A 72,089-nucleotide genomic window follows, 5' to 3' on the forward strand; every position below is an offset into this window, starting at 1 on the left:
AGGATTTTCATTAAATGTGGAGAATGTGTTTAGGATGGTATGATTTAAAAAGTAGAGTTACATGGACTACACAAATTTCCCCCAGAGGCACTCAGGAGGGCATCTCAATGGTATAGGTCGTTAACCGTCAGAGCAGCTGGACCCTGCAGCTGAACCAACCCGCATGGTCCTGCATGGAAGAGGCAAAGCTAACAAAATCAGCCATGGACAAAGAAAACAAAGAATGGCTTCCAGTCTGAGCCCAGATTGAACGTTTAAGGACAGGTCTTCTGGATTGCAGATGCTGATTTGGAATAGGTATTGATTTTCCATGGAGTTGCTTCTCTCGTGGGCAATTTGAGCTAGTATTTTTCTGGTATAAATATACAATGTTAGTGAATGATTCCCTTGAGCAACACCAGAGAGATCATCTAGGACAGAAAAAACTGCCCCTTTCTTAGACGGGCATTCGAAGTTCTCCCACATGTCCTCGGAGTCTCCACTAGCACCGTGTTTCCCGGTACACTGTGCAGACCACGCTCCGTCTCTCACCTGTGTCCACATTCCCCTTCTCCCTTAACCAGGGCTCAGGGGTGCTCTTCAGGTGAAACACTCCCCCATCACGTCTAATGGTGGGAGCGCTCCCCATTAGTCAGGGCTCAGCTCAGACTTCACTTCTATAAGGCTTTGCCAGATTCTCCTGGGGTCATTCATTTCCTCCTTGATGACTTTTCACTCTATGCTTTTTTTATGTAGCTATTTGCCTATATACATGTCTTTTAACCTGTAAGCCCAGAGAGGAGAAATAATGTTTTATGCATCTTGGTATTGTCTTTAGTGCTTGGCACATAAGGGTTTTCAATAAATGTTTACGGAATTAAATGATATTTGAGAAGAGTATCTTAATTGGGTTGGACAACTTTCTCCCCATGTGGAATTGAAGTATCTCCTAGAAAGGGGATCATAAATGCAGTACTATACCATTATTTGATCAGGACAGGAGAGTACCCCTTCTGCTGGAGAAATCTATTTGCTTTGCAGTTAACAAATAAGAGGCCTATAATCAACTTTTTGAATTGAGGGTTCAGAAATTTTTGAAAAGCTATGGAATGCTAGAAAATACAAAGTATAAAACTAATCCTAATACTTAATTCCTTGTTATCCTAATACTTAAATTCTTAAATTTGGCCTGTAACGTGTGAAATATGCTAAAATGCATGACTGATGGAGCAACTTGTTACTTTACTCACCTATTTTGGGCAATAATCTCTGGAGAGTATCAAATCTTCTGCAAAGTTGTTGGCCTCAATCTAAGCAATTTTGAATTACCTTATGGATTCCAGTCTGTGGGATATCAGATTGCTTCCTGTGAATGCCGGTTTAAACTAACAACCACAAGGGCCTATCTTTGAAGCATAAAACACTTGGACATTAAAACTTCTTTTTGGCACCATGCCTGAGGTCAGAAATCTGCATTTTCAGCACACATCACCTGGGATTTCTCAGCACACATGGCCTGAGTTCCACATTCTCTCTCAACTTCCAAGCATTCAGCTCTGTTGGAGAGAGCCCTGTTTTGGAGTCTATAAGGAAAGGAGAGACAAAAAAATGGGACCTCAAACTGGGTGACCAGTGAGAAAAATATCTTCTTGAAATGAAAGAGCGTGGAGACCATGACAGGGTTATTAAGAAACCATTGGAACTGCTCAAGTTGAAACTAAGAAAGGTACTTGCATTTAGATGAACACAGAAGAGGAGTTTCCATGAAGATAGTGAAGGTCAGACATTGGGAGAATGTTACAGGGAGAGAGTAGAAAGGGTTCTTACTAGATTTTAAAATTCTGACCTAGAATCCCAAGGCACAAAGTCCTAAAGCAAGAAGAGACCCCGAATTTAGAACTAATAGAATGAAAGAGAAGAAATAATTAGGTAAACACTCAGCCCTTAAAGCATTGTGGAAGTATATGATCGAACACGATACTTGGTCAATTTAAAAGGGATGGTCAAGGCACTACCATGTGCCTCTTGAAGGAGTGTGAAATAGGAGGGTGGCAGAGAGTGCAGGACATTGTGGGGCCGGTGGCCGAGGGCCCAGAACCTGCAGGAAGTACTCAAAGGGGCCAACAGAGGAGCTGAGTGTGGATGAAATCACATCCACCTGTGATCCTTGCCAGCCATGCCCAGAGTTCTCAATTTTTCCTCCTAAAAACCTGAGACCCAGAAGGGACCTTAGAGGTTATTTCATTCGACACTGTCAGTTACAGAGAAGGAGGCTGCCCGCAGAGAGGATGAGTGGGGTGCTGTTTCATCCAGCTTACAGAGCTGGGTCTTGAATTTAATTGTTAGATTCCTCACCTGTGTTTTTTCCCTTGGGGAATGTGCCCTCCAATCAGATGGTACCCTAGCACCAAGCCTCGCTTCCGCCCTGTGTGAGCACTCCCCTGAGCGCTTTCAGGTTTCACGCAAAGAAAAAGAGGGCCAAGGGTTCACAAAGGAGCCGAAAAGAAGGTGTGCGCCAGGTGCTTTGTCACTGTTTTCTTCAAAACAACCCCAAGAGGCAGCAATCATTGCTCCATTCTACACAAAGCTCAGAGAAGTTAAGGATCTTGTCAAAAGCAACAAAGCTAGCAAATTTGGGAGGTGACAAGTGAGTTCGGTCAATTCGACTTCAGAATCAATGCTCCTCACCTCCATGGTGAAGCCACCCAGGATTCCACCCCCCAGAGCCAGTTCCTGCATGGGCTTCTTCTTTTTTTTTTTTAATTTAATTAATTAATTTATTTATTTTTGGCTGTGTTGGGTCTTCGTTTCTGTGCGAGGGATTTCTCTAGTTGCGGCGAGCGGGGGCCACTCTTCATCGCGGTGCGCGGGCCTCTCACTATCGCGGCCTCTCGTTGCGGAGCATAGTCTCCAGACGCGCAGGCTCAGTAGTTGTGGCTCACGGGCCAAGTTGCTCCGTGGCACGTGGGATCTTCCCAGACCAGGGCTCGAACCCGTGTCCCCTGCATTGGCAGGCGGATTCTCAACCACTGCACCACCAGGGAAGCCCTGCATGGGCTTCTTGAAATCACCAAAAGTTTGCTCTTTCCTGTCCTTCTGCTGACTCCCAGTTCCAGACCCTCAGCTCTGTGGGGCTCAGTATAACACTCACGCCGCTGCTTAGCACGTAGTTTCGGTCATGCTGGATCCCTTGTGTTGTGGAGTCTCCCTTTGGGAGCTCAGTTCTGGACACCTGTTGCCTCTTTTGGGTTGGTCTTGGGAAACCATCAAATCAGGGACACCTGGTCAAAGGGAAGCTTAGGGAGTAGGTGTGTGTACTCTGGAGACCAGAAAGCTCAAGGTCAGTGAAAATCACTATGCAGGATTGGAAAGTGACCACAGGGAAGACAATGCCTTCCTCCCCCTTCCCCCTAAAGACAAAATACCTGGAGGAAGCCTTAACATGCAACAAGAGGGATATAGCCAGGGCTAAAATTTAGAAAGCACATAACAGGTCAACTGCCCCCAACATTACCCTGACCCTGGAAGTGCCTGGGCCAACCTCACATAGAAGATTGTACAAATGAGCATGGATCCCTTCAGAAATTTGGATATTTAGTGGCTTGAACCATGACTGTTGGATGGTACAAGGAGAAGGCTGCTGAGGAGAGCGTGGGGTTGGCAATGAAGAGTCTGCATCCTGGGCTGCTGGGGTAGTGAATAGCAGGTCCTGGCTGGGTGGAATGAAGACTGGAAAGGAGGTTCTGGAATGCAGAAGTAGGTTCCTTTTGCATGTGAGCTTAGTTCTTTCTGAGTCATTTTGCATTAGAATGATTTCAGCTGTAAGCAATAGGAACGCCAACTGAAACTAGCTTATACAATAAGGTTATTCTTCAGCTCACATACGTGAGGAAAATCAGAAGTAGGGGTGGGCTTCAGCTTTAGTAGATCAAGAAGTTCAATGATGTCATCAAGGACTCAGCGTCTTTTCATCTTCCACATTGCTGTCCACAGTGTCAGTTTAATCCTAAGGCAGTTCCTCTTGGGGCTGTGGGATGGCTGCCAGTAGCAATCATCAGGGGAGCGTCTGCTTTCCCATTGCTCTCTCTTAAGAGTGAGAAAGCACTTCCTCGGTGGCCTCCAGAAAATCTCTCTTTGGTCACATGCCCATTCCTAAACCAGTCACTGTCATGGGGGATAGCATAACTCCCTAGACCAGTTAGATCTACACTTTGAGCTACTGGAAATTCCACAAACTGCTTTGATACCATCCATGAGGGGAGGGATGGGATGGATGTTGCCTGTCAAACCCAGTGTCCACCATACCCTCCTGACACCTAGACAGTAAATTGCACATAGCAATGTCAACAAGTCTTTGTTGATGGAATAGAATTCATTGTGAAGTGAATTTCCTGTGAACAGAAATGGGTCCAGAAAGTCACCAAAGAAGAGCTAAGGCTGAGAAAGACCACTGGGCTGGGAGCTAGAGACACTGCATTCTCTTCTTGACCATTTGTGACACTAACTCTTTGTGCAAGCTTTGGGTATTCCATATGCAAAATATATTTAATCCCCTCTTTCCCATAGTTCCAAAGGGTTGTTTTAAGATTAAAAAAGATGTATGTCAAAGTACTTTAGCTTCCTAGGAAGAAAGAAAATGTGCTATCTATTGTTATTTCATAATATTTTGTCACGAGACGGGAATTTTCCAAGTACATGAAAATTATCTCTTGTTAAGATAAAAATCTCCTGCTTATGACAGGTGACCAGAGTACTACTTTTAAAACTGAGCCAAAATATAATGGAACTCTAAGCAGTATGGGAGAACCACCCATGTCTCTGAGTCGATACTTGGCCTGTCTTTCCTAGGCTTGGACTTCTCATTTGATTTAATGAGGGCTCGACTAGAATCTCATTCTTTAGCTTCTCTGTCTGCTCTTGGGGGATTTGAGCTCGCTGGAGCAGTGGTATTAGAAAACATAACCCTTTTATTAAGTTCATCAAACGGCCGACTCTCAGGACTGGACGCCAGATTGTGCTGGTCTGTTATCATGACTCTGTTCCAGTACTTCCCATAGCAGCTGCTTTCAAACACATTCTTGGGCTCATACTTAAAGTATGATGTTAATCCGTTTGTTCATTCAACTATCTGTTGCTGTGTAATCTTGATCACTAGCAAACCCCAACATATTTAGTAGGCCTAGATCCAAGAATAGCACTGAGCTATGTTGTTCAGAAGGAATTACTCAGATATGTTGCCTCTGGGTGTGATCCTCAGTGGCCTCAGGGAGCTCTCTCTGTGCTTCATTCTTTCATGACTACATAGACCACCTGCAACTCTTATTTTTTGAAAGCCCTTCATTACACTCATGATGATCACCATGTTGGGCTTCCAAGCCTCCAGCTGCCCCATGAGTCCTTGGGAGAGGTTAATTTATAAGCCCTATAGGTCCTTCACCTAAGCCTGACAGTGAGAAAGCCAGTGCTTGGGCCAGTATCCACTTGCTACCCACCTATCCTTCACCATGGGTCCTCAGCTCCTACATTCAGCAACAAGTCTAAAATTTCTAGATCATGTCTTTCCTCCTGGTCTATTATGATCCTGGTTATATATCCCATAACCTGTAAACTACCAGGCTAACTACCACCAGTACACTCTATATAAACTAAAAGGGGGGAAAGAGAGGAAGAGAAAAATTATTTTTAAAATAGAAATTATATATATATGGAAAAAATACAGGTCCACATATCTGCAGCTGGTTAAAAACTATAGTAAGTGTTTATGATTTGCCTATTTCATATTCTCTTTGCTTTCAGGCAGTTTTCTCTTAAGTGGGTGAAATTATATCTTCATACCTGAAAGTTCTGAGACCTTGATGGTCTTGCTTATTCAGAATTACTATAATCTTCCATTAAGTTTTCTAATCTTTGGAAACTGATGCTATTTCTTCTCTAAATGTTAGAAGAATTCACTAGGGATGACATCTGGGCCTGGAGTTTTCTTTCTGGAAAGTTTTATATTACAGATTCGTTTATTGAATACATATAGAGCCATTCAGATTTTTTTGTTGTTGTTATTATTCTTGGGTTTATTTTGGTAACTTTTTTCTTGGAAATTGTGTGCTTATTCAGAATACTAACATTGTTGTATTTTTTAATGTTGTAGGATGTAGAGGATGGGCCAATATGAGGATCACAAATTGCATTTAGTTGTTATGATATCACAAGTTTTGATATGCTGTATTTTCATTATCATTTAGTTCAAAATATTTTCTAATTCCCACTAAGAATTCTCTCATCCATAGACTATTTGTAAGTGTATTGCTTAATTTCCAAACATTTACATATTTCTAGTTATTCAGTTGTCACTGATTTCTAACTTAATTCCAATATGGCCAGAGAATATATTCTGTTGATTTCAATCTTTCAAAATGTATTAAGACTCATTTCATGGTCCAGAATGGACCAAAATGAACATTTTAGTAAATGTTCTGTGTGCTTTTGAAAAGAATTTGTATTCTGCATCTGTTGGATGTACTATTCTATATATATCAACAAGGTCAAATTTCTTTCAGACCTTCTATATCTTTACTAATTTTTCCTCTCTATTCTTTCAGTTACTGAGGGAGGTATCACACTATGATTCTGGATTCTGTGTCTATTTCTCTTTTAAATCTTATGAAATTTTGCTTTATATGTCTTGAAGCTATGCTCTTAGGTACAAACAAATTTAGAATTGTAACTTCCTTGTGGATGAATCCTTTTCTATATATGAGTTTTCCCTCTTTGTCCCTTTTATCTTTAGTCATGTTTCTTGGCCAATTCTACTTTGTAAATATTATAGCAACAGCAGCTTTCTTTTGGATAATGTCAACATTGTATCTATATTTTCTCATTCTTTCACTTTCGATGTTTAACTTTCCTTATGTTTAAGATGTCTTTTTTAAGTAATGTGTACTTGGGTTTTGTTGTTTTAATTCAGTTTTAAAATCTTTGTATTTTAATTGGATTATTGAGTTATTTTAAACTTAATATAATTACTCACATATTTGGGTTTATAACTATTTTTTTTCTATTTGTTCTATCTAATCTATAATCTTTTTTCTGCCTTCTTGCAGGTTTTTTTTTATTAATGAAGCATTTTTTACTATTTTATTTTTCTATTAGTTTATTGTTTATGGTTTGAAAGAGTCAATATTCAATTAGATTTGACAACATAATTACTCCATTCCTTGATCTTTGTTTTTTCTTACATTTCCATGCTTTTTTTCTGATATTAACTTTCTTTTGCTTAAAAATTCATTTTATTATTTTTTTGACTGCAAGTCTGCTGGTGATGAATTCTCACAGCTTCTGTTTTCTGGAACTGCCTTTATTTCACCTTCAATTTTTAAAAAAATTTAATTTTAATTAATTAATTTTATTTTTTAAGACTATTTTTTTTTAGAGTAGTTTTAGGTTCTCAGCATAATTGAGGAAAGGGTACAGAGATTTCTCATATACCCCTGTCCCCACACATGCATAGCCTCCCCCGTTATCAACATTCCCACTATTTGTTACAATTGATAAACCTACACTGACACATCAAAATCACCCGAAGTCCACAGCTTACATTATGATTCATTCTCGGTGTACATTCTATAGGTTTGGACAATGTATAATGACATGTATCCATCCTATGTTATCATCCAGAGTATTTTCACTGTCCTAAAGATCCTCTGTGCTCTGCTTGTTCATTCCTTCCCCTCCCTCCCAACCTCTGGCAACCATTGATCTTTCAGTAAAAAGATCTCCATAAATTTGCCTTTTCCAGAATGTCATCTAGTTGGATTACACCACATATTGCCTTTTCAGATTGGCTTCTTTCACTTAGCAATCTGCATTTAAGGTTCCTCCATATCTTTCCATGGCTTGATAGCTCATTTCTTTTTAGTGCTAAATAATCCATGTGCGAATTCACCACAATTTATTTGTCCATTCACCCAATGAAGGTCATCTTTGTTGCTTCCAAGTTTTGGCAATTATGAATACAGTTTCTATAAGCAGCAGTGTGCAGTTTTTGTGTGTATGGACCTAAGTTTTCTACTTCTTTGGGCAAATACCAAGGAGCATGATTGCTGGATTGTATGGTAAGACTATGTTTGGTTTTATAAGAAACTGCCAAACTGTCTTCCAAAATGGCTGTACCATTTCATATTCCCACCAGCAATGAATGAGAGTTGCTGTCACTCCACAACACTGCCAGCATTTGGTGTTGTCAATGTTCTGGATTTTGGCCCTTCTAATAGGTTTGTAGTAGTATCTCATTGTTATTTTAATTTGCATTTACCCAATGACAGATAATGTGTTCATATGTTTATTTGCCATCTGTATTTCTCTTTTGGAAAGGTGTCTGTTAAGGTCTTTGGCTCATTTACTTTCAATTTCGAGGGACATTTTCATTATGTGTAGGATTCTTGGATGGTGGTTATTACTTCAACACTTTAAAAAATGTCATTCTTTGATCTTCTGGTTTCTCTCTTTTTTGTTACTTTTGGTTCTTTGAAAGTACTACAGCCTCCCTTGACTGCTTTGAAGATTTTCTTGTATTTGTGTTTAGCTGTTTTTTAGCAATTTTGCTATGATTTACCTGGGTGTGGTTTTCTTTGTATTTATCCTACTTGAATTTTGAGGCATTCTTGAATCTGTAGCTTTTGTCCATTTTAGAAAATTCTCTACCTCTGTCTAATTAAATATTTCTTCTGCTACATTTTCTCTTTCTTCTCCCATGACTCCAATTGCACAAGTGTTAGATCATTTTACCCTATCCCATATTGCCCATTCTTTCTCCTACTCTGTTTTAATATGGATAATTTTTACTGATCTATCTACCAAATAACTGCTTTTCCTTTTCCTGTATTTAATCTGCTTTTATACCCATCTATTGTATTCTTAATTTCACTTGTTATATCTGTTAATTCCGTTTGATTCTTCTTTTTAAATAGATACAGTTTTCCGGTAAAAGTTTGTATTTTGCCTTTAATCTTATAGACTATATTAATCATGGTTTATTTAGTGTTTATGTCTCCTAACTTTAATACCTGGATCTGCTGTGCATCTATTTCCATTTTTTTCCTGCTTGATTCTGTTTCTTGATAATTTTTATCGAATGTTGGATAGTGTGTAAAATATATTATAGAAGATCTGTATGATGTTATCATTCTTTAAAGAGGCTTTTCTTTAGCATTTTGGCAGGCAGTTACAATAGGAGCAAATCACTTAATCCAATCAGGGACTGATCTTATTCAAGGCTGCCTTTCAGTCATTGTAAGGTTTGATTTATTTCTAGTGTTTCCTTATTTCTAGGGTGTAGTTCTTTGGGAGATCCCAAAGCTTTTGGTGTTTATCAGAGAGCTCTATCTTGTGGGTCCTGAACTCCAACTTCAATCTCCTCAGTTTTATGAAACGACTGATAGTTCTGGTTAATGTCTCAGCCTCTTAGCCTCCACTTACTGCTTGTAATCTCCATCTCTAGGCTTGTGCTACTTATGAATGCCTCCAGGAAAAAAGCAGAAGAATGCCTCACTCACTTTTATGTGTTTTCCTTTCCTCTCATGTGCCGTAGTAGTCTTGATCTCCAATATCTGACTTCCCATCCCTGTGAGACAACTGAAGGTCTACTCAGTTCTCTGACTCTTCACAGCTACTTTTTACTCAGTTTCTTAACCTCTCCAGCCCATTGCTTACCCTTCAGCAAATGCATTAAGAGAAAAAGAACACAGAATTTCTTGACTCACCTCAATAGGTTTCCCTTCCCCCACATCTTAGCTGCTTTGGTAGCTCTCTGATGCCTTAAAACCACTTTAAAAATGTTCAAGCTTTTCTAATGGCCAGTGGGGGGATTAATCTTCTATAAGATAGGCTCCGTAACTAGACATGGAATTCTCTCATTAACTTTCCTGGGCATGACAATATTAAGAGATAATCCAGATGCTTTCCTTCTACACTCCCTTGCCACTGTTATGTGGTGACAATCTTCACTAGGCAGGATCAATTACCTCCGCTAAGACTCAAACTCTACCTTTTCTTTAGAATGTTCTTCCCTTTAAAAAATGGAGCACGAATAACCAGGTGGTGACCTTGGTTTCTAACCCAATGAAACAACTGTTTTGTGTCCTTGTGGAATAATTCCTTCCTTTGGTACCAAATCTCTAACACAGCAGAGTCCATTGTTGTGGGGATGGTAGAGCAAAAATTTGTAAATAAATTATTACATATAATAATGATAGATGATACCCATCTTTCATACTTTGGTTCCCAGACCAATGTATTCTGGCTATCGGAGAATCATCATCCTTACTGGCTATAGATTCAGAGAATAAACCACATCATAAAAAACACCACTCCAGCCCAACAAGGTTGTGTATTGTGTCCCAGCTGATGCTGTAACTGACTCTAAAATAGACCATTCAACTGTTCTGTAAAGTCAGCTCTTCTTTGTGTGAGGTTTATAGGACATCATCTTAAATCATTTGTTCTCAAGTGGGGTGATTTGCCCTGTAGGGAACACTTGGTAATGTCTGGAGACATTTTTTATTGTCAGGACTTGTGGGGTGGGGGAGTATTACTGACTGGCATCTAGTGAGTAGAGGACAGAGATGATGCCAAGCATTCTACTATGCATGGGACAGCTTTCTGCAACGAAGAATTATCTTGCCCAAAATGTCAACGATGCTGCTGTTAAGACACTCTGCTTTAGAACGTTCCCTGTAAAATGAGGTCCTTGGTCAGAAGCAGTGTTGTGCAGGTTAAAGTGACTGAGGATAGAGCATTCAGTGAATCTTGGAATGGTGGTCCTCTCAGAGGGGACCAGAAAAAGCAAATAAAAATTTAGTAATTACTCAAGTGAGGACAGATTTGTATTTCCCCCAAATGGAAAAGATTCGATGTAATTAACTTGCCCTGAGAAGATATTTGGACCATCCCAGATTATGGAATACTGTAAAAGTCTCAGGATTGATTTTTTTTTTTTTTTTTGCTGCTGCTAGTAAGTTGGGCATCCAGCTGGAGTGCAATTACCCATGGCGAGAAGTCTGTACTGCTGAACCTAAGTGTTGCTTGTATTCCTATCACCATGGGCATTTTATATATGATCCCATTGAGCAAATATTAGGGTGACTAAAAAGAAGGGCTAAAATGAATCCACTGGATGGGTCATTTTGTCCAATTGGTTATTAAAAAGATTCTTTTACAGTGGGAACTTTTACTGATTATTCATATGGAACACAAATATTGACAGACTCTGGGACCATTCTAAAAGAGTCATCCCTCAACTTTCTTGTCATTAATCCCCAAGTTAATTCCTTCTAATGCCTGCCATCTGACTAGGCTCCATAAATAAGCTTAGAGCCCAACATTAGGCTATGTCTCTTCCCAAGCAAAGAGAACAAGGTACATAGCGAAAAAACTTGCTTCTTTGGGATGATTTTTTTTCTCCATTGTCTTTTGGGGCCATTTCCATGTGGAAATAAAACACTTAACAATGGTTCATTTCAAACACAAAGTGAATACTAATCCTTGCTTACTGGTACAGAGCCACTTTTAATCTTCATGTCCCCTGAGTCCTCCAGCATCCTCTACCCTAACCTCAGCTGCTTTAAGGAAATAGATGGTTAGGGATAGGGCCGAAGTTCCCCTGTCCCCAAGGGACATCAAAAGCTATACATATCTATCTGAGTATGCTGGAAAACTTAGGGAAGGGGAGATCCTCAAACTTGGATGCAGACACTCCAAATCTCTATTCTACCCTGTTCTATAGGGTCAGGGGCACCCAAATTCAGCTAATGGGAGGCTGGATCTATTGGAGCCTAGATTCACAGAGTTATCCCTAAATGCCTTGGCCTGATCAACTGACAGTTTGGTTAAGTTGTAACCTGATGGTGTTCTCTGGGTTGCTGTAGCTGTTCAACCTGTTTCAGCTTTACAGAACTGAAAATAGATGTGGCCACTCTGCTCAGAGGGGAAAATTCAAGGCCATATTCATACCTTTGGCCAATATCCTCCTTGATGAACTTTTTTATGTTTTTACTGACTCTTGGGTTGTTGTCAATGATCTAGCTGTTTGGTCTACCATTTGGAAAACTACAGAATGGCATATTAAAGACTCCCTTCTTTGGTACTGCAAACTGTGGGGGAAAAAATCACAACTTCTGATCAGACTGTCTGTGTCACTTATGTAGATGCCCATGGTAAGGACCTGTTCTCTGAGGAGACAGCTGATTGAGCCTGTACTACCCATATTCCCACCATTGGAAATCCACCATCACACTGGATGTAGCAACTCATCTATTGCCCTAGGCTAAGAAAAACTAAAGGACTCTAGATTGTCAGAATTATGACACACATCTATCCAGTTGTCCCATGCCTACTCCTGGCAGATTGACTACACTGAAACTTTGACCTATTCTTTGGTGTTATTGGTGGTGCCTTACCCCTCTTGACAAGTTCTCAGGGTACAGTATTGCTGCCTGATGTGATCAACCAATTCCCAACATACCATTGTGGCTCTCGAAACCAATCTGTGTCACGTTTGCAGCCTGACAATGGTGCACCTTTTGTTGAAGAAGCCACTCATCAATGTGTTTCTGGTCAAGATATTTAATGGGCCTTCCCATGCATCCTACCATCTGCAGGTATCTGATACTGACGATGTTAAAACAGCCTCTTTAAAAATCTACTTTGAAAAGACTTCTGATTCTGTCTCTCTCACCTTCTCCTTGTCCACATACTTTAGTAAGACAATTTAATCATTGAATGCATCCTTTAACAGAAAGAAATCATTTTCTCCCAGTTGCTTCCTAAGTAGTGATTGGGACAAAGGGTGGGGGAGATTATATCAACCTCTCTGGAAGGAATGTTGGAGTTTTCACACTGACCTTTGCTGGAATGATACCTCCTTCTGTCTCTCAGGAACAACTCTAAGCCTGGCTAGTTGGTATATTCTCCCGGTGGTGGCCAATGAAAAGGTAGTCTGGAGAATTTAAGCTTAATTCTGATTCGGCCACCTGGATTCCCTTATTGGACTAATTTGGTCTTATATCATAATGACCACTTGGTTGAATACAGTGTTTGCTGAATAACCCTAAGGTGGTCTATGTAGGGGTCTATAAGCTTAATAAAAATGTTCTTGTTTATCTGAATCTCACGCTGCTAGTTGGAGAGACTGGGCGCAAATAGGTGATAATGGAAAAACGTTGTAATCATAGCTACTGAAAAGAGACACAATTTTGTCGCAGTGAAGGGAGAGCAACAATCATGGCACCTGGGAAAGAAGCACCTGCTAGGTATAGGAGAAGGATGGATGTTAATGATTCTGTCAGAATCACTGGGAGTCTTCATCACAAAGGAAGTCAACCTGTACCCTAAATGGATATAGGTCCCATTTGCAAGGGACTCCACACTGAACACAAAACTTTCTTTCTGGAAGCACCATGTGTGTCCTGGTAGTATACTTGTGTAAATGTCAGGCGTTGCTTTGCCTCCTTCTCCAAAACAAAATGACTCTGTCTTTGAGGTATTTTGAGAGACCTTCAAGCATTTAAGGAAATACCATCATGCAGACCTTAGATAAGTGTAAAAATCTCTGCAAGATGAGGCTACCCTTGTTCATCAAGGGGAGCTTCCCAGAGGGATAACTTATTTGTGCACATGTTGTGGGCAGGGATCCCTATGAAAAGAATCGTCCAATTATAAAAGGTGACACAAAATTTGTTCCTGGCTTTAGCTGAAATGATCAGTGACACAGCTGGCTATGGAAGGCATTCAGGGCAGCACCAACTCCCTGGCCAGGGTTGTTTTGGAAGATAGAACTGTCCTAGATTTCCTGTCTGTGGGCTACCGAGACAAAGTCTATACAGTTGCTAATACATCCTGCTGTACCGGGATCAATTCCTCAAGCCTAGCGGAAAGGTCAATACAGAAACATAAGGAGAAAGCCACCTGGCTTTCTAAGGTGAACTCTGATGCTTGATGGGATTTGTTCAGCAGGTTGGGTCTGGGATCCTGGAGAGCAGGGTTGAGATCAATATGGTGGGTTGGCCTCATCCTGCTACTTGGAGTCCTGTTGATAGTGGCCTCAAATTAAATGCTGTATGAGGCAAACTGAATGGATTTGGTTCCAGCCCCTGTCATTCAGATTAATCAGAGTGGCTAATAGAGTGGCATATTAATGAGAAAATTTACCAGAAGCTAAGACAGTGTAGAAACTGCAGGTGGGTGTCGTTGGGTGATAATACTCCATGGGTCGCTTGCATTTCTGCGTGTCTTGTGAGCGAGGCACTGACTGCCTTTGCTCCATATTGTCCCATCTGTTTGCGCAGCAAACAGCCTTGGAAGTTAGCGATAGTGTCTCCCGATCAAAGGGCAGGCATGCTTACTGCTCATTATTAAAGATTTGGGTTCTCTCATCTCAGCATTCCTCTCTTATAATGCAACCCACTGCATGTGCACATATCCATCTGGGCCCATCTGCATCACCCCTGAGGAACCTGGGGGCAGGGAGAACTGATGCAAATATGCTCATGCTGCTTGCTGTACCGTGAATAAAAAAAGTCCCTTGTCTTTAATTCGGAAGTCTCATGTCTTCTGCCATCATCCATGAAATTTTAGCAAGCTAACTTGTAAGTAGGATAAAATCTCAGACCATACAGAGTTCTTGACACCTATTGAAATCAGGAACCCATTTTTATTGCAATATCTCCCACCAGGCTTTTCAGCCTATAAGCCACAATGACACTTTTCAAAGATGCTGGCACTTTCTCTACCAATATATTTCTCAATGTCTTGGTGAAAGAGTTATCTCCTAAGCTATCTCAGAGGACATATTTAAAAGAGGGTGAGTAAATAGTTCATAGTAAGTCCCGTCCCTAAGTCTTTTTTTTTTTTAATTTATTTAATTTATTTATTTATTTTTGGCTGCATTGGGTCTTCGTTACTGCTCATGGTCTTTCTCTAGTTGCAGAGAGCGGGGGCTACTCTACGTTGCAGTGCGCAGGCTTCTAATTGCGGTGGCTTCTCTTGTTGTGGAGCACGGGGTCTAGGTGCACGGGCTTCAGTAGTTGTGGCACGCAGGCTCAGCAGTTGTGGCTTGTGGGCTCTAGAGCGCAGGCTCAGTAGTTGTGGCACACAGGCTTAGTTGGCTCCGCGGCATGTGGGATCTTCCTGGACCAGGGCTCGAACCCCTGTCCCCTGCATTGGCAGGCGGATTCTTAACCACTGTGCCACCAGAGAAGCCCTGTCCCTAAGTCTTTAGACTCCTTTCTCTACATTATTGTGAGGTATTAGTGGCATTTTAGCCTCTTGTATCATGGGTCATATCTGAGTCCAGGTTTCAGTCCTCCAACCATGCAGACAATTACACCACACCAAGTTGTTCTAACCAGCGCATTGCATCTCTGATCAGAATCTCCATATCTATACATTCAGCCCATTTGAAACTTACATTTTACCATCCTTGGTCCAACACCTCAAAAGTGATTCCCTCATACATTTCTACATTTTTGTCTATATGCATGAGCAATATCTTTCAGATCTCTCTCTGGATTTGAGTTGTAATTGCCCTTCTGCCTCCAATCTCAGAACCCTACCAGGTCCCAGAAGAAGAGCAGCTCCCTTCTCCCTTCTGTGTATGTGTTGGGTTTTAGCTTACTGGGCTCTGATTAGTCACAAAGTAAAAAGCCTGTTTACTTTCTGTTTTCCAGAAGTTTGTCAAAATTTTTGATGACTTCTCCTCCCTGTTTTCAGTACTGTTATGGAGTTAGACTTGTAATTCTTCTAGTTATCTCAGTAGATTGACAAGGGAGGTAGACTGTGTCCTCAGTCTGCCATTTTGAACTGGGAGTCCCTCATTCAGTTCCCAACCCAATACTCCACTAGAAATATCCTGGTAAAATGTACCTTCGCCCTACGGATTGCCAAATCTAACTGGCTGATTCTTGGCTTATTTTACTCGATCTTTCTGGAATTTAACATTGTTGATCATTTTCCTTCTTGGAAACCTCTCAACCTTTCCCTTTAAATACTTAACACTTTCTTGGTCCTTTGACTTCTTTTCCTCAGACTGTTTTATAAGATTCTTTTTCTAAACTCCTAAAATGCTGGTGTTACCAAGTTTCAAGTGGGAATTGGGTGCCTCATCAACAAGCCTGGATACTAGAATGTGAATCAATACTTAAAACTCATAAAAGAAAATAATTTCTATTTAGAATCCTATGCCCAACCCAATTACTGGTGCAAAATAAGGTTGTATTCAAGCATGCAAAGACAGCCACAGGCATTAATGTAATCTGTATGCTTATGGCTTCCAAATCTATGTAATTAGCCCAGACCTTGATACTTAGGTTCCTGACTTGTTCAATTACCTGTTAAATTGTTCCATCTGGATATCTCAAAAACTCCCTAAACTTAGTATGTTCAAAAGTGAACTAAATAACCTGCCTGATAAAAGCTATTCCCTGTATTATACTCTTCATCTCAGCAAATTATACCATTGTGCACCCATCAGACTCTCAGTCATCACCAAATTCTTCCTCTCTCCCATCACCAACACTAGTAAGTAATCAAGTCTTCTCAGTGCTACATACTAAGTATTTCTCACAGCTATTCTCTCCTTTTCTTCACTGTTGCTCCCTTAATTCACATTCACATCATTTCCTGTCTGGCCTCCCTACTTCCAGTCTTGACCTACTTAAGTCCACCCCTCTACACTATGGCAAGAATGGTCTCTCTACAGGGTAAATATGGTCATATCTCTCGCTTTATTCAAAGACTCAATAGTTTTCCAGTTCTTGATTCCATGATCTCTCTCCTGACCCTCTTCTTACTTCTTCCTATTCCCCACCTCACTTTCTTTGCTCCAACTATACTAAATCATACTGTATTTGTAGCTCTCTAATGCTGTTTCATGCCCCCATCTTTTTCCTCCCATTGTTCCCATTGCCAAAAAAGCTCTGTTCTGCTGTTGATGACAGCCTAGTCATTCTCCAAAACTTAATGGAAGCATCAGCTTTTCTAAGAAAACTTTTCTGAATCCCCATGCAATCATGCCATTCTGTAGAGATATCCATTTACATTTTGCATGTCCCTAGTGTGCCCTGGAAATACTCACTAATATGCTTCCTCTCTACCAGACTGGGAATTCCTTAAAGTCATGGACCATGTCTTGCTTATACTTATAAAATCAGCACAGTATTTAGTATAGTCAATATTTATAAATGAATGGATAAATAGATAAGTGAATGAATAAAATCTTTTTCATTATCCTCTATTCTGGATAATCTTTCTCCAAACTCAACTATTATCCTTAATCCATTACCTAATTTTCTCCATCCTTTCATAGATCAACACCCTGGGCTAGGGGCAGAAAGATAATTCCCAGATAGGTTTGGAAGGAATCTGAAAACATCAGGACACATGCTAGGTTTTTTTTTTTTTTTTGTAAGCCCACAAATCACTCAGAGAAATCCAATCCATGGGATTGGAAAAGTAAAATAGAAAGTTCTCAGGGAGATGCCCTGGAGGTAGGTCTGGGTAGCCTCCCAGACCCCACACACTATACAGTGGTACAGAGAAAGCCGCTTAGAATTCTCAGGCCCATAAGGAAGGCAGGGATATAGAAGGACAAGCAAACTAGTGGATTAGAAAGGGACTGGATCATGATAGGAGGCAAGAGCACCATGACAGGCCAGAGGTAATAGAGAAATCTGTGGGTTCCAGCCAGACACTCCAAAGGCCAGGTAGAAGCCACACTACAATGGGCAAGGCAAGGAGGGAGGCCGATGATTGGATGTCAGGTGAGATGAGAAACCCAGACCAGGGACCACTCAGGGCTAGACATTCCTTCTCAGTGCCAGGACAATGTGAAAGTCAATCAGAAAATTAGATTACCTGCAAGGAAAAAGACAGAAGAAAAGAAAGGGGTAGAAGCCCTGGGTGACTGACCTATAAACCAGATTTGGCAATTAGTTAGTGGCTGCGATAATAATACTCAGATTTGGCTGCAAATCATTAGATCACACTACATATACTTGAAAGGAATAGGATAAGCTGTCTGTCCTAGGAAGACAGAGGAGACGAAAAGTTGTCGGTCATAGAAAAGAAAAGTTATCTTTCTCCACATATGAGCCCTAATGTGTATATTTTGGGTGTCCCTGCTTCTACCGTCAGCTATCCATGGAAATCACATACCCCAAACATTCTAGGAAAGCCCTAACTTCAAATAGTCTTGTTTTTTATGATTGCATCAGTTCTGCGGTGCCATTAGCTCCATGTTTTGGTTTAGAAAGTACTACATCCTGAGTTCCATCATTGACTTGCCCCCCACTGCCCCATCCAGACACCAGGGAAAAGAGTAGGTGGTAAGTTACATTTTGCTTTAAAGATTCTAGTTTCATTGTCAGAAATTTTGTATGGAACATGTTGTACCGATTTATATACTTCAATGTTGGAGAGCTGAGACACATTTAAATTTGCACATGGGCCCTTTGGGAGTGACAGCTTGCACTGTTTCTCCATTTGTTTCATCATTTCATTAGTAATTATGCATAACAAATGTGATCCTCAAGTGAAAAAATGATGATAGGGGTAGAAACATATTATTAACCCTTGAGGGAAGCTTTTAGAAAAGTCAAGGTTAGTTACAGTCTTCAGACAAATTAGCTTCTGGAAGTTTACATATAAATAAAAACAAAGACGGAAGCTCAAGGACCTCTTGGGTGGTTGGAAGGGGGAGGAGAGGAAAGCTGTAATTAAGTTTCCTTTGTCATCAACCATTTCTCAGATAAACGATCATAAATTACTAGAATGTGTCTTAACTCTCAGCACTGCAAAGCCACAAAAAGCCCTATCTCTTGACTTGTTTTAGAAATTTGGTGTAAGTAATTGGAAAAGTAGGAGATGCTTAGGTTCAAATCTCTGGCTTTCTTAAACTTATTAATAAAACCTCTAAATTAATCAGAGTAGAAGATGCTTAAACTGAACCACATTCTGGCTTAGCTGTCTTCTGTGACATTTTTGCTGGAAGGAGAAAATAGATTTTCCAACATCATATTTAATTTCATTAGCTACTGTTGCTTTTTGGAAATCTACTTATAACACATGAAGATAAACATTCTCCCTGTGATAAGGCTGTGTTTATAAACTGGGTTTAGGATGAAAGAAAACCCTAAACTGATGTGTTTTCATTGTGGGGTTAATGGTGCTTTACTAATCCCCTTTCTGTGGGCCAGTGAGGCGCCGGCATTTTGGGAGTATTTTGGGTGACTCTCATATATTTGCCTTTTCAAGCACTGTCATAGGAGGAAGCCCTTTCCCCTGCTGAGGAATGCCAAGACATGACGCTCCTCCTCCTCTTGGAAGGGAACTTCTGCGCAGCAAAAATAAAAATATACAGACTTTTTAAAGCTTACTAGCGAAGGTTGAATGAAAGATTATTTGTCCCTTTAATAACCCTTTGTGCAGGGTCCCCTCTCATCTTTTTTTTTGTCTCCCTCCCTGGAAATGGGACTCCTCTACACTGAGGGCAGGAGGAAAGTAAGTCTACCTCTATGTTGTGAAGTGTGAGCTTCCACCCTTCTTCCCAGGAAAGAGCTGAAGACTTAATGAAAATGTACTGTTAAATATTTCATAGCTACAGAAAGGTGTACGGAATTATGTAATGAACACACACGTACACACTACCCAGCTAAAGAAATGACTCATTATAAACATAGTTGAAGCCCCTTTGTACACCTCATTGTATTTTCCTATACCTCATCCTTCCTCTCCTTTCCAGGTACAAGTCTTTAGATTTTCTCATACATTGATGTGTCCCTAAACTAAACACAGTGTTCTTTTCACATTTTAGACTACATAAATAAAATCTTGATATATATATATATATATATGTGTGTGTGTGTGTGTGTGTGTGTGTATATTCTTTTGCAACTTGCCTATTTTATTTTTGAGTTTTATGCATGTGGATAAAGTTTTCATATATTTTTAAAATTTATTTTTATTGAGATATAGTTGAGATATAACATTGTATACATTTAAGGTGTACAACATGTTGGTTGGTTTGATACATTTATATGTATCAAAATACATAATTTCCACTGTAGTATTAGCTGACACCTCTATCACATCGTATAGTTATCATTTATTTTTTTGTAATGGATAAAGTTTTATCATGCGCATTGTTCTACTTCATCATTTCCACTCTACATCATGGCTATACCTCAATTTATCCTTTCATGGAAGTCCTTCTTTCCTCCTGAACAGATATAGGAATACTGGGAGCATTAATGAGACCCTCAGATGGCAGAATCCACAGCAAATGAAACATCCCCACCTAAAAGAAATTCTCACAAAGAGAAAATGTAAAGAAAACACGTAATGAATGATGCTTTTGTAGTTCCACTTTCTGCTTTAACTCTATCGCACTTTCTTTAGTATGTGTGCTGGGGTGTATTTCTACAACTGGGTGAGTTAACTCTTTCTACACATCACACTGACTATTTTAAATGCTGAAATAAGAAACTGAGATCTGTTGTCACCTGTTAATGTTGTTCATGGACCCAAATCTTCCAGCAAGTGAAGGCATTCCTGGGTGTTGTCTCAGGGTGTTCTTAGCCTCAGAGGAGACATACCCAGGTAAGGAGAGCTTGGCAAGGTCAGAAGAATCCTGCCTTGTGAAGTGGCAGTTCCAGAAAGTTCCAAAAAGGCTGCTGATGACAAGAAGCGGGGTATCTTTTCTCTTTGCATCTTAAACATTAAGGCAGCATGCAAGAGGCTAACAAGTGCCTGTAATGGTGAGGCTGCCTCCTGATTTTCAGGAATGAATTAACAAGTACATTGGGCAAGGTCATGGGTTCTGACTCCCAGGCCTGGTTTCTATTTCTTAGGCCTTCTATCTTTTTGCTCCTTCTACACTGTTAGTCTGTAGTCTGTTCTTATCTCTTCTGTTGCAGACTCAGTAAGCCCCGTGATTTTGATCTACTGAAAAGTGTTTATTAAATCCTGCTGAGTCTTCCTTTGAAATGCCTCTTATCCATACCCCTTCCCTTCCATCACCTCCCCCGCCCCCAGCCATCACTTCACACCTGGATAGCTGGCATGGGCTCAGAGCTGGACTAGGTGAGGCCTCCTCTTCTTCCTAACTCATCCTATATGCCAAGGCTATTCATCTTCCTCAGACACTCTTGTTCCACAGTTCATTGGTCCCAAACTTTCAAAGACTTCCTATTTTCTAGGACATCAAACCTAAGCTTCTTTTCTGGGTTTTCCAGAAAAGACCCATAATTTTGTATCCTGGTGATCCTTACTTCCTGCTACCTAACTTCAGCTCTAGTTTGGCTAATCTCTCTCACTTCCATTAATATGTCATTCTCATGTCTCTCTGCGGATGTTGTTTTCTTCTCCTGGAATACTTTATTTATCTCTTCAAACTACTCATTCATTCATAACGTATATATTGAGGGCCTCCTATGTGCTAAATCCTAGAGTTCTAAGATCAAGATTTTTCAATGAAACTTTTTACTACCTCATCTCTATTAACATCTTTCTTTTATTAGTCTTAACCACTTTACTATATATCTATATCTATACCTAGTCCAGTGCATAAAGGTAAAAGCAAGTAAAGGACATGGACCTCTCTCTTCAAGTAGCAACCATTTAATCAGTAAGAGGAATGAAGAGAATTTCGAACCCTACAGAAGTATTTAAGTAAGGGAAGATGTGAGAATGAAATGAAATGAAATGTGATTAATGGAGCAGTGATTTAGCAGTAAATTATGTGTAACTTTATTTTGTTCACTCTTGTTTCAAATGGGTTTCCTTATCTTCTTGTTGGAAGATAAGCTATTTGAGGGCAAAGGCTAAGCCTTCTTTGAATTGCCCCAGTTCTTAAACAGTGTTAGATACACACTGGAGCTTTTGCCAGCTTTCTATTGCTTCTGACTTCCACAAAAAGAAATTATCTCTTGCCTGTATTCCCAGGGACAATACTGATGAAAGGAGCAGGTCAGGGTGTAGCCACCTTCCCAGCCTTACCCTCAGTTTATTTCCTTGAGAAATAGAAGCCTTTGGATAAGCAAGAGCAAGCAGTGATGCAATGAAAGTAGGCAAAGTCTGAGCATCAACCTTCCTTCCTAGTGGTTCTGCCCCTACGGGTCAGCAAAGAGTATTGTATTATTTCCCTGGAAATGTTTGTCCTCACTTTCACATCTCTTGATGTGCTCCCTTTCTTAGATGTGCTTCCACTGTTTTAGTCATTCCTCCTGACGCATCATGACATTTTTACCATTCTCTTAAACCACAAATCCTAGTGAGACTGGAAGATTGTAAGTCAGGGAATTGAGGAGGCATTCCTCAAACCACTGTAGAGGAATCTGAAATGGTTTTGATTGGGTTTTAGGTTGAAGCTGAATTTTAGTCCAAGGCACCCTGCAACCAGTTCAAACCACTGTCGATGGCAGTGGCATGCAGCTTGTATTTTTGCTTTCTCAATAACTTCACTCTCTATGGCGAAAGTTCATTTTGAACAAGATCATAATTTGGATTGGTTGTAGATTTAATCAGAGTTGTGCTTTATTATGAGTCAGCATTTTAGTGTATTCGTCTTTCCCCCTCCTACAGAACTGTATGCTCTGACTTTTAAAATTTAGAACATTGGGTCTGAGCAAACAATGAATCATGACCTTTCAGAAAAGATGATGAAACTATTTTTTACTTGAAGAGAGGCAAGCTATAAATGCTAAAGAAGCTAATGATTTATAATACAAATTTTTAATTGAGAACTAATAATAAATAAGAAGTTCAGTGACGCTGCAATAGTGTGGCACAAGCAACCCAAGTAATTCTATCACAATGTAATGTAAGAATTAACTTGTGCTTCCAAATAAATTTTTTTTTTTAAAGTAAAAGACTCTTCATGGATGTTTCTAATAACTTAAAGAGAGGTAGTTCTATACTTTTTTACTTTGGAAAAAAACTGAAATCTCAATATCCATTTAGAAACTGGAATGTGGTGGGGAAGGGGAGACCATGCTAATTGATGAAGACATAGATTTTCTATAAAATATCTTGGCTTAAAAGAGATGCAGATTATATCTTCCTTTTCTCTCCACATGCTCCCTTTCCCCCCAATATGTTATTTGAATTTATGTTTGGCCTAGGAGGGCATATTGTTGTAATTTCCATTTTATGGGTAAGGAAATTAGGACCCAGTGGTATGAAATGAGCTCAAATTCAAGACATCAGCTGGGGAAACAGAAGTAGCAATTATTGTTCCAGTGCCAGACCTGTGCTTATTCTAGAAGACTAGGATATATGCTGAGAAACAGGAGGATGACATCATTAATCTTTTGTGTCCCCCCCAAATTTATATGTTGAAACCCTAATTCCCAGCAGTGATGGTACTAGGAGGTGGGGCCTTTGGGAGGTCATTATGTCATAAGGGTAGAGTCCTCATGAATGGGATTAGTGCCTTTATAAAAGAGATAGGGTCCCCACTCAACCATGTTGGCACCCTGCTCTTGGACTTCCAGCCTCCAGAACAGTGAGCAATAGATTTCTGCTGTTTATAAACTTCCCAGTCTGTGGTGTTTTATTATAGCAGCCCAAACAGACTAAGACAGATGCATTTCTATGATCTGGGCCTGTTGCTTCTCAGGACCACCGTGCTTGCAGCCTTAGTGCATTAGAATAGGGTGACAGCCATGGAAAAGCTCTGCTTTAGTCTTCCTTCAAGAACAAACCTGTCTCTGTGAGTGCAGTTAGGTGATATCCACCAGCAGCAGTGCCTTCAAGATCTGCTGCAGCATTTGAACTGAGGCTACCCTCCACTTGGGAAACCCTGGCCAATAACAGAGTATGGCAGAATTAATAGGACCTGGCCATTTCTGCCCAGTGCAGGGTTCTTCTCTGAACAGTCTTTGCATTGGAGCTCCCCACTGAGACTCTCTCAGAGCTCCAGCACAACCTGAGCCTCTTCCTACACCATACTCCTTCCCTACCACCTTCATTCCTAGGGGTCAGAAGAGTCTGAAGGCTCTCCTTGCTTAATCCTGCTGTCACTCCCCTTATAATTCATGGTTTTACCACCCCCCTCCCAATCTCTTGCACTCTTAGCTCTATCTTGGTGTCTCCTCCCTGAAGAACCTGAACTGACACAAACAGCCTGTCTATAACATCATTAGTTGGCAGAGGCCTGTTTATATTAACTACTCTAATGTCACTTTCATATCGCTAGAGGGGTAGAACTAAGACCCTGTGATGCCCATCTGACCAAACTTGTAGATATCACCAATCTCCTTTGTTTTATCCTTTTCATCAGTCCCTGTATAGGTATAATTGTGATCTAAGATAGTGAAGCAAAACATTTTCAATTTCATGGGCCAGCAAAATAAATAGGTAAAATATTGAGGAACTGATATATTGTTTCGAGTTTTTAACATTTTACCAGGTAAAGGAATTAAAAAGTATCTGTGTACAACTGTCAAAGTTTTTTCATAAAAGATAATATATTTTAACAACAAAAAAGAGGAAGAACACAATATGAGAATCAAAGATAGTTGAAAAAACTACACTAACCTATGATAAATAAATTGTCATGCAAAAATAACAACAAAAACAAGCTAGGACATCAGCTTCTTCCCTTACAGGATTAACTGCCATAGGAATTTCCCTCACAGTATAAATAATTAGAAATCAGACACAGTACATGGAATAAAAGATTTCAGACATTGGACAGCAGGTGGCACAGGATGATGATTCCTGAGAGAAGAGGAATAAATGAGGTAAGTTATATGATAACCTTGCTTATTTCTTGGGGCAGTTCCCAGGCTAAAGAGCAAGGAGAATAAACTGACATAGAGCCTAGGAGTGTCATCAAATTGAGGGGAGCTGCGGAGTAGTCCTGTTGAGTCTATATGGCTGAGTACTTACCTCCACATCCATGGGTGAAACTACCTAAGGCTTGGGAGTCAGTATAAAGTAATAGGCCAAACAATTCTCAGAGCTCATCAAGGAGTGAACATAGTATATGATTCTACCAGGTAGAGTGGAGGGACCTCCTCAAAAAATGCAGACATGGATACAGTTGTCACAAGTGTCATGCATTAATTGTGGGGCAAAATTATTTCTAGAATGAAGGCTAGCCTAGACCTGTCATAGAAAAGCATGAAAACAAGCCTTAAAGGAATCAAACTGACTCATGAGTAACTTAACTGTACACCAGAACAAATCCAACACTCTTTAAAGAAATAAAATAAAATTCAGCACTCAATAACATGAAATTCAAAATGATCAGCATCCAATCAAAGGTGTGGAAAAAAATAGGGAAATATGATTCATAATCAGAAGAAAAGTCCATCAGTATAAATAAACCCCCAAATAATAGAGACTATGGAATTATTAATGAAAGACCATAAACCAACTATAAAAAATTTTATAAATGTTTTTGAGGATATAAAGGAAAACATGAAATGATAAGGAGAGATATAAAGAATAATTTTTAAAGATGTAAATGCAGCCTCTCGAGAAAATAATTTACATTATCTACAATGAAAAAAATATATTCAGTGGAATTTGTATCACAATATACACCAAAGAATTAAAGATCAGTGAACCTAAAGACAAAGGAATAGAAATTATTCAAAATGAAGAGAGAAAAATTAATGTCCTATCCTGTGACCTGTAGTGCAGTATAACATGGTCTAACATATGTAACTGGACTTCTAGAAGGAGAATAAAGATGAGGGAGTAGGGGACAGAAAAAAAGTTTGAAGAAATAATGGCCATTTAAAAATTTGGTTAAAAACTTTAAGCCCACAGAAACAGCGGCATAGCACAGGGAGATCAGCTCGGGGCTTTGTGTCCACCTAGAGGGGTGGAATAGGGATGGTGTGAGGGAGACGCAAGAGGGAGGAGATATGGGAATATATGTATATGTACAGCTGATTCACTTTGTTATAAAGCAGAAACTAACAAACCATTGTAAAGCAATTATACCCCAATAAAGATGTTAAAAAAAAAAAAAAAAGAAAGAAAGGAAGGAAAAAAGAAAAGAGAGCTGGGATGATTATCAGCTGTTACCAAAGAGAAATCTTAGAATTTAAGATTTCAGAAGTGTGGCATTTCTTGTTGGGTGGCTACATGGTCTAGGGTGTGGTCATGGGAGAGAATGGACAAAGAGAAGTAGAGGAGAAGGCCATGGAGTTGAGAAGGTAAAGGATTTGAAAGGCAGAGGTAGTGGATGTGTTGTTCAAATAGATACTGAAGTCACTTGGGATAGTGACGGGATTTGGAATGGAGAGGAAAATGGTACACCAGGATATGGAGTATTTAGTGAGAGAAGAGGTGGCTAGGAATGAGTGGGTAACTATGATGTGAAAGTAGGGACAGTCAAATCTGGGCATCGTTTTTGATTCATCTCTCTTCTTCACTATCCAACTCAACAAATTACCAGGTCTTGTAAATTCCATTTCATAAAAATTTAATCTAATTCAAAAACAAAAAACAAAACAAAACTTTAAGCCCACAGATAGGAATCTCAGTGAACCCCAAGCAGAAATACATAAAGAAATCACATAAAGACATATTATAATCAAATTCCTAAAAAAAATAATGATAAAGAAAAAACCTTAAACGTAGCTAGAGAGGGGGGGACCTTCAAGATGGCGGCGGAGTAAGACGTGGAGATCACCTTCCTCCCCACAAATACATCAAAGATACATCTATATATGGATATGGATACATCTATATATGGATACCTAACACCTACTGAAAGCTAGCAGAAAACCTAAGACTTCCCAAAGGGCAAGAAAATCCCTACGTACCTGGGTAGGGCAAAAGAAAAAAAAAAAAAAGACAAAAGAATAGGGACGAGACCTGTACCTCTGGGAAGGAGCTGTGAAGGAGGGAAGGTTTCCACACACTAGGAAGCCCCTTCGCAGGTGGAGACTGCGGGTGGCAGAGGGGGCAAGCTTCGGAGCCATGGAGGAGAGCGCAGCCACAGGGGTGCGGAGGGCAAAGCGGAGAGATTCCCGCACAGAGGATCCGTGCCGAGCAGCACTCACCAGCGCGAGAGGCTTGTCTGCTCACCCGCCGGGGCGGGCGGAGACTGGGAGCTGAGGCTCGGGCTTCGGAGGTCGGATCCCAGGGAGAGGACTGGGGTTGGCGGCGTGAACACAGCCTAAGGGGGCTAGTGTGCCAGAGCTGGCTGGGAGGGAGTCCGGGAAAAAGTCTGGACCAGCCGAAGAGGCAAGAGACCATTGTTTTGGGGTGCGTGAGGAGAGGGGATTCAGAGAACCGCCTAAACGAGCTCCAGAGACGGGCGCGAGCTGCGGCTATCAGCATGGACACCAGAGACGGGCATGAGATGCTAAGGCTGATGCTGCAGCCACCAAGAATCTGTGTGCAAGCACAGATCACTATCCACACCCCGCTGGGAGCCTGTGCAGCCCGCCACTGCCAGAGTCCAGTGATCCAGAGACAACCTTCCCAGGAGAACACACAGCGCTCCTGAGGCTGTTGCAATGTCATGCTGGCCTCTGCTGCCGCAGGCTCACCCCGCATTCCAATTATAACTACTATACCCCTCCCTCCCCACTGGCCTGAGTGAGCCAGAGCCCCCTAATCAGCCACTGCTTTAACCGCGTCCTGTCTGAGCGAAGAACAGACGCCTGAGGGCGTTCTACACACAGAGGCGGGGCCGTATCCAAAGCTGAACCCCAGGAGCTGTGCGAACAAAGGAGAGAGAGAGAAATTTCTCTGTGCAGCCTCAGGAGCAGTGGATTAAATCCCCACAATCAACCTGGGTACCCTGCATCTGCGGAATACCTGTATAGACAACGAATCAACACAAAATTGAAGCAGTGGAATTTGGGGGCAAATGTAGACTTGGGGTTTGCTGTCTGTGACAGACTTTTTTCTGATTTTTATGTTTATCTTAGTATAGTTTTTAACACTTGTTATAACTGGTGGATTTGTTTATTGGTTTGGTTGCTCTCATCTTTTTTTAAATTACTTTTTCATTTTAATAATTAAAAATCTTTTTAAATTTTAATTTATAATTTTATTTTATTTTTTTCTTTCTTTTTTTCTCCCTTTTCTTCTAAGCCGTGTGGCTGACAGGGTCTTGGTGCTCCGGCCTGGTGTCAGGCCTGAGCCTCTGAGGTGGGAGAGCCGAGTTCAGGACATTGGACCACCAGAGACCTCCTGGCCCCATGTAATATCAATTGGTGAGAGCTCTCCCAGAGATCCTCTGTCTCAAAGCTAAGACCAGCTCCACCCAAAGGCCAGCAAGCTCCAGTGCTGAACACCCCATGCCAAACAACTAGAAAGACAGGAACACAACCCCACCCATTAGCAGAGAGTCTGCCTAAAGTCATACTAAGTTCACAGACACCCCAAAACACACCACCAGACACAGCTCTGCCCACCAGAAAGACAAGATCCAACCCCACCCACCAGAACACAGGCACCAGTCCCCTCCACCAGGAAGCTTACACAAGCCACTGAACCAACCTTACCCACTGGGAGCAGACACCAAAAACAATGGGAACTACGAACCTGCTGCCTGCAAAAAGGGGACCCCAAACACGGTAAGTTAAGCAAAATGAGAAGACACAGAAATATGCAGCAGATGAAGGAGCAGCGTAAAAACCTACCAGACCAAACAAATGAAGAGGAAATGGCAGTCTACCTGAAAAAGAATTCAGAGTAATGATAGTAAAGATGATCCAAAATCTTGGAAATAGAATGGAGAAACTATAGGAAACATTTAACAAGGACCTAGAAGAACTAAAGAGCAAACAAGCAATGATGAACATAATAAATGAAGTTAAAAATTCTCTAGAAGGAATCAATAGCAGAATAACTGAGGCAGAAGAACGGATAAGTGACCTGGAAGATAAAATAGTGGAAATAACTACTGCAGAGCAGAATAAAGAAAAAAGAATGAAAAGAATGGAGGACAGTCTCAGAGACCTCTGGGACAACATTAAATGCACCAACATTGGAATTACAGGGGTCCCAGAAGAAGAAGAGAAAAAGAAAGGGTCTGAGAAAATATTTGAAGAGATTACAGTTGAAAACTTCCCTAACATGGGAAAGGAAATAGTCAATCAAATCCAGGAAGCACAGAGAGTCCCATACAGGATAAATCCAAGGAGAAAAATGCCAAGATAGTTTTAATCAAACTAACAAAAATTAAATACAAAGAAAAAATATTAAAAGCAGCAAGGGAAAAACAACAAATAACATAAAAGGGAATCCCCATAAGGTTAACAGCTGATCTTTCAGCAGAAACTCTGCAAGCCAGAAGGGAGTGGCAGGACATATTTAAAGTGATGAAAGGGAAAAACTAACAACCAAGATTACTCTACCCAGCAAGGATCTCATTCACATTTGACGGAGAAATTAAAACCTTAAGGTTTTAATTTCTAAGAGAATTCAGCACCACCAAACCAGCTTTACAACAAATGCTAAAAGAACTTCTCTAGGCAGGAAACACAAGAGAAGGAAAAGACCTAATACAAACCCAAAACAATTAAGAAAATGGTAATAGGAACATACATATCGATAACTACCTTAAATGTAAATGGATTAAATGCTCCAACCAAAAGACATAGACTGGCTGAATGGATACAAAAACAAGAACCGTATATATGCTATCTACAAGAGACCCACTTCAGACCTAGGGACACATACAGACTGAAAATGAAGGTATGGAAAAAGATATCCTATGCAAATGGAAATCAAAAGAAAGCTGGAGTAGCAATTCTCATCTCAAACAAAATAGACTTTAAAATAAAGACTATTACAAGAGACAAAGAAGGACACTACCTAATGATCAAGGGATCAATCCAAGAAGAAGATATAACAATTGTAAATATTTATGCACCCAACATAGGAGCACCTCAATACATAAGTCAAATGCTAACAGCCATAAAACGGGAAATCCACAGTAACACAATCATAGTAGGGGACTTTAACACCCCACTTTCACCAATGGACAGATCATCCAAAATGAAAATAAATAAGGAAACACAAGCTTTAAATGATACATTAAACAAGATGGACTTAATTGATATTTATAGGACATTCCATCTTAAAACAACAGAATACACTCTTCTTCTCAAGTGCTCATGCAACATTCTCCAGTATAGATCATATCTTGGGTCAAAAATCAAGTCTTGGTAAATTTAAGAAAATTGAAATCATATCAAGTATGTTTTCTGACCACAACACCTATGAGCCTAGATATCAATTACAGGAAAAATCTGTAAAAAATACAAACACATGGAGGCTAAACAATACACTACTAAATAACCAAGAGATCACTGAAGAAATCAAAGAGGAAATCAAAAAATATCTAGCAACAAATGACAATTGAAAACACGACGACCTATGGGACACAGCAAAACGAGTTCTAAGAGGGAAGTTTATAGCAATAAAATCCTACCTCAAGAAACAAGAAACATCTCAAATAAACAACTTAACCTTACACCTAAAGCAATTAGAGAAAGAAGAACAACAACAAAAAAAATCAAAGTTAGCAGAAGGAAAGAAATCATAAAGGTCAGAACAGAAATAAATGAAAAAGAAATGAAGGAAACAATAGCAAAAATCAATAAAACTAAAAGCTGGTTCTTTGAGAAGATAAACAAAATTGATAATCCATTATCCAGACTCATCAAGAAAAAAAGGGAGAAGACTCAAATCAATAGAATTAGAAATGAAAAAGGAGAAGTAATAACTGACACTGCAGAAATACAAAGGATCATGAGAGATTACTACAAGCAACTATATGCCAATAAAATGGACAACCTGGAAGAAATGGACAAATTCTTAGAAAAGTACAACCTTCCAAGACTGCACCAGGAAGAAACAGAAAATATAAACAGACCAATCACAAGCACTGAAATTGAAACTGTGATTTAAAATCTTCCAACAAACAAAAGCCCAGGACCAGATGGCTTCACAGGTGAATTCTATCAAACATTTAGAGAAGAGCTAACACCTATCCTTCTCAAACTCTTCCAAAATATAGCAGAGGGAGGAACACTCCCAAACTCATTCTATGAGGCCACCATCACCCTGATACCAAAACCAGACAAATATGTCACAAAGAAAGAAAACTACAGGCCAATGTCACTGATGAACATAGATGCAAAAATCCTCAATAAAATACTAGCAAACAGAATCCAACAGCACATTAAAAGGGTCATACATCATGATCAAGTGGGGTTTATCCCAGGAATGTAAGGATTCTTCAATATATGCAAATCAATCAACGTGATACACCATATTAACAAATTGAAGGAGAAAAACCATATGATCATCTCCATAGATGCAGCAAAAGCTTTTGACAAAATTCAACACCCATTTATGATAAAAACCCTCCAGAAAGTAGGCATAGAGGGAACTTACCTCAACATAATAAAGCCCATATATGACAAACCCGCAGCCAGCATCGTTCTCAATGGCGAAAAATTGAAACCATTTCCTCTAAGATCAGGAACAAGACAAGGTTGTCCATTCTCACCACTATTATTCAACATAGTTTTGGAAGTTTTAGCCACAGCAATCAGGGAAGAAAAAGAAATAAAAGGAATCCAAATCGGAAAAGAAGAAGTAAAGCTGTCACTGTTTGCAGATGACATGATACTATACATAGAGAATCCCAAAGATGCTACCAGAAAACTACTAGAGCTAATCAATGAATTTGGTAAAGTAGCGGGATACAAAGTTAATGCACAGAAATCTCTTGCATTCTTATACACTAATGATGAAAAATCTGAAAGAGAAATTAAGGAAACACTCCCATTTACCATTGCAACAAAAAGAATAAAATGCCTAGGAATAAACCTACCTAAGGAGACAAAGGACCTGTGTGCAAAAAACTATAACATACTGATGAAAGAAATTAAAGATGATACAAACAGATGGAGAGATATACCATGTTCTAGGATTGGAAGAGTCAACATTGTGAAAATGACTCTACTACCCAAAGCAATCTACAGATTCAATGCAATCCCTATCAAACTACCAATGGCATTTTTCACAGAACTAGAACAAAAAATTTCACAATTTGTATGGAAACACAAAAGACCCCGAATAGCCAAAGCAATCTTGAGAAAGAAAAACGGAGCTGGAGGAATCAAACTCCCTAACTTCAGAATATACTACAAAGCTACAGTAATCAAGACAGTATGATACTGGCACAAAAACAGAACTATAGATCAATGGAACAGGATAGAAAGCTCAGAGATAAACCCACGCACATATGTTCACCTTATCTTTGATAAAGGAGGCAAGAATATACAATTGAGAAAAGACAGCCTCTTCAATAAGTGGTGCTGGGAAAACAGGACAGCTACATGTAAAAGAAAGAAATTAGAACACTTTCTAACGCCATACACCAAAATAAACTCAAAATGGTTAAAATCCTAAATGTAAGGCCAGACAGTATAAAACTCTTAGAGGAAAACATAGGAAGAACACTCTTTGACATAAATCACAGCAGGATCCTTTCTGACCCACCTCCTAGAGAAATGGAAATAAAAACAAAAATAAAACAGATGGGACCTAATGAAACTTAAAAGCTTTTGCACAGCAAAGGAAACCATAAACAAGATGAAAAGACAACCCTCAGAATGGGAGAAAATATTTGCAAACGAAGCAATTGACAAAGGATTAATCTCCAAAATATAAAAGCAGCTCATGCAGCTCAATATCAAATAAACAAACCACCCAATCCAAAAATGGGCAGAAGACCTAAAGAGACATTTTTCCAAAGAAGATATACAGTTTGCCAACAAACACATGAAAAGATGCTCAACATCACTAATCATTAGAGAAATGTAAATCAAAACTACAATGAGGGGGCTTCCCTGGTGGCGCAGTGGTTGAGAATCTGCCTGCCAATGCAGGGGACACGGGTTCCAGCCCTGGTCTGGGGGGATCCCACATGCCGCGGAGCGGCTGGGCCCGTGAGCCACAATTACTGAGCCTGCGCGTCTGGAGCCTGTGCTCCCCAACAGGAGAGGCCGCGATAGTGAGAGGCCCGCGCACCGCGATGAGGACTGGCCCCCGCTTGCGGCAACTGGAGAAAGCCCTCACATAGAAACGAAGACCCAACGCAGCCATAAATAAATAAATTAATTAATTAATTAATTAAAAAAAAAAAAAAAACTACAATGAGGTATCACCTCACACCTGTCAGAATGGTCATCATCAAAAAGTCTACAAACAAATGCTGGAAAGGGTGTAGAGAAAAGGGAACCCTCTTGCACTGTTGGAGGGAATGTAAATTGATACAGCCACTATGGAGAACAGTATGGAGGTTCCTTAAAAAACTAAAAATAGAACTACCATACGACCCAGCAATCCCACTACTGGGCATATACCCTAAGAAAACCATAATTCAAAAAGAGTCATGTACCACAGTGTTCACTGCGGCACTATTTACAATAGCCAGGACATGGAAGCAACCTAAGTGTACACTGACAGATGAATGGATAAAGAAGATGTGGCACATATATACAATGGAATATTACTCAGCCATAAAATGAAATGAAATTGAGTTATTTGTCGTGAGGTGGATGGACCTAGAATCTGTCATACAGAGTGAAGTTAAGTCAGAAAGAGAAAAACAAATACCGTATGCTAACACATTTATGGAATCTAAAAAAAAAAAAAAGGTTCTGATGAACATAGGGGCAGGACAGGAATAAAGACACAGATGTAGCGAATGGACTTGAGGACATGTGGAGGGGGAAGGGTAAGCTGGGACAAACTGATAGAGTAGCACTGACATATATACACTACCAAATGTAAAATAGATAGCTAGTGGGAAGCAGCTGCATCACACGGGGAGATCAGCTCTGTGCTTTGTGACCACCTAGAGGAGGGGATAGGGAGGGTGGGAGGGAGACACAAGAGGGAGGGCATACGGGGATATATGTATGCGTATAGCTGATTCACTTTGTTATACAGCAGAAACTAACACAACATTTTAAAGCAACTATACTCCAATAAATATGTTTAAAAAAAAAAAGTAGCTAGAGAAAAAAGACATATGTATCAACAGGGAAAAAGAATGTTAATGGACTTCTCATCCTAAACAATGAAGGCTCAAATACAATGGAATAATATCTGTAAAGTGCTAAAAAACAAATTGTCTACCAAGACTTCTGTACCCAGCAGAAGAGTCTTTCAAAAATTTAGGAGAAATACTTTTTCAGCCTAACAAAAGTGGAATTAACCATTTGCAGAACTGCACTTTTAAAAATATTAGAAGAAATTCTCCAAACAGAAGTAAAATGATAACAAATAGAAATTTGGATTTAGACAATAGAGTAAAGAAGGAAAGAAATGGAAATATGTGGATAAATTTTAAAAAGGTGTTTCACCTCATTTTAATTTTTTTTCTCTCATTTTTAATCTCTTTGAAAGCTAACTTAAAGTTTGAAGCAAAATAATAACAAGGTATCATGGGGACCATAACATTAAATTTAAAATATATGATAAGAATAGGACCATGTTTTGGAGGTATGAAGTGAAAGTATAATTTTGTAAAATTGTTGTACTAAAAGTAGTATGCTATTAATGTTTTAGACTGTGATAGTTAAAGATGTATATTGTGAAACATACAGTAGGGGTTGGCAAATGACAGCCTGTGAATCAAATCTGGCCTGCCACCTGTGTTTGTAGTTAAAGTTTTATTGGAACATAGCCATATCCATTCTTTTACATGATGTCCATGAATGCCTTTCAACTACAGTGGCAAATCTGAGTGATTGTAACAGAAACTTAAAATATTTAATATCCAATGCTTTACAGAAAAAGTTTGCCATCCCCTGGTCTTGAGCAACCAATAGTAATAACAATAATATATATAATATTAATAATATAATAAATAATAATAATATATTATATATAATATTATATTAGTTATTATCACTATCTTATTACCATATGATAATGATAATAATAAAGCAAAATAAAGATGCTTTTTTCTCCCTATTTGTTAAGCAAAGTTAACAAATAGTGGAGAGAAAATGATTTTATAATAAATAGTCAATGCAGAAGAGGGGAGGAGAAGAGTACAAAAAAGAAAAATACCAGAGAGAATAAGTGGAAAATCTATAGCAAGATAGTAATATTAAGCCCAAGCTTGTTGATAAGTACACTAAACTTAAATTTTTAAAAATATTCCAATCAAAAGGCAGAGAGTGTCAGATTAGATATACAAGCAACGTATAACTGTATGCTCTCCATAAGAATCCCACTTTAACTATAAAGACATAGATAGGCTCAAAGTAAAAAGTTGCAAAATACGTAACATAAAACACTAATTGAAAGGAAGCTGGGATAACTATATTAGTAGCAGACAAAGCAAACTTCAGAACAAAGAGTATTATCAAGGACAAAGAAGTATTACTGAGGATAAAGTAGCTTTCTCTCGCTACCAGCTCTCCATAATGTGAGGATACAGTGAGAAGGTGGCCGACCACCTGCAAACCAGGAAGAGAGTCCTCACCAGACACTGGATTTGCTGACGTTGGACTCCCCAGCCTCCAGAACTGTGAGAAATAAATGTTTATTGCTTAAGCTATCCGGCCTATGGTATTTTTGTTATAGCAGCCCCAACTGACTAATACACCAACTTAACCTAATTTTCATTTATACAACACTCCTCCCAACAACAGCATACTATAATTTCATCAAGTGTACATGAAACATTCACAGATAGACAATATTCTGGGCTACAAAACAGGTTTTTAAAAACTTAAAAGGATTTAAATATTTGCAGAGTATTTTCTCTGACAACGGTGACATCAAACTAGAAATCAATTTTGAAAAATATTTGTGGAAAATCCATAAATAGAAATCAAATGGCACTTATCTAAATAACTCATGGCTCAAGGAGTACATCACAAGGGAGATTAATAATTTGATATGAATTAAAAAGAATACACAACACAACAAGTTGTGAGACTGATCTAAAGTAGTATACTTAAAGAAAAATATATAGCATTAAATAATTATATTATTACAGAGAAAAAGTTATCAAATCAATGACCAAAATTTCTACTTGAAGAAATTATAAAAAGGAGAGCATCAGTAATTAAGTAGAAGGAAGTAAAAATAAAGACAACTACAAAAAACAATGAAACATCATTAAAAAAATGAAACTACCAAAGCAATAGAGAAAAATCAATAAACCCAAATGCTGGTTATTTGAGAAAATCCATAATATTGATTGAAAACTCTGAACAGGCTGATTAGGAAACAAAGGAGACACAAATTATCACTATCAGGAATAAAAAAGGGACTATAACTACAGAGCCTACAGATGTTAGAAGAAATGTAAGGCAATATAATGAAGAATTGTATGCCAACATATTCATCAATTTGAGGCAATGGATGACATATTTTGAAAGACACAAAGTACCAAAGCTTACTCGAAATAGAATAGATGAGCTAAATAGTCCTTCATCTATTTTTAAAAATTGAAATTAGAGTTAAAATATCCCCCCCAAAAGAAAATCCTAGGCCCAGATAACTTCACTGATAAATTATACCAGGCTTTTAAGGAAGAAATAATACCAATCCTACATAAACTCTTCCAGGAAACAAAAGAGGAGGGAATGTTTTCCAACTCATTTTAGGAAGCTATCATTAACTTGTTACCACAACAATGGAAAGATATCGCTAGAAAATTACAGATATTTATCCTTTATGAATATAGATGCAAAAATCTTTAGCAAACCATTAATAATTTGAATCCAGAAATATAAAAAGGATAATATATCTTGACCAATGAAAGGTACACAGACTGAAAAAGAAGAGGTAAAACCTTCTCTTTTTTTGGCGGGGGTGAGGGTTAATTTTTTACTGTAAACTAACATTAGACTTACGGAAAAATAGTAAAAACAGTACAGAGAGTTCATGTATACTCTTCACCCAACTTCCCCTGATGTTAACACCTTACAAGGCCATAGTACATTTAATTAGCAACACCATGAAATTAACATGGGTACAATACTGTTAACTGAGCTACAGACCTTATATGATTTTCCCAGTTTTTCCACAAATGTCCTTTCTCTGTTCTACAGTCCTATCTAGGATCCCACATTGCATTTATTTATTTTTTAAATTTTTTATTGGAGTATAGTTGCTTTACAATGTTGTGTTAGTTTCTACTGTACAGCAAAGTGAATCAGCTATACGTATACACATATCCCCTCTTTTTTGGATTTCCTTCCCATTTAAGTCACTGCAGAGCACTGAGTAGAGTTCCCTGTGCTATACAGTAGATTCTCATTAGTTATCTATTTTATATATAGTATCAATAGTGTTTATATGTCAATCCCCATCTCCCAATTCATCCCACCCCCCCTCCCCCTTGGTATCCATACATTTGTTCTCTATGTCTGTGTCTCTGTTTCTGCTTTGAAAATAAGATCATCTATACCATTTTTTTAGATTCCACATATATGCATTAATATATGATATTTGTTTTTCTCAAGAAGAGGTAAAACTTTTCTTGATTAGTATATGACAATGAACTTTTATGTATAAAATCCCAAGATGTCTTCAAAAAAAACTAAGAGTACTAGTAAGTGAAATTGGCAAGGTTACAGAATAAAAGGTCAATATACAAAAATGAATTGTACTTATATGCTAACAATTTGCATAACACTTGAACTTGAAATTTAAAAAGCAATACCATTTACAATAGCATGAAAAACATTAGATGTGGATAAATGTAATAAATGGTGTGTAAAACATGTATCTTGAAAATTACAAAACATAACTGTAAGAAATGAAAGGAGACAAATAAATGGAGAGACAGATAAGCAAACTCTGTATAATGAAGATGTGAATTGTTCCCAAAATTTTCCATAGGGTGGATGAATTCCCAAGCAAAAATCCCAGCAAGTTTTTTGTAGACATTGAGAAGCAAAGGGGCCAAAGTGGGGGGCACTTTTGGTGTGATGGAAATATTCTATATCTTGATTGCAGTGGTGGTTACATGACTGCTTACATTTGCCAAAATTCTGAACTAAGTTAAAATTGGTGAATTTTAGTATATGCATATTATCCCTGGAGAGAGCTGATTTTTTTAAAGGTCCATATTTAAAAATTCAAAATTCAGAAAATTATAGCCTAAAATTTTGTTTTATGTGACATTCGTGTAGCGGAGTTTTCTAAGCTCTGTTTGTCAGTGTGCCTTGAGCTAGAGCTTGATGTCTATTTTGGTGCAGCACTTTGGTTTTTATTACAATTTTGTTCTAGCTCCTTTTTTTTCTTATCAAAAGTCAAATTACATATAAAAATTGGAAGCCAACTCAGTACAATTCTGCTCAATTTAGAATAGTCATGTTTTGTTCTAAGAAGTAGAACTGTAGGGCCTACAAACTTTTTTCCTTGTGAGTCTGGAAACCCTACGACAGGAGTGTAGGCCAGGATGCAGCCATTGAGTGCTTCAGGGAGAGGGCAGAAGCTAGCTTCTCCCTGGGCAACTCTCACACCCGGAATCCTGGGATATTATTGCCCAACAAGGAGCCATCTGGATGGCTCACACCAGTGTAAACTTCATCATTAAGGGCAGGATTAACATTTGGGAGTCACTGATCTATGGCACTTGGGTTACCATTCTGAGCATACAGGAGTGTTAAGTATAAAGGGTTTGGGAACAGGCCATCCTGGATTTGAATCCTGGTTCTGCTAATTCTTACCTGTGTGCCATTAGGAAAGTCATTTAACCTCTCTCAGCCTCAGTTTGCACAGCTCTAAAATGGAGATATATAAACACATCTCACAGCATTGATATGAAGATTAAATGAAATAATATATGCAGAGTGCCTAGTACAGTGCCTGGCACATAGTACTGCTAAATAAATAGGAGCGATTTCTATGTTCTCCCTTGGGTTTTTCTGCATTCATGGATTGCAACCTGTTCAGTCCTCAGAATCTCAGAGAACCCTGGAAAGAAAAGGTGTTTGAACTCCTGAAAGAGAAAGGCAGAAGCCCAGGGACAGCAGCCAAGGAGGGAACAAGAGAAGGGCAACTTGAAATTGTCTGCCAGGAGGTGGAACTCAGCAGTTTGGGGAAATGGGAAGAAAGTATGGCTGGACCACTCCAGTACAGAGTTCCTGACTCATGATACTCATTATTTTTTTTTTTTTTGGTGTGTTTCTTCTGCTTGTCAATTTTCAAAGTGTTTTCTTACATTTAAAAGATATTCTAATAAGACAGTTTAAAAAAAAAAAATCTAAGGCAGATGTAATTAAAGTCCCTAATCAGCTGACTTTTTGTTAGTGAAGAGGGAGATTATTCCAGGTGGGTTTGACTTAATCAGTTGGAAGTTCTTTGAAGAGGGTTTAGGATGTTACTAAGTGAAAGAAGACCATCTAAAAAGGCTACATACCATATTATGTAGAAAGATCAGTGGTTGCCATGGACTTGGGAGAAGAGAAGGAAGAACAGGTGGAGCACAGGAGATTTTTAAGACAGCAAAACTATTCTGTATTACACTATAAGGGTGGATACATGTCATTATACGTTTTTCAAAACATACACAATGTATAACACAAAGGGTGAAGCCTAATGTTAACTATGGACTTTGGTTGACAATGATGTGTCATTGTTGGTTCATTGATTGTAACAACTGTACCACAATGTGTAGAATGTTGATGGTAAGGGAGGCTGCATGCGTGTGGGGAAGGGGTATGTGGGGAAGTGGGTACGTGGGGAAGGGGCATGTGGGGACTCTCTGTACTTTCTTCTCAGCTTCCCTATGAACCTAAAACTGTCCTAAAAAATAAAGTCCATTAATTTTTTTTAAAAATGAAACAAACCACCCATGATCCCACCACTTATTAAAAATATTCTCATTTTTGTAAGTGGCTCTTATGCACATACACACACATTTCCATATAGCTGTGATTATTGAGGGAAAATCACTTGAGCTTCTGCATTTTAGTTTAACACAGGATGGTATATCCATTGCTTACCAGAACCCAATGGTTTTAATTGCCAGATGTATTAGATACCAAAACTTAATGGAGACGCAAAGGGTAGGAAGCTAACATTTATGGAGAACTTACAAGGTACAGGCCCTGTGCCAGGTGCTTTACACATTTCATTTTATTTAATTCTCATAACAAGCTTATGAGGGTGCTATTATCTTCATTTTATAGAGAAGCAAACTGTAATTTTAAAATAACTCAATTATCAGATTAACCAAAGACCATCCTTGGACAAGCTGAGATGTTATTGGTGATACACCCAACCCAGATTTTCTTATGATATGAAGAATAAGTCAGAATAATATTTACCAAAGTGTGTTTTATACAACCCCATTTTTGTAGGAAATTTAAAAGTAGATATAGATAGATAGATAGATAGATAGATAGATAGAGACAGTCATATATATAATTGTGGATGCGTATGTCTCTTTCTTTCTCCTAAAATATTTGAGAAGTTCTAGGTGAATATTTTTGAAGCTTTTTTCCTATAGGAAATCTCAGGGCTTTTATATAGTAATGTACACTGAATTTTTGTCCTTTCTCATTTTTTGGAGCAAGAATATTACAGCACTAGTTCCATCAAACACACTTTGGGAAATCCTGACCTATAAAATTATTTGTAATTTTTTCAGTGGACTCACAGGTTAATTTTAAGAATTCCCAGAATATGTTCTATGACAGTGTCCATAAAAAATTTCAAATTTCATCTTATTTTTTATTTTATCAAATGAATAATATACCTTGGGGTTAAGCCATAAAATGATGTAGAAGAATAGAATTGTAGACCTGGAAAAGATCACAAGAACTCAAATCAGCCATCTCCCAGACTTCAGAGAGGACCACACCTAAGCCTTCATGGACAGATGGGTAAAAGACCTCCTTGCTGTAAAAGACCTCCAGGGAAGAAAATTCCATAACCTCCCTGTAACGTATGCCAGATGCCCAGCTTTTGTGAGAAAATGATGAGCTCCTAGAAGCTCTTCTAGTTTATCCTGCAAATAGTTAGTGCTTCATCATCACGATGGCATGTTATATGCAGGTGTTTAGATTAAGCAAAGGGTACAGGTAAAGAAAGTAAGATGAAGATACCTATATCTATCTATACCTACGTCTATATTTATGTGAGGTATCTTATATATAAGATATAGATCTATCTATAGAGAGAATGCAGGAATTTAAAGTGTCATCTCAGAATCCTCTTTGACTTCTTCTTCTACCTATTTTCACAGTTTCAATTAGTCATCTCATCCTGTAACTTTCTCCTTTGAAGTGTCTCTTGATTCAATCCCCTCCTCTTTTTCCCTTGCCACTCATAGTTGAAGCTCTCATTCTTGCTGGCTTGGATTTCTCAAGTAGCTCTTGACTAATTGCCCTACCTCTAGACTCTCTTCTTTCTAACTTGCCCCAGTGCTAAAACATTCATCCTCTAAGTGCAGCTCTATCGTGTTACTGTCATGTCCAACATTTTTGATGACTTCCTATTGCCTGCGTATAAATGTGAACTCCATAGACTGGCCTGTTTAGCTCCTTGTGGTTTGACCCTAACTTCCCTTCCCAGTCTCATCTCCAGTTATTCTTCACCATACTTTCAACACATTGCTCATAGTGAACATTCTTTCCTGACCCTATGGATTTTTATGCCTTCCATTTTTTTTTTTTATTCCTTCTGCCCCCAATTCCATTTTCTCCTCTCTTTGTTATGTTCTTATCCATCTTCAAGTCCTAGCTCCTTTGTAGAATCTGCCTACGTCTCCCTAGGCCAAACTAATTATTTTCTCACCTTTTTTGCTTTCCAAAACTTTTGTGCATAACTCACTCACATCACTTAGAAAGTTATGACATGAAATATGGCAGATATTCAACCAGTGGGTAATGTGACTTTGGTAAGTGCCATGGGGAGGGGTGACAGGCAGAGAGGCCAAGAGGAGTGAGCACAGGTGAGACCAGGACTGACTGTCTACAGCAAAGGAACATGGTGATCATGAGGATGGTGATAGAAAGACACTTCCCCCGGGGAATGAGCAGACTCTGTCTATAATCCAGGAAAGATGGACAGGCACCGGGCTGAGGGCAGGCAGAAGCTCCTCGATGTCCTCCAGAACAAAGGACACATGACAGAGGGGAGACAGCAGCCACAGAAGCAAAGAACCTCCAGAGGAAGAACTTCCTTCTTCTCTGCCATCCCCAGAACAAGTGACGAACTATGTCAAGGCCAGGAACTTTGGAGGAAGGGAACGGGTAGTTGCCACCATCACATCACAAGCACAGCTTTAACACTGTTTTATGTTGTGGTGGTTTGTATCTCTCTATGGGAAGAATACCTGGCTAGCATTTCAGTTGTTCTCAAGAGTTCTGGGGGGAGAGGAGGTGGTAGACTAACATGGCAACAGTCTCTGAAATTCACTACCTGCAGACATTTCAAATAAATTGCAGTGATGAATGTGTTTAAGGGTGTTGTTGAATCAGTGAATGAATACATGAACTAGAAATGGAGGGCTTTCTTAGGAAATATCCATTTAAGAAGGTCTCAACAGTTCACAATCAATTTAAGCACAGTGACATAAAACTGATTCTTTAAAACACTTACCATAACTTACACATGTAAACAACTATTTTTTTTCTTCGAGTAGTTTACCTTAGGTAACTGCACATTTAGGAAAATCATATTGCCATTTCTGTTTTGTTATGATTTATTGAATGCCTACGATGTGCTGGACCCTGCTATGAATGCTTTATAATCTCTAATCTTAGAGCATTAGAGCATTCATAGGAGGTAAGCATTGCTATCTTAAGTTTATAGATGAGAAAACTGAGTAACTTCTTCCCAAAGGGCAACAGCTTGGTCAGCTGGTAGCAGAGCTAGTTGTTGGTCAAAATTCAGTTTGAGACTAAAGCTCATGTTCTTCTTATTCTGCCATGTTGACTCAAAACATTTATTTGGAAATGGTTTTAGAACCTAAGGTATATTCGTTTAATATACTCAATAGTAACGAATCTTTTTACTTTCAGGATGAATTTGAGTTTAAAAAATAGTCAATAGTCAAAAGACTTTTGGAACCAAGTGTGGTGAACATGGTAGAAGATTGGGGTACATTAATGTGATTTGGGACCAAAAATGAAGTGTGACTCTGGAGGAAATACATTGAATGACGTGTGATTTTTTAACTGAGTTAAAAGATAATTTAAAATATCATTGGTTTTGGATTTCTAAACCACCACAGATCCTGAAAGAGTGGGATTAGGTATAGAAAGTGTGAACATTTTACTTTTATATCAAACCTATAATCCCACCCTTGACAAACTAGAAGTTTGGAAGGGCTGTTAGAGGCCACTGAATTTTTTTTCAAATTCCGTATCAGTGAGTGGCAGAGCAAACCCTTGAACCCCAGACACTCAGCTTGCAAGTCCTTTCCAGTGTGTCCTGGCCCCCAAACACTTTGGGAAATGCTTTTAGAGTCCAAAGTCCTGGCTAGTGAGCCTTCATCCTGTGCTTAAAACCTCCAGGGATGATGGGGACACCTCATCTCTGACCCTTGATCAGATTATAACCATCAGGACATAATTTTTGGTATATTGAGCAGAAATTCTCCTCCATGTATTACGTACTTCAAGATTTTGAGAAATGATTGCAATTTCATGAGCTAAAAAGGAAGAAGTTAATTTAGACATATTCTAAAGATATGTCCCTCAAATGAAATTAAAGTTCCAAAGAAGATATACCTCATTGCCCCTTACCAGACTATTTTTTTTTTCCATCACTCAACCCAACTTTCAGAGTAGACTCAAAGGAAAAGCACTGAAATACTTTTCTGACTTTTCCATATTTAGCACAACACCACACAAAATTGCTAAATACCATATAACCACACTTACCATCCTGGGGCCTATAAATTCAGAATTCAGACACTTGATTACAAACCACAGAATCACTCTGTTTAAGAAATAGTATGTGGTATTGTAAGGGAACTGCCCCTATTTAGATGTTCTTCTGGTTATTAACTTAGTAACATGGGCTTTTTCCTTGCCTCTGCTTTCTCAATCCTTCTACCATGGCTGTCATCTCCAATTTCTGGTACAATTTTGTGAGTATTTGGGATGTATGCCTGCAAGAGTTGGGGGAGCATTTTCTGCCTTAATTATAGTCTTAAAGGAAAATAAGCACATACGTTTTCTGTTTCGGTAAAATTCCATAGCAAAACAGGAGTCAATCACCAATTTTAGGAGAGTGAAGGTATGACAGAAAATTCACTCTTCCCGTCTAGGGGGGCCCAGGCACCTCTGTACACTATTTTCATGCTAATTCAGCTGTGAGGCTCCCACTCCCTCTCAGGATTCACAAGCCATCCCCTTCTGTTCCACACCTTTACACCAACGTCTGATCAGACCCACTAGTCATGCTAAAGTATAAATGATGGGCGCCACAACAAATGTTTTTACATTTTTATAGTGATCAAAACTGTAAGCTAACCCATTGGAGAGCACTCACCCTGCACAGGGAGATAGATGCCTTAGAAAAACCTATGAGTCATTTCGTCAAACTTGGCTTTCCCCTACCCTTTATTGAGGCCACTACTGTTAAATAGATTAAAAATTATAAAAGTTTTAAATGCTTAAGTGTTCTTCGCGACAGAATTTTAGTTTTTAAATATAAATCCCTCATTTCATCCCTCTATGCGAGTAAATGCTTCTTATAACTCAGAAGCCATGTCACCACACTAAGAATTCTTTCATAATTTTAAAAGCTCATATTGAGACTTTTTCTATGTTCCGGAGACATGCTGAGTGTTTTGCTTTGCAGCAAATCTTAGGAAGTAGATACCATTCTCTCCATTTCACAAAGATGATTATGAATGAGAATAGTTATGTATCTTAAGCACAATCAAAGAATTATTACGTGAAAGACAAGATTGCAGCCTATCCCCTTAACCATTATGCTGGAAAATCTTTCTAGATTGCATAAGACGAGAACTTTTATATCAACCTTGGTTTTTGGATGCAAGCAGCAGATACTGATTCTGGCTTATTTTAGAAAAAAAAGATAATGGGGAGCTCATAGAAGCTCTGGGAGTGCTGGAAATCCAGGCTCAGAGGCACTGCAGTCAGGAACAATACCAAATTTACACTGCAAAATGGGTCCAGGAAGGATGGCCCTGGAAGTGCTGTTCTTGAGTCCTAAACACGCAATTAAGCTGTGGACATGAATGACTTCAGACACTGAACACAGCTGCTGGACCCGCTGCTCTGTTGCACCAAGAACTTGATCTCATAGCAATGGCCTCCACTGCCAGAGGAGCTTTGTCTCAGTGCTTCTTTACTTGCATCTTTAGTCCCCTAGTCAAAGGCCAAAGTAGATGTATTTGATTGGTACAGGCTAGGTCACATGCCCACATACTAGCTGCAAGGGGGATTGGGAAAGTGAGCTGGGGGCATTTTTGACTTCAGTGATGACAGATGTGTGCGTCTCCCATCAAAAACCCATAAGATGGATAACTGCCCATTGGGAACGAGGGTCAGATGCTTGGCAGCCAGAAGGAATAACAGATGCCTGCTACACCTGAGAAATAGCATGGCAAGCTTCTCTAGCTCCGCACAATTTACTCCTTCATCCTTATGAGCATAAGATGCTCCTGTTTCCCTACACTGTGATTATAAGATCATTAGCACTTATAGCAGTGCTTTGTGGTTCACCAGAGTGTTCTGTGGACGATGAATGGTGTCTGCAGAGATCCTGAGTCATGCATGGCTACTACTTAAAAAAGAAGACAAAAGAAAATTTTAAGTACTTTTGAAAGATTGGTTCTAGTGAATCAGTGCTCTGTGGATTGAGGCTAAAGAACATTGTGTCCAGAGTAACTGCATTTTGGATGAAAAAATAAAAGGAGAGCTTCTGTAAACTTGTAATTACCCTTCTGGTGTGTTCGTGGTAAATGCCAACAGTACGGATGTCAGCTTCCAGCTTGGACCAGTTTGTTGACCGGATCCATTTTATTTTCACCAGAACTCAACTCCCAGAGGTCCCCCACTATAAAAGAGGAAGAAGAGAAATATCTCTGTTAGAGGAAGAGTAATAAATCTCGGCTGTCGTGGACATCTGTTGTGTTTCTCTGCTCAGCATTCATTCTTTCTTCTTTCATTAACAGGATCACAGTATTCCTTTGGGAAAGACCCTACCCTCCTGGTTCTAGGGATGCTCTGGTTCTACTGTATGCAGTAATTGATTCAGAGAAACGCATATGATACAGAACATCCCAATCAGAACATTCCAGGTCTTTCCTGGAACTACTAGGAAAGAGAAATTCTCTACTGGAATGACTGAGTCAGTAGGCGGTACATGAATCTTTTGACAGACATCTTGCCACTTACAAAGGGAGAGCCTATCTGAGAACAGAGTCAACAGAGAAACTCAAGCAGATATCTGAAAGAAGATTGAATACTTAGAACATCATTTTAACACCTAGATTGAACCAGGCTCAAAGCCAGTAACCTTGGGCTTTTCAAGTACCTGAACTTGTAAATGTCTTCTTTCCCTGAGGCTAGGGTGAGTTGGTCACCTGTCATATGCAACCAAAGAATCCCAACCAATTCACTGACTTTATTTTTAATTTCTGGAGTTCTGGGCTGCTTTGATTCAAGAAGCGCAATAATAAATCGTCTTGAATGTTGTAGAAGAGGCTCATAGTTTGGGTAGAGAACTTGGTCTAAAGGTTTTCTTCCAACATTGAGAGTCTAGGATTCTGTGAATAAAGACAAATGAGAAGCATTTGTTGAAATATATTAGATGCTATCTCAAGAAAGATAATAATGGGATTGCCATTTAGCACAACAGAAAACATTACCCAAATTAGGTTAGTAACAATTTTAAGTTCCATTTAACTTCTTGTGGTGATGCATTTCATAAGTACTTTGTAATTTCTAAGCTTGTGAGGCTTAAATAATTATGTAATTACTTTGCAACAACCACAGAACGCCACTTGAATTTTGCAGCTACTTTAAGCCATGTTAAGTTTTTCATTATAAATTATATTATGTTCAGTACATAATTTATAGTTTGTATGAAAAGAATAACCATATCATGCAACTATTCTGTAGTAGCATAGCAATTATCCCCATATTGTGGTAGCTTCCAGTGGAATGGATCTTTCTTTTGTAATTACAAAAATGATAACATCACATCTGACGATTTCCTGGTGATAACATTTCTTACTATATATTCAACTATAATTTAGTTGCTTCTTCTTGGCCATTCTAGCTAAGCAAGAAAATAAATGGGGTAAAATGCTTTCCTGCCCCTTTAATATTCAATGATATTTAGCAAGTATATACTACAGGAACTGAAGCTTGAAAATAGATTATGTGTAAAGAGATCAAAGTATATTATTTGCCTCCGTTTATACTCTGGTAACAAATAGGCCTTGATTAGCTACAACAGTTCAAGATCAAGGAATCATGCAGGAAAGTTATATTTTATTGTAACGTAAACCCAGTTGACAAACTACCCTGAAAGATGTGGTGTGAGAGATAGGCTTCCGTATGGCCTGGAAGGAAAGTGAAGGGCACAGGATGTGGAATTAGAAACCTGAGCTGAAGTCTAACTTTGCTACTTCCTAGCTAGGTGAGTTTACCAACTGTATAATCTCTGTGAGCTCGTTTCTTTTTTCTGTAGATTTGGCCAACTCTAATAAGGTTTGTTGCAAAACCAAATGATATAGTGTATTTGGAAGGATGTGTCAAATACTAACCAAATGTGAGGTAGTCTCAAAGAAGAAAGCCTTCTGTTCTCATCCAACTAATTTAGTTTGAAATAAAATACTCTTCTTTTATATAAACTTTTAAAATAGACCATGCCTACTCTGTGCAAGATACTGTACAAATGCAAAGCATTCATTCTGGCATCTCTTTATTTTTTTGTACAATGTGGACTTTTTCCAAGAATTTCTATATATCCATTTTCCCCTAAAAAATGAGTGCTTTGAAATTTTACTTTATTAGTGAGAAGCACAAATTTTTGTAGACAATCAGAAGAAAACAATGTAAACCAGAAGATATTTCTTCACCAAAGGGTTCGGCTATGGGATAGAATGCAACTCCAGTCAGTTTCTAGAAAACAAGTATTTGAATCTTATCTGGAGGATATTAGTGTAATTTTTTAGGGGTTGTTAGAGTTAAGTATTAGGAAATTCTTTTAAAATTGTAGCCAGATATTATATAGTTTTAAATAGGTAGTTTCAGTTTGGTGATCATCTTCAAATTACTAGATAGTAACTCTATTTGTTAAGTTTAATTGGTTTAATATAAAGTATAATGTTCACATAATTTTGTCTTGGATTTAAAAGAGTCTAGTTTGTTATTCTAAAATAGAAAGGGGGATTTTTAAAGGATATAAAAGACTTCTACAGAGCTTTGAACTTTGTGTTATGTAAATATCTGTATTGATACCATGAATACATACAATTGTAGCAGTGGTTCTTTGTTGATTCTTTAGAAGTAAATAAGGAATAAAGAATCAGATCATCTTCCCTTAAGGATTAAAGAAAAGAGCAACATCTTTCCAAGTTCAGTCTTTTTTTTTTTTTTAATCAGCATTGGGTATTGGAGTCCTTACTACACAAGAGGCCAGAGGTTCTAGTAACTTTGAATATGGCTGGCCAGGAATGTCTTTTTGTTTGTACTAAGCATTAAAGAGGTAAGCACTGAGGCATTGAAAAGGTTATGCACTGTGTGATAGCCCTAGTTTCCTGACAGTTCAATCAACTTTTTAAAAAAAATTTTCTTGTTGATTACATTTCTGTATAATTTTTCCAAGGCTGCTGTAAAAAGTACTTGGTAGCTTAAACAATGGAAAGTTATTGTCTCTTGGTTCTGGAAGCTAAAAGTCCAGTACCAAGGTGTTGGCAAGGTACACCTCCCATCTCCTTATAATACCCCCTTCTAATTCAAAAGCTAAGGTCACTCAAGTCTAAGTACCCATGACTAGAAACAGAAGCATCATCTTATTGTTTGAACTCATATGGAGGTTTTCCAACTATTTTTAATTCTTACAGATGCAACTGTTATTATTTAATGGTTAATGTTACTGTTAGTAATTAATAGATTTCTGAAAATTCTCTCTATGCATATATGACAGAGATTTTCCCTTCACCAAAACGACAGAAGTACACAAATGCAAAAAAAAAAACCACACCACATCTCAAAGCTGGTTGCTGCTTCTCAAAAGTTGGAATTATTGCTATATTACTGGGTACAAAAATAATTTCACAAACTCAAGTATGCATAAAATAAAATTACGTTATTTTCTATTTTGAACCCAAATTCTGCCAGGGTGACAGAATCCCAATTTCAACCAGTACAGGGTTTTACCTGATTTTTCCCAAGTTACAGCCAACTAAGAATGCTTAAGTGTTACAAAGGGTCCATACAATTCTCAATTTCATCTGTCCATGCAGATTTACTCCATCTGGTCTTCTGCTATTTGTCCATGGCAGATGTGTTCTCTTAGGACATATCTCTCTGTGTATTTGATGCTGCTCCTGGGAAGATGGTAAGCATTCTGATGCTTCTGTGTCATGGTGGAACATGGAAACTCTACCTGGACATTAGGGTGCTGGCCATTTCTTCTCTGGGTTCTGGGTTCTGGCTGTCTATCTCTGGTCTCCCCCAGGAAATGAGCTCAAGCTCCTCTCCTTTTGGATTCCATGAACCTCTTTGCAGAGTTTTACCACCTTTTCAGGTCTTGGTAGCAAGATACATGCTCTGCACTACAATATCTATACTTTCAATTGCTTCTTTTCCATTTTTCTCCCTTGCAAGCTCAGACACCTGTGTAGGGGTGCAAGGGTGTGTGTGTGTGTGTGTGTGTGTGTGTGTGTGTAAGCTTCACTCTTTATTTTTTTTCTCCCAAATCATCTATGTAGTGACTCATTTCAGTTCCTCTAAAGGTCTTAGTGATTGAAAGATAAAAGCCAGAAAAAGACTCCTTTGTCTGTCATGTCCATTTCTGAGGCAATAAGCATACATTCCCCCTGTTTTATGTGGGGGAAAGGCAAAGGGCAAAGTAAAATGCTGACAAAAGACTAATATTTAAATATATTATGTCATCATAATATCTTGCTTTTCTTATTTTCCCCCTCTGATTTCTTCCCAGCTCTACAATGCACTAATTACGTATCGTAGCCTTAGGAAAGTTAATCAACTTCTTTTTACCTCAGTTTCTGCATCTGAAAGATGGATATAGTAACAGTGAGTTATTGTAAGAATTAAGTGCAAGAAATTGTGAAAAATGCTTAGGATACTGTCTGGCACTTAGTACTCACTATTAACTATTAGTATAATTACTATCATTCACACAACAATTAAGTGACTAAAACGGAAGAAGGAAACTGGATATTTCTGCCTGTGGTAAAACTCATAATCCGAGGTCTCTCAGCTTCATCTTGATCAATGCATGAAGTGAAAGTGAGAAGGGTGACTTGCCTAAGAAAATCTTATTGCAAAGGGGGCTCTAGAATACAACATTCCTGATTCCCTGGGAATGCTGTGTATATATATATGAGTGGGTCCCTATGACAGAAAGGGCAGTAAAATGCTACCCACACATTTTTCCCACATGACTAAGGGCAGAAGCTAATTTGCTTTGCTCACAAAAGCCATTGCCGCTTTGGTATCATGCAGACTATTCAGTTAGGGACAGTAGTGAGTGGCTGGTTTCCTACCATCTTAGGATGTCAGATAGTCTTCAAGTGTTCTGTCCAGAAGAGGGAAGTATGTCTGATAATACTTTCCTGTGTGTCCTTGAGCATGGCACTTACCCTCTCTGGTTCCCAACTTCCTCTACTGTGCACCACAGTAGTTGGACTAAGTAGTGTTTTGAGTGTTATACTGCTTTAGAACCAAAGCAGACCCCCAGAACTGGCATCTCTGCATTGTCACCAAGTTCCCTAAATGATTCTTAAGCACCTGGAGGTTTGGAAATGACTGGCCCCGAGTGTTCCTAAGGTTTCTCCCAGCTCTAACCTGCTTTGATTCTAAATTAAATTTCCATACCTCACACCCTGCCTGCAGCTTAGTCCAAATAGCGCTGCCCTCATATCCAAAAAATGGTTGATACAACATAAAATGCATATTTATTTCTGTAATGTTGTACTCAGAATAAATACAATAAATACTCTGAATGTCTTTAACTGCCCCCCATGGTCATCTAATTCAAATTTTCCATGAGAATATGGAAATATCTCTGGTTAGGATAAATCACTGCATTGCTTCTCTAATCTTTGAGGGTCACCAGAACATTTCTATGACATAATCCTTGGGGGACCCAGGCATATAGACTGTGTTACAGGTGACACACTCTTCTAATGAGGTCCTTATGATATTTTTGGTGATGTATCCTTCAGGATGTATCCTCTTAGACATGCGTGGCTTCCCCACATCCCCTGTGAATCTACAGTGGCAGTGAGACTCTGGAGCTTCAGACATTGCAGAATGTAGGACACCCTCTGTCAATTCAAGCTTTAGGTTTAGTCAGTTTCGGCTTGGAAATATGGCTGATATTTTCTGACACAAGGTTTCCTCTCATGAGGACAAAGGACAAGTTAATTTTTCTCTTTGTTCACATGTTGAGCTGGGTTCCAGAGACAGGGCCCCGTGCACTGGAGCACACCTGCACCTCAGGGAAATCGCCCTGGGACCCTTCATTTCAATGCCAAGTGGCAGACACCTTGGGTCCAGTCTCCTCTGGAAACACAAAAGCATAATGATTATGTAACCATCTTGGAAAGCAGATATTTGACTTGAGATAACTGATTTCAACCTTAACTTCATTCCTTTGAAAAAATAAAAATAAAGCATTTGCTGCAAATGAAGTCCTGCCGCTTGTGGGATAGGAAGTGGCTGGTGCTCTATAGTGCAGAAACATGTCTTATGGATGCTTTCCCAGATTAGGCATAAACTGGTTTGGCTTTTGAGTCTGTCTGTACTGAAACTATTTTTTAGGATTCATCCTTAATCATATTTCCCATTAAAATAGTGCACGAACTCTTGTTAACTTGCTATTGTGTCACTCATGTCTTGACACATATTTTTCCTGTGATCTGAAACTGCAAATAATTTCTTATTTGTTGACAGACTCTTAATTCAAGAATCATTTCTGTAAAGATTCATTCAGCTGGCTACAGAGTTGTTATCCAGGTGATGACTTTATAAAACATTGTTCTTGTATTAAGAATAAGCTTTGATAAAATTGCTACAGAATCAATTAAATGCCTAAAGTAAGTGATACTACACTTACCTACATTCAGTTAAATGTATATATTCCTCCAGAGCTATGACATCTTGAGCTATTGAAAAATTATCTGTGATCTGTAAACTTAAAGAATTATTCTCTCTAATTAGAAAAGAATTTTCCCTCTGGCCCTTCCTTCTCTGTGTGTATTTACAGTGGTATTATCTGGTCAGGATGAGGGGACATATTGAATGCAGAGCAGAAAGATTTCTCAAAGCAAGTCCCACTCAGAGCTGTTCCTGACAAATATCAGGTGTTTTCCTCCTATGTGCTGATATAAATTAAGAATTGTAATTATTTCTTTTTGGTTTTTAAAGACTTTTTTAAAAGCCTAGCCAAAAATATGGATGAAAAGTGGCAAACACAAGTGCCATCCTTGTCAAGGGCTCTGTGAGCTTTTTGCCAAGGAGCCTAGGTGAGCTTTTCATTTGATTAATCACCTTAAATTGGCTGTTCATCTCCCAAAGCCAATAATTACTCCAAAATACCCAATTTGCCTTTTTCACTCTGAAATTTATGACCATATAATTAATGAGCCTCTTAATTCTATGTTGTGCATTGACTTATTCAGCAATGAAACATGACACTGTGTTAGGATTAGATCATTGGGTTCTTTCCAATAACTGAAATATTAGATTTCTAAAAAATGTGCTGTAGCATGTCCAAGCCAATTCACGATTAGATGGCTCAATAGGCAAATTACCCATCTGTGTAATATGTCACTATCAAATCTTCTTATCTTTTTCAACATCAGCAATTCCCCATTTCTTTTCTATTCATCATCCAGTTCTAGGGGGCGTATCATGGACCTGGGCATTTAAAAAATAATAATTATGGAAAAAATTCACCATAGAAACTGAGTTTTAGCAGCTTGGTATTCATTTCCCCTTTTAAAAGTGGGCTCAGAAATGTCCACCTTATTTTATGTGCCTATGTGTGGATTTAGCTGATTACTATTTCAGGCTCTAGACTTCAACATAATTAGCATGCAAGCTTCCATGTCACAGGAACACCTTAAAAGTACCATTTGAGGAAGACAATAGTAAACTATTATGGGGCCAATTAAATGCTTTGAAATACTTAGACATGAGAGTTAGAGATAGATAAGCAAATAGTATCTTCTAAATCTTTTTTTATTATTTGCTTGCACTATAATTCTGCAATTTAAGTTGGTAACTTCTTTGTAATTGCCAGTGCTCTTTAAAACATCTTGGGAATGTTTATATAGAGAAAGATTCTCTTACCACTCAGCTTATATTATACTGGAAAAGAAAACTACACACCAAAGTATATAAGAATTCATAAAAGGGAAATTGAACCTATTTTATATGTACATTTTATATGCTTATATGTACATCTAATTTTAGGATGCATTTCTGAAAGTTTCATGGACACTTTGAAGCTCTTCAAGAGAATTCAGAATAAGAATGTAGGCAAAAAGAAAAAGATTTATATCTTTTCTGCATAAAAATGGAACTCAAAAAGCATGTGAATCAAAATAAACAGCAAATGAGAAACTTGGAAAAAATACTTGAATGCTGTGTCAAACAAGTATAATATCCTACATATATAAAGAGCTCTTAGAAATCAAATAGAGACACATTAATACTCCCAATGAAAAAAATAAATGAATGAGAAGACAATTCACAAATGCCAATAGACATACAAAGTATTTGTTGTATAAACATAGAAAAAAACTCTGGAAGCCTGAACTCTCATAGGAAGATGAGTTCTTCTGTCTTATTGAATCATATTGAGGGGCTAAGAAAAGGTGACTTGGAGTATCAGAGAACTGGAAATCTATAGAGAAGAGAAGTGAGTCTTTTCCTTTTGGGTTACTGTAAGTCTTTTATCCACAATTGCCCCATGGTTTTAATTTTGTTTTTGTTGTTTTAAAAATATAGATATTAAGTTGTTTCAGGAGCATTAGTTGAAAATATCATTCTTTATTGAATTTCCCTTGCATCTGCCAAAACTTAATTGATGATCCCTATGAATCTATTTCTATATTCTCTATTATGTTCCACTGATCTCTGTGTATATCCATTTGCCAATATCATACTGTTATGCTTAATGCAATTTTCAGTAAGCCTTGAAAGCAGGTAGTATGAGCCCTCCAAATTTGTTCTTTTTCAAAATTGTTTTGACTATTCTAGATCCTTGGAATTTTCATATAAATTTTAGAATCAGCCTATCAATTTCAAAAAAATTCTATTGAGATTTCGATTGGGATTGTAGTGAATCTATAGAGCAGTTGGAAAGAATTGACATCTTAACATCTTAACAATATTCAATATTTCAATCCATCAATAAAGCTTTCATTTAAGTCTTCTTTGTTTTCTTTCAATTAGTGTTTTGTAGTTTTTTCGCATACAGATCTTGCATGTTTTGTAGATTTATACCTAAGTACTCCATGGTTTTGGTGCTATTTTAAATTATACTGCTTTAAAATTTTTGAGGTACAAGATTAATTCAATGGAGAGTGGACAGTCTTTTCAATAAATGGCACTGTAACATTTGTACTTTCAAGTACAAAAAAATAATGAACCTCAACCCATACACTGCAATCCATACCTTGAACTTCAACCCCTACCTGAGACAATTAATTCTAAATGGGTCATAGAGCCAATGTAGAACCTAAAACTTTAAATCTTTTGGAAGAAGATACTGGTGAAAAATTTTTTGCCCTTTGGATTATGCAAAGATTTCTTAGAGATGACACCAGAAACATAATCACTAAAAGAAAGAAATTGATAAATTGGACTTTACCAAAATTATAAACTTCTGCTCTCTAGAACATGCTCTTAAGAGAATGAAAAGAAACTGACAAAATAATATAAAATATTTTCAAAATACATAACTGATAAAATACTTGTATCCAGAATATATAAATAACTCTCAGAACTCAAGTAACCAAACAGCTCAATAAAAAAATGAGCAAAAGACTTGAACTGACACATTGCCAAAGGTATATGAATGATAATCAAGAACATGAAAAGATGATCAACATCATTAGTCACTAGTGAAATGAAAATTAAAACTACATGAGATATTGTTACATACCCATGAAAAAGGCTAAAATAAAAATCCCTGACAATACCAAGGTTTGGTATGGATGTGGAGAAATTGGAACTCTCATACATTGTTGGTGAGAATGCAGAAAGGTACAGCAACTTTGCAAAACAATCTGATGGTTAAATGTGTACTTACGGTATAATCCAGCAATTCCATTCCTAAGTATTTACCCAAGTGAGATGAAAACCTATATCCACACAAATGTTTATAGACTCTTTATTCATAATCATCCAAAACTGTAAACAACACAAACATCCTTCACCTGGATAATGGATAAATAACTGTGGTACATTCATACAATGGATTACTACTCAGTGACAAAAATGGATGAATTATTGATATATACAACATCGATGAATCTCAAATGCATTATGCTAAGTGAATGAAGCCCGATCCAAAGGCTAAATATTCTATAATTTCATTTATATGTCATTCAAAGATATATGGTCCCAAAAGAGGTGAGAACGGGTAAAGTCTGGAGCAGAAGATGCATCTGACTAAACAGTACATGAAGGAATTTTGGAGGTGATGTGATTTTTCAATATCTTTATTGTGGTATGAACTGTACACTAGAAAGTGTGAGTTTTAACTGTATATGAGTTATACCTTAATCTCTGAAAATATTAGTCTAGAGAAATCTCCCCAACTGATTTGGGACCTTATTTTTGATTCTACTGTTGATTCTCATCCTTTACATTGGAAAGAGCCAGTCAGTTATAAATTGCAAAATATGGGAGATTTTTGTGGGAAAGGGAAGATGAAGTCCTGTCTGTACTAACTATACAGAGATACAGAAGGATGTGTTTATAATTAGAAATCAAACAAGAAAACAAAGAATATAAAAGTCTGTGGTATATTTCATATTCGTGGAAGAATTAATATTTTTAAGTGTCCACATCGAAGGTGATCTACAGATTCAATGCAATCCCTATCAAAATTCTAATGGCATTTTTCACAGAAATAGAAAAAAAAATCCTAAAATTCATATGGAATCACAAAGGACCCCAAATAGCAAAGGCAATCCTAAGAAAGAAGGATAAAGCTGGAGATATTACAGTTCCTGATTTTGAACTATATTTCAAGGTTATAGTAATCAAAACAGTATGGCACTGGCATAAAAACAGACACAAAAATTGATGGAACAGAATAGAAAACCCAGGAATAAATCCATGCATATATGGTCAATTGATTTTCCACAAAGGAGCCAAGAATATACAATGGGGAAAGGATATTTTCTTCAATAAATGGTACTGGAAAAACTGGATAGCCACATGCAAAAAAATGAAACTAGATCCCTATCTTACACTATACACAAACATCAACTCAAAATGGATTAAAGACTTGAATGTAAGACTGGAAAATGTAAAACTCCTAGAAGAAAACATAGCAGGTAAGCTCCTTTACATTGGTCTTGGCAATTATTTTTTTGGATTTGACACCGAAAGCAAAGGAAACAAAAGCAAAAATAAACAAGTGGGACTACAGCAAACTAAAAATCTTCTGCACAGCAAAAGAAAACATCAACAAAATGAAAAGGCAACCTATGGAATGGGAGAAAATATTTGCAAACCACATATTCTATAAGGGTTTAATATCCAAAGTATACAAGGAACTCATACAACTCAATATCAAAAAAACCAAATAACCCAATTTAAAAATGGGCAGAGAATTCCCTGGCAGTCCAGTGGTTAGAATTTGGTGTTTTCACTGCTGTGGCCTGGGTTCAATCCCTGGTCAGGGAACTAAGATCTCGAAAGCCATGCAGTGCAGCCAGAGAAAAAAAATATGGGCAAAGGGTCTGAATAGACATTTTTCCAAGGAAAACATACAAATGGCCAATAGATACATGAAAAACTGTTCAACATCACTAACATCAGGAAAATACAAATGAAAACCACAATAAGATATCACCACATACAGCTAAGATGTCTATTATTAAAAAGACAAGAAATAATGAATGCTGGTGAGGATGTGAAGAAAAGGGAACTCTGTACATTGTTGGTGGGAATGTAAACTAGTACAGCCACTGTGGAAAACAGTATGGAGATTCCTCAGGAAATTAAAAATAGAACTACCATATGATCCAGCAACCCCACTTCTGATTATATATCCAGAGGAAATGAAATCACTATCTTGAAGCAACATCTGTACTCCCATGTTCATTATTCACAATAGTCAAGGTATGGAAACATTGTCCACTGACGGAGAAACAGAGAAACAGATAAAGAAGATGCTGTGTGTGTGTGTGCACGTGTGTGTGTGTGTGTGTGTGTGTATACACACAATGGAATATTATTCAGCCTTTAAAAAGTAGGAAATTCTGCCATTTGCGACAACATGGATGAAACTGGAAGGCATTTTGCTAACTGAAATATGCTGGGGAAAGACAAGTACTGCATGGTATCATTTATATGTGGAATCTAAAAAAAGAAAAAGTCAAAGTCAATAGAAACAGAATAGAATGGTTGTTGACAAGGGCTGAGAGGTGAGGAAAATAGGGAGAGGCTGGTTAAAGGGTATAAACTTTCAGTTTTAAGATGAATAAAGTGTGATCTAATGTGTAACAGTGACTATAGTTGATAACACTGTATTATATAACTGAATTTGCTAAGAGAGTAGAAATTACGTGTTCTCACCAAAAGAAAGGTAAATATGGTGAGATGAAGGATTTGGTAACTGAATGGTGGGAATCCTTTCACAATGTGTACATATATCAAACCTTCATGTTGTACACTTTAGATATATTATAATTTTATATGTCAATTATACCTCAATAAAGCTGAAAAAAAACCTAAAGATGGAAAAAAATTTAATAAATAAAAATAAAACTCTATCGTATATTTTAAATCTCACGTGCTGTGTGACTAGAATTTTGGTTCTTTTATTTTCCTCATAGTGGGGTGTTGGTTATTCAGCAAGCAAGCCCATCCCTACTCTTTCCTCTGAATGAATGATTTCAAAATATTCTGAACTTGAGGCAATTTTTATAGTAAAGAATTGCTGCATTAAAGGCCACATAAAATGTATGATGTCAATAAGTTATATTAAACACCCTCTGTGAAATATGCTGCAGCAAATTGCATTTTATAGAACTCTAGCCTCTTGAGATTTAAATCCAACCCAAATGGAATTTTCTCCTTTAAATCAGGGAACTCTTTTCAACTGACACTTTCTGTACTCAGTTTGCAACACAGTTTATCATATGGTTTATTAACTACAAAAATAATAAATTAAATGAAAGTATTAACAGACTTTTTGTCTGGTGTTGGCATCTCTAGAGCTTCTGTGATGTGGAAGAGATGCTGAGGATAACTTTTTATTTTTCACTCAACTGAGCTATATGATCAGCTTATGTGGAATGCAAACTTAACAGGCAGTAAGGGCTGAGGACTTGCCAACACTAACCAAGTCAATTCAATGCCTGCAAGTGTTTTGAGTAACTCTAATCTACTCTCCTCACTGAATCCTGGGAAATCCTAAAACCCAATCTGTTACTTAGGCTCTCCATTGCCCTTAGATAAAGTTCAAAATCCTTAACAGGATTTCCAAGGCTCATCTTATGTTCCTGGCTCTCTCACACTGCAGTCTCTCCAGGCTTACTTATTTTTCCAGTTCTCCAAACTCAACCCTCTCACTCCCAATTCCACATACTTGGATAGAAAACCATCCTTGTAAAGTGGCATTACCAATACATACCATTTCAAGTACTCTGCTGCATCAGATCTAAGTTGCACCTTAAAAAATCAGTGTATGGCATCCTATGTATGAGGGTGTAGCAGTAGTTTGGGAATACTGAAACTGCGATTGCTGCTTCCTTCCCACAAGTACAATGCCATGCCTGTTGGGACAGCTGCTACTCTAAGATAAACATAGAGGAGGGGGCTTTGGCATAGAGCTATTGAGCTTTGCCTCCTTGAGAGCTTCAGTGATGGCTTTGCCCTGAGCAATTTTCCACGGGATTAGCAGGGTTTGAAATCTGTTGATGTTTTCTGAGGACACACTGGAGTAAAAACACAGAAAAATATGATTCTTAGGGATAAATTCATTGAGAGCTTGGCATTTGCCCCATAAAACTAGAAAGTATATTTGAAATCTGAGACTATATTGCGCTAATAGAGGCATATTGAACACATTTGTGTATTTCTTTAAAAGGAGGATAATGGCACTGTTTATTATTCTTTGTTTGAATCACATTTTAGGGTAACTTTTCATTTGCTCTCTATTTTTCTTTATTTGAGTCAGTAATTGGACGCAGCAATTCTTCTGTAGCTAAGGCTTCCTCTGTCAATAGGCAACTGTGTCTGAATGTCATTCACTTTCAAACCAAAAAAAGGGCATCACACACTTTGCCCAGCACTGAGAGCAAAATTTGGTTAAGAAGTTGGCACATCACTACTATCAAAGACATTTCCTATATGAATCACAGGGGGAAAAGTCAATGAAATAGAAGACAGCACCTAGTCATGAGGAGAATATTTTTTTGAGCTGGGATGAGAGTCGTCGTTGTATACCCTGTTATTTCTTAGTGAACTGGATATTTTAAAATTTAAAGTCACAATCAGTCACTTAATTCATTAGCTGGATCCTAAAATATTTTTAGGAAGGAAAAATGGCTTTAAAAAGCTTTCATCGCCTTTAGGATGCCTCTGTTCCTTGTTGATTTTGCATATCTGAGCTATGGTATACAATCAAAGAAATAAAAAGTAATATCTGAAACCATGCTTCTTTGGCAGGTTCATCACTTTGTCCTAAGAAACCAGAGAATTGATTGAAAATCAATCAGATGGCCAAATTATCCTACCATTTTCATTATTACAGCTGTAGATGCATTTTATGGTTCAACCCTTCCAATGACCAAATCAGGGTATTTGCATGAGTTATGATTAATGATTACTCTGCATTGGCCATAGATTGGTAAAGATGTAATTTATATATTAACATGACAAATGTAAGATGAATCTTTCCCTCAAATTATCACTCAGAAAGGAGGGAATTATATTATGTTCACATCCCTTCAAAACCTCTAGAATAAGGATTATATTATTTTATTTTGAACAAAAAAAGTACGTTTAAGAAAGATACATTAGCTTAAAATGATCTCAATCAAGTTTAATACTGAATGCATATAGAGGGTATTTGATGGAATTTCCTAAAAGACGACAAATTTAGCAAAAGTTCACAGTGCTTACATAAGCATGTTTTTAAAAATTCATTATTTTTTAACAGGATAGAATTACATGGTACAGATTCAAACTATTGTCCTCCAAACGGCCAGTTCCCTTCCCTGGCGACAACTGATGTTACCATAAACCTACCATTTTAGAGATCTCTTTAAAAAAGCAATGTAGTGCAGGGTCATGTCATATTCATGGGAAGAATGGAAACATCAGATGTTTGTTTGGGGCTTAGAACTGAATTTCTGGGGTATCCTACAAAGATTCTAAAAGAGCTTCATCACGAATATCTCAGATGGAAGTGAAGAAAGCTTGTCAAGGGCAGCTGTGCAGAGGACATGAACTCCTACCGCTGCACACGAAGGTAGTCCCAGGGTTTGAAAGTTGTAAACTGTGCATACTGAAATAATTCATTCATTTCCTCACTATGTTGAAAACCTCCTTTGTAGATCCTGTAATAAATATTAAAGATAAAATCATGAACAAAAAAGATGTAGTGCCTGTGTTCATGAAGCTTACTTTTTAGAGGAGTTGGCTAAAATAAATAAGAAATTTAAAAGGCATAGTAAGAAGCCATGAAAATGGACAAAATTATTAAAATTCATAAAGGATTGCAAAACGACTCCTTAATACAACAGTGTCACTATTTTTAAACCTAGTAAATATTCTTTTAAGTTCTCATTTTAATGAAACAGGCCATCTAGCATGCTTCCAACCAAGCTGGGTTTTTTCGCCAAGTCATTTAGAGCTATTAAAATATAAAGCATTATTATTATCCCAGTTTAAATTCTCTCTCTCCTCTGTACTTCCATAGCTACCTATAAATTCTCCATTATCACCTCCATGACGTTACGTGATAATTTAGGTTCACCTGTCTTTCTTCCCCTACATGATGGGTTGTTTGAGGACAAATGATGTTTTATTCCTCTTAGCATTTCTAGCTCTTATCATAGAAACATACCTGTCATATAACAGACGTTCAATAAATATGGACTGAAAGAGGGAATAAATGAATAATGATCCTAAAAGCTGCAATGTGGGTTTTGTAATCCCACCTATTCACAAAGGATGCCTTTTTGCTATTCAATCAAATTGCTTCTGGCCTCATCCTTCTTGGAATAGGCGATCCAAAGGGAATGGCTCTTTATCTCACGACTAATGAGCCATCCAGTCTCCGTTCATTGCTATGACTTTTTAAGTATACATTTGCAGGGGTTTCAAAAACCATTTGGAAATGTAATTATCATGTTTTCCACCTACATAAATACATAAGGGTTGGATTTATTTATGTGCTAAGGTATATAATACGTGTCCTGTTTTTTTTTCTTCCCCAAGAATTTTCCCTTTTTCAGCAGACATTTCTAGGGCAAAGAAGGTTATGCTATATTTTTAGTCACCGTCCATCAAAGGGAACCTGGAGAAAATGTGCATATACCCAAGAGCACCTTTCGCACAGGCCGTGGGTAATGACTCACTGTTGTTTACGAGAGGATTTTGCCTCATGTGAAGCAGGTGTTGAGACATTTGGACAGCTCTGTAAAAATTTCAGTAAAATGTGGTAAGTGTTAATCATCAGCCTGCATATTTTTTAAAAGTGCTGTTGGTCCTCCAAGCCACCTGCGATTTGCAGAGCAACCTTTTCTCCTGTTTCCTTTGACCTGTTGTCCCCCCTGTCTTGTAGCTTTCACTCATACCTCTGCCCACCAAGGGCTCTCAGCAGCCCCCAACCCCAGTTCACTCGCATCCCTCCTTTTTAGTATTCATCCAGCTTTTAAAAGTTCCCCACCAATTCCTCCACGAAGTGAAAGTGAAGTGGCAGTTTCCCTTGGCCCCTGTGTTGTCTGAACATGCTGCCTCTGGTGTTTTTCTCTAACCCTCACCACACTTAGTGGATCATGGCAGTTGGTAAGCGGGGAGCAGACCCTCCTCAAGATGAAAGTTTATTACTGCGAAGCTCCTCTGGGCCAAACCCAGCCTAAATTGCTGCAGTATGTAACTACAGGAATTCCATTACGGGAACAAAAATACCCATATTGGTTCACAGTGTTTCCTGGAAGCATAACATTTTCCCCACTTCCCACCTTGATTACCTTACTCTTTTTAAAAATGTATATGATACCCTCCTAGCTCATCACAAGTCCCTTTTTGGGGGTTAAAAGATGATGTTAATTAAGAAGGGAGATGGGGAAATTACCAAATCATTCTACTTTAGAAGGTGATCAAAAATCACTAAGTCCTTTAAGTGTGCTCTGGCAAGTCTTCCAAAAATAGTTGGAACATCAAGAACTGATGGCCCTTACAGGAGATACTTCTGGTGATTCTGATGCTATTAAATCACCTGGAGAAAAGAATACAGTGACAATCTCCCTAGTCCATCCGCACTCCAGACCCAGCATGATATAAACCTCATGACCTCAATAAATGTGTCAGAAACTCATTCTTATCTAGCTTCATCTTTCCCAGCAAAGACTAAAGCTTCACAGTAAATAAAAGGGAAGCAAAGGACCAAAAAGTGCATCAACTAGAATTCACTGTTTTTCTGATTATTCAACTCAACTGTAAAAATACACTGAAGCCAAATCATGAAATATAACTCCAGGCCTCAGTACCCCATGGACTTTGTTGCTTCATGTTGGGATAAGAAACTTTCATAGGCCAATCTCCTCCCCAAATCTATTTTTTGTTAGCCTTCTGCCTAGCTATTTGCTTGAGGGTGATGTGGTTGACTTTTCAACTTTGGCTTCTAAGGCCCAATTCCCCCGCTGGCCCTTCCTATGAGAGATCTCTTCTTGTATGAGATATCCTCCTCATCCCCTGAATTATAACTGCTGAAGTGCTCCAAGAATCAGTCCTAGGACTCCTTCTCTGCCTAGGTAGTCCCATCCAGTCTCACGGATTTGAATATCATCCATAAGCTGACAATTCCCAAATTTATACTTCTAGTCTCATCCTCTCCCTTCCACTCCAGACTCAGAGAGCCAAGTGTCTACTCAACATCTCTTCTTGGATGTCTAGTAGGCATTCCAAACTTAACACATCGAAAACCAAATTCTTGATGTCCTCCCTAAAATCTGCTCCTCTCTCAGTTTTCTCCATCTTAGTTCATGGCATCTCTATGTTTCCACTTGCACAAGTCACAAATCTAGCCATCCCCTTTGACTTTTCTCTTTCTATCACATGGTTTCTATTCCGACCATCAGCAAATCCTATTAGCTCAAGCTTCACAGTATGTCCAGACCAGATTCCCTCATCCCCACTGCTTACTCTCTAAGAGCCATCTACAGTATTGAGACAGTTGTTAACAACCCTGCAATGTATACTTCTGTCTTTACCAGACAGTTGATTGCATTTGTGAAATTTAAGTCTTTGAAAATGAAAGTGAAATTCTGCTAGGTTATTTGAATCAACTTTGATGTTGAGAACAACTTAAAAAGTTAGATAAAATACATATTTTTAAGTTTAAAAAAAATCAAGGAGCTACATAGAAAGTAATGAATTATAAGGCCAAAATCTGCAGAAAATGAGAACCCAAAGAGATCAACCCAGTATTCAAAGCTGATTTAGCCAGTGGGGAATTTATCACTTTGAAGGAAAGGGCTGTGGAAGTGAGCTGCAGTTTTGATAGCCTCATGGGACAAGGCTTACTGAAAAGTGAATTTTAAGAATGACATGACTGTGTATGGAGAAAATCTCCCCCAAGTCTGTAGATACATATTTGGAATTAATAAAAACCCAATTTATTTATATATATAAGCAAGAAACAATTAATGAATGAAACATAAGATACTTTTACAATAACATCAAAAATATGCAGAAGCTGTGAACAAATCCAACAAAAGGTAATAAGACATCCATGGAGAAAGTTATAAAATTTTTTTGAAAGTCATGAAAGAAAACTTAAATAAATGGGGAGATATGCCATGTTTAAGAATTAGAACTCAATATTGTATAGATGTCAATTTCCCCCAAATTGATTTATAGATAAAAATGAAAATAATAGTTGTTTTTTTTTAACTTGTAAGATTATTTTAAAGTTTGTATGGACTAAGACTAACCAAAACACTTTAAAAGAAAAAAGTGTGAAAATGTGTTCTACCAGATATTAAGAATTCTCACAAATCTATTGTAATTAACATAGTACAATTTTTGTCTCAGGGGTACATAAACTGACATATGGATGCAGAATGGAGAACCTCCAAATAGACGAATGCATGTGTGGGCACTTGATATCGGACATGAGTGTCTCGGCAAATCAGTGAAAAAAGGATGATGTCTTGGGTCAAGTTTCCCAGAAGCAGACACTGAGACAATGATTTGTGTATAAAGGAATGTGCATGACCCCAAAGGGGAACACTGGAGTGTAAGTCATGCCTCAGCATTGTCCCCCAAAAGGCAAGGGAGCTGGGCTTATATACTCTGACATCCTCAGTCACGGGTCAAGAGCCACCTTGGGGCCAAGTAAATTCCTCGGCATTTCCAAGGCTTTCCAAGTGTATAGGCAAGATGGTCTCCATTAGTCCAAGGACAGTTCTCTATAAAAGAGCTGCAAGTATCACCAATTGGTAGTAAAAGCGTACCTGTTCAAAAAACTTTTTTAATCAATACAAAGTGATCTGGATGGAGTAGTAACATTGTTTGATACAGAGAAACTTCAATAAATGATGCTAAGGCAGTTGAATGTTGATGATAAAAAACTTAGATAAGACTCATAAAATACACAAAAAATGAACTTCCATAGGATAAGACAAACTAGAAAGTCAAAACTATAAAGCTTTTATAGTATACTACAGTATAAGACAGTATCTTCATTATTTTAGAGCTGGGAAAGAATTCCTTAAATAAGATATTAAAAACACTAACCACGAAGGTAAAAATTAATAAATTTACTACATCAAAATGAAAAGTTTCTGTACACCAAATGGCATCATTAAAAGAGTAAAAAAGTAAGTAATCAGTGGAAGAAACTACACGCAACACGTATGCGTGGCAAAGGATTAGTGTCCAGAATACATAAGGAACTGCTACAAACCAATATGAAAAAGAGAGACAAGTAGAAAAAATAGAAAAGATTTGAATGGGCACATTATAAATAAATCCAAGTAATAAATATATGAAAATAAAATATGAAAAGGTTATCAACCTCACTCCTAACCAGAAAAATACACGTTAAAGCCCTAATGAAATGCCACTACACACCCACCAGACTTGCAACAGTGAAAAAGTCTGAGAATACCAAGTGTTGGTGAGGTTACTGAGCAACTAGAATTCTCATTCACTGCTTATCAGTTGGTGCAATCACTTTGGAGTACAGTTCAGCATTGTCTAGTAGAGTTGAATATAACATATATACTCTGTGACTCAGCAGTCCCACACCCAGGTATATCCTTCAGACAAATGTAAGCACGTGTGTACCAGAGCCTCTAGACAACAATCTTCATAGCAGCGTTTGTTGCTAATAGCCAAAAAACTGGAAACAACACAAACGTCCAACTCTGATAGGATAGATAATTCATTTTGGTACTTGAACACAATAAAAAAATTGAACTACATCTACTTACAATAAAATAAAAGCATTTGAAAACATAATGTTGAGTGAAAGAATCCAAAAACATGGGAAGACTTCAAGTGTGATGCCATTTCTATAAAGTTCAAACCATTCCAAACTCAGAAATGTTGTCTAGCGATACATATGTAAACGGTCAAGCTATAAAGGAGAGGGAGGAAGTGCTAGCACAGAAGATAAGTGCTTACCTAAAGAGGGGAGGACAGAGTTATGGTAAGGGAGGGGCACAATCGGAAATTCCAGGGTGCCGATAACGTTCTATTTTTTAATCAGTAGTTACACAGGTTGTACCTTTATAGTTATTAAACTTGTATATCCTTCTACATTTTTCTGTGTGTAGGCTATATTTTACACATAAAATGTTAAAAAGAAATATGAAAGTCACTGCTGGTTTAAGCAGGGTGAGGGGATAGGATGTGAAGAATAATCTGAAGCACAATACAATGCAGAGCACTCTGCTTTGGCTCTTAGCCAACGAGCGAATCTCAGCTAATGAGTCCCCAGAAGCACCTTAATTCAAAAAGGCTTCCATATGCCTCAAAACATATTAACCTAAGCTCTACTCAGTTTTTTAAATTAATTTTTTATTGGAGTATAATTGATTTACAATGTTGTGTTAGTTTCAGGTGTACAGCAAAGTGATTCAGTTATACATATACATATATCCACTCATTTTTAGATTCTTTTCCCATCTAGGTCATTACAGAGTATTGAGTAGAGTTCCCTGTCCTATACAGTAGGTCCTTATTAGTTATATATTTTATATATAGTAGTGTGTATATGGAATATTACTCAGCCATAAAAAAGAACAAAATAATGCCATGTGCGGCAACATGGATGGACCCAGAGATTGTCATACTGAGTGAAGTAAGTCAGACAGAGAAAGACAAATATCATATGATATCGTTTATATGTGGAATCTAAAAAAATGGTACAAATGAACTTATTCACAAAACAGAAATAGAGTCACAGATGTAAAAAACAAACTTATGGTTGCCAGGGGGAAGAGGGGGAGGGGAGGGATAAACTGGGAGATTGGGAAGCTCTACTCAGTTTTGAGGTAACTGTCAAATTCGTGTTTTCCAGTTTGCTTATCATCATCACCACCACCACCACCATCATCTCTCATCAGAAAAGATGCTCTGGTGGATAGCAGTAACAACAAATCAGGAGTAAAACTCGACTGCCACAAAACACCTCTGGGCTATCCCTTTCCTGTGGCAAAAAACTACAGGGACTTCATAGGGAAACTTCATTAGTAAGAATTATCCACATGTTACTTCTTGATATTAGGACATTTTTACAACTTTGAGTAATAATATAGTAATAGATATTATCTATTTTGTATTTCTGAACTCCTAAGTTTGAGGGAAATTCGTTCAATTTCTTTCTGCAATACTTAGCAGAGTATAGCTCAGTATATTTTTAAAAATCTCTCAATCTAAATTAATTTATACTCCCAACTAATGTATTTGCTCAGAGAAAATAAAATTTGCTCTGAGCAAATACATTATTTGGGAGTATAATAAAGCAATAAAATTTACAGTAGGAGATAGCTAGTGGTCATTGGCAATAACTGATTGACTGCTTGTTTGGCTTTACAGAAGGCCCTCACATTGTCAGTATATAAACTGTGTAATGATCTCAAGTAGTCACAAGTGGCCAGGGGCAAATCATTGAGTCTGTTTATGTCTGTGTGGCTACAAGTGGCCATTCATCAATCTAACTAATAATTTGATGCCTAATTTTATAGTTAGTCTACAAGAAGAACAAACATATACTCATACCCACCACTGATGAACAATTTAGGGAACTGTTTCCTTGTCATCCTGTGGGAAATATGTAAAACTCATGGGTGGCTCCTAATTTTGAAAAAAAAAAAATTAAAAACCAACAAACCAAAAACTACTTCCAAGAAAACATCATGAAAAATTCTTCCTTTTGTTGTTCTCATGCCATAATGACCCAGAACTCTCACACATTTGAAGTACTAGCCAGTAGTCTACCTGTCATCCAAGTACATGCCCTAGGCGTCTCAGTCTCCAAGGATTTCTTCATGCTTTTTCTCCCATCTTAACTGTTTCTCACCCTTCCCGGACAGTTCCAAATCCTAGTAATCCTCCAATGCTCAAGTCAAATGATTTCTAATCTATGAAGACCTCTCTTGTTCTGTCAGTTGGAAATAAACTCATTCTTTTCTTCATTTCCATAGCACTTTGCCTAACTCTCGTATAACACCCATCACTTTTATCTTATATCTGCCCTATTAGACAGTAAAGTTCCTTGAAGGCAATGACTATGTCTTTTTCATTTTTTTTTTAACATCTTTATTGGAGTATACTTGCTTTACCATGTTGTGTTAGTTTCTGCTGTATAACGAAGTGAATCAGCTATATGTATACATATATCCCCATATCCCCTCCCTCTTGCATCTCCCTCCCACCCTCCCTATCCCACCCCTCTAGGTGGTCACAAAGCACCAAGCTGATCTCACTGTGCGATGCAGCTGCTTTCCACTAGCTATCTATTTTATGCTTGGTTGAGTATATATGTCATTCTTCATCCTCAAAGTGCCTTGTACATAGTAAGTGTTAAACAGTGTTTGTTGAGTGAATTACTAAATCATAGCCAATGGAGTTTTTATGCCACTATTACAGAAACACTTGAAGCTAAAATATAGGGTATTACAGATATAGTCCTTGGAGCTTTATCCTTACCTTAAAAAAAAAAAAAAGGGCTTCCCTGGTGGCACAGCGGTTGAGAGTCTGCCTGCTAATGCAGGGGACACAGGTACGAGCCCTGGTCTGGGAAGATCCCACATGCCGCGGAGCAACTAGGTCCGTGAGCCACAACTACTGAGCCTGCGCGTCTGGAGCCTGTGCTCCGCAACAAGAGAGGCCGCGATAGTGAGAGGCCCGCGCACCGCAATGAAGAGTGGCCCCCGCTTGCCACAACTAGAGAAAGCCCTCGCACAGAAACGAAGACCCAACACAGCCAAAAATAAATAAATAAATAAAATAGATAAATAAAAAAAAAAGACTTTCTTTAGAGAAGTTTTAGGTTTACAGCAAATGTAAGGGGAAGGTACAGAGATTTCCCATATACTCCCTGCCCCAACACATGCATAGCCTCCCCATTATCAACATTCCCCACTAGAGTTGTACATCTGTTACAACTGATGAACCTACAATGACAAATCAAAATCACCCAAACTCCATAGCTTGCATTACCGTTAACTTTTGGTGTTATATATCCTATGGGTATAGAAAAATATATAATGACATGTATCCACCATTACAGTAACATATCGATTATTATCACTGCCTTAAAAATCCTCTGTGCTCCACCCATTCATCCCTCCACACCCCTAACCCCTAGCAACCACTGATCTTTTTCTATCTCCATAGTTTTGCCTTTGCTAGAATGCCATATGGTTGGAATCATAGAATATGTTGCTTTTTCAGCTTGCTTCTTTCACTTAGTAATATGTATAAAAGGTTCCTTCGTGTCTTTTAATGGCTTGATGGCTCATTTGTTTTTAGCACTGAATAATATTCCATTGTCTGGATGTACCACAAGTTATTTGTCCATTTACTTACTGAAGGACATCTTAGTTTCTTCCAAGTTTTGGCAATTATGAATAAAGCTGCTATAAGCATTAGTGTGCAGGTTTCTGTGTGGACATAAATTTTCAGCTCCTTTGGGTAAATACCAAGGAGCACAATTGCTGGATTGTATGGTGAGAATATGTTTAGTTTTGTAAGAAACTCAAGTTGTCTTCTAAAGTGTCTGTACCATTTTGCAGTTCCACTAGCAATGAATGCGAGTTCCTGCTGGTCCACATTCTTGTCAATATTTGATGTTTTAAAAAATCTCTCAATCTAAATTAATTTATACTTTAATTTATTTTTATTTTTAATTAATTATATTTTTAATTAATTTACTTAATTATATTTATATTTCATTTTCTTGATGACACCTGATGTGGAGCTTGTCCTTACCTTTTTCTCTTCTCACTTAGAGAAGACATGAGTGAAGAAGCTAACGTCCATTGAGGACCTGGCTTATGCCAATTACTGTAATGAGTACTTTACACATAATATAGCAATAATTCTCAAAATAACATGACTTTACAGGTGATAAAACTGAGACTCAAAGAGACTACAAATTTGCTCAAACTCACAAGTAAAAAAGTAGGAAATCCATATTAAATCTAGCTTTCTTGAATTCCAAATGCTGATGACCATTTTTTAGCCAAGTACATTTGATTGCTCTTAATAGAGACCCTTCATATTTATTGGAATAAGAAGGGTTTATAGTAAAAACGAATTTGAAATGATTAGAAAGATGTACTTTATGAAAGTCTAAGACATGAACCATTATAGAGCTGGGCCAATAGTCACTGAAACTGGACTATGGTTCTGGAGCCGAAGTGACTCATGGAAACTATGTTGTTGAGTTCATTATTTTCACACTAATTTCTCTGTGGACACAGCTCAGCCACATTTACCCTTGTTTCTGTCCTGCCACCCAATGGCTTTCTCTACTTAATCAGCTTCTTCTCTCTGTGACTTTGCCTCCCACGTTGCTTTGGCTTACCACCCATGGCCCTGTGAGCCTTGACTCTATCTCATGACATCTCCACTTAACTTTCTCTTCTAATGGGCAAACACATTTTGGATTTCTCATTATCTAATTCAAGTTCCATAGACAGAGAGAATTTGATAAAAATATTCTTCTGAACTAGGCCATGAAAATTAGGTAAGAGATGTGTTCATAAATTTGTCACCCTGGGGCACAACCTCCTTCAGAATTTCAACAACAGTGTCAGGAGCTGTGGGAGGTGTTGGTGTAGGTGTGAACAGGCTGTACATAGTAATTATCCCCAGCCCAATCCCCAAATAAAGATATCCAGTCCAAACTTGTTTCTGAGTGCCAGATCTCATTTTCTATGGCTTATTAGAACTTTTCTCCTGCATGGTGAAGAGATATCTCAATAGCAGTATGTTTAAGACTGAATTCATTACAGTGTCAGCAAAAAACCTACTTTATTTTTTGTTCTCTAGCTCACCACCGGGACTTGTGACAGTATTTCTTTACTTTTCAGACCCTATCACTTTCTAATGAAAATGCCATTGTTGGTGTTCATAAGGTTCTAGCACAAATACTCAGTGAGAAATTGTTGCTAGTATTTTAAAATTAGACAATTGATAGAGCGGATAAATTAAAATATGTAGTACTTCAACAATCACATGTTTTGACTAAGTAGATATACCAAGTTTATAGCTTACATAATTCTAAGTGGAAAAGTATATAAACAACCTTGAAATAAATTCTATTCAAGGAACTTGGGCTTTTTATTGTTGTTGCTGGAAGTTGCATGTCAGCTCAATAGCTTTCTTGAAAATTAAATTTAAATGAAGGCACGATTGTAATGGAAGGGGTTAATGCTCTACACCACTCAAACTTTTGCTTAAAATTATAGCTGTGAAAACTACTTATACTGAGAATGAGTCATTGACACTTGCAGGAGTTTTTCAGCTAAATTCAGCCTTGAAGATTTGCAAGTTAGCCTATAAGAGCAAGAATTGCAAACAAACTATGAATATTTAATTTTTGAAAACAACCATTCTGCAACTGAGGGTAAAAGATGTGTCCATGTCCCTTACAGGGATGTGGATTTCTTATTTTTATCTAGTACACTCTGGAATGGATGTGTACCTTGAATTGTGCCCAATATGCTCAATGGGGAAAATCCGTCATGCTTATCCAAGGTCAATATTTGCTATGTAGATTTTAGATTTTCATTATTATTTTTTAAAGTTTTTGATAGCAAGTGTGGCTTACATGGGATCTCAAGAAAGTTAAAAAGGTAAGAGATTTGTTTAAGCCTTAATCCTTGTTGACCTGGGTCACATAAAAATCACTATCTAAAAATGCTGAAATAAAGATGCTATCACTAAGAACTGAGACTGTTTTGAAAC

The sequence above is a fragment of the Balaenoptera ricei genome, chromosome 2, assembly GCF_028023285.1.
Source record: "Balaenoptera ricei isolate mBalRic1 chromosome 2, mBalRic1.hap2, whole genome shotgun sequence".
NCBI lineage: Eukaryota > Metazoa > Chordata > Mammalia > Artiodactyla > Balaenopteridae > Balaenoptera > Balaenoptera ricei.